This window comes from Lolium perenne, chromosome 6, assembly GCF_019359855.2.
Source record: "Lolium perenne isolate Kyuss_39 chromosome 6, Kyuss_2.0, whole genome shotgun sequence".
NCBI lineage: Eukaryota > Viridiplantae > Streptophyta > Magnoliopsida > Poales > Poaceae > Lolium > Lolium perenne.
Window position 1 is genome coordinate 271,229,960 of NC_067249.2, and position 72,089 is coordinate 271,302,048.

The 72,089-nt window shown below is 44.4% G+C and overlaps 1 protein-coding gene and 2 pseudogenes across 1 annotated transcript; 1 reads left to right on the top strand and 2 right to left on the bottom strand.

Annotated features, from left to right (window-relative positions):
• The window catches only part of LOC139832752 (uncharacterized), a 3,300-nt pseudogene extending 947 nt beyond the window's left edge, over positions 1 to 2,353 (bottom strand).
• A 10,896-nt stretch (positions 2,354 to 13,249) lies between these two features.
• LOC139832753 (disease resistance protein RGA5-like) lies at positions 13,250 to 13,813 on the bottom strand. Its single transcript, XM_071822594.1, has one exon. The coding sequence runs from the start codon at positions 13,811 to 13,813 to the stop codon at positions 13,250 to 13,252; it is 564 nt and encodes a 187-aa protein (XP_071678695.1).
• A 968-nt stretch (positions 13,814 to 14,781) lies between these two features.
• On the top strand, positions 14,782 to 35,874 carry LOC139832754 (uncharacterized; annotated as a pseudogene).
• Positions 35,875 to 72,089: the final 36,215 nt, after the last annotated feature.

Genomic DNA, 72,089 nt, shown 5'->3' on the forward strand with positions numbered 1-72,089 from the left:
CTGTTCCATAGCCCTTGGAGATGCTTCCTTCTGGCCTAGCACGGTTATGAACATATTTCTTTAAGACTCCCATGAACCTCTCAAAGGGGAACATATTATGTAGAAATACAGGACCGAGAATCCTAATCTCTTTGACTAGGTGAACCAGTAGGTGCGTCATAATATTAAAGAAGGATGGTGGGAACACCAACTCGAAACTAACAAGACATTGGACCACATCATTCTGTAACCTTGGTAGACTTTCTGGATCGATTACCTTCTGAGAAATTGCATTGAGGATTGCACATACCTTCACAATTGCTAGTCGAACATTTTCCGGTAGAAGGCCCTTCAATGCAACAGGAAGCAATTGCGTCATAAGCACGTGGCAGTCATGAGACTTCAGGTTTTGGAATTTTTTCTCTGCCATGTTTATTATTCCCTTTATATTCGACGAGATGCCAGACGGGACCTTGATACTGCTCCGGACTTTAAAAAAGATTTTCTTCTCTTCTTTGGTTAGAGCGTAGCTGGCAGGGCCTTGAAATTGCTCTGGAGGCATGCCGTCTCGTCCTTTCATACGTTGCTGGTCCTCCCGTGCCTCCGGTGTATCTTTTGGCTTCCCATACACTCCCAAGAAGCCTAGCAGGTTCACGCAAAGATTCTTCGTCAGGTGCATCACGTCGATTGCAGAGCGGACCTCTAGGACTTTCCAATAGGGTAGCTCCCAAAATATAGATTTCTTCTTCCACATGGGTGCGTGTCCGTCAGCGTCATTTGGAACAGATTGTCTGCCAGGACCCTTTCCAAAGATTACTTTTAAATCCTTGACCATATCAAATACATCATCGCCAGTACGGTGGATAGGCTTCTTCCGGTGATCTGCCTCACCTTTGAAATGCTTGCCTTTCTTTCTTATGGGATGCCTGGTCGGAAGAAATCAACGATGCCCCAGGTACACAACCTTCTTACACTTATCTAAATATATACCTTCAGTCTCATCTAAACAGTGCGTGCATGCATTGTATCCCTTGTTTGTCTGTCCGGAAATGTTACTAAGAGCAGGCCAATCATTGATGGTTACGAATAGCAACGCTCGTAGGTCAAATTCCTCATGCTTGTGCTCATCCCACACACGTACACCTTCTTCGTGCCACAACTGTAAAAGTTCTTCAACTAATGGTCTTAGGTACACATCAATGTCGTTGCCGGGTTGCTTCGGGCCTTGGATGAGCACTGGCATCATAATGAACTTCTGCTTCATGCACAGCCAAGGAGGAAGGTTATAGATACATAGAGTCACAGGCCAGGTGCTGTGACTGCAGCTCTTCTCCCCAAAAGGATTCATGCCATCTGTACTTAGACCGAACCTTAAGTTCCTTGCATCTTCTGCAAAGCGCGAGAAATTTCTATCGATTTTTCTCCACTGCGACCCATCAGCGGGGTGTCTCAACATCTCGTCTTTCTTACGGTCTTCCATGTGCCATCGCAACAACTTAGCATGCTCTTTGTTTCTGAACAGACGTTTCAACCGTGGTATTATAGGAGCGTACCACATCACCTTGGCAGGAACCCTCTTCCTGGGGCGCTCTTCGCCCCCAACTTCACCAGGGTCATCTCGTCTGATCTTATACCGCAATGCAGTGCATACCGGGCATGCATCCAAATTCTCGTACTCCTTACCGCGGTAGAGGATGCAGTCATTAGGGCATGCATGTATCTTCTGCACGTCTAATCCTAGAGGGCAGGCAACCTTTTTTGCTTCGTACGTACTGGCGGGCAATTCGTTATCCTTTGGAAGCAGCTTCTTCACCATTTTCAGCAACTTTTCAAATCCGCTGTCAGTCACACCGTTCTCTGCCTTCCATTGCAGAAATTCCAGTGTGGTACGCAGCTTTTTATCGCCATCTTCGCAACTCGGGTACAACAATTTGTTGTGATCCTCTAACATCTTGTCGAACTTCAACCTCTCCTTTTCAGTTTCGCAGCCAGACTTTGCATCAGCAATGGCCCGACCAAGATCGTCAGCGGGCTCATCTGGCGCCTCTACATCTTCAGCTCCCCCAGTTGCAGTATCACCGTATTCAGGGTACATAGGATACCTGTCATCATCCTCATCTTCTTCATTCTCTTCCATCATAACCCCTCTTTCTCCGTGCTTGGTCCAACAATTATAGCTGGACATGAAACCGACCCAAAGCAGGTGGCCGTGAAGGGTTTTCGAGGAAGAGTAATCCTTCTGATTCTTACACTCAACACATGGGCAACACATAAAACCATTCAAATTGTTTGCCCGAGCCACACCGAGAAAATTATGCAGGCCCGTCATGAACTCCGGAGTGCGTCGGTCACCGTACATCCATAGCCGGGCCATCTGCATTATATAATTAAGTTTATAAAAAACCATTACAGAACATCTAGAGGAATGTCCACTGTACATACACACATGCATTGTATCAATGATGGATGAAAGGATCAAGTTGCTAACCTCGCGATCGAGGAAGAAAGAAAGAGAGGAGAAAGTTTAAGTGTGGCTCACGCACTTCATATCATGTTTGTTTTGTGTGAACTCAAGTTTAAGTGTGGCTCGAGCATTTCATCGAACACCTCTTGTGCATAGAGGGGAAAAGCAAATCAACATACACCACTAGTAGAGCATGAGAGGGAAAATTTGAGCAACTCTCGGCCTTGGCTGTATATATAGGCACAAGGACCTTTAGTACCGGTTGGTGCCTCAAACCGGTACTAAAAGGCCTCCGCCCCGCCCGCGCCCGCCTCGGGACCTTTAGTACCGGTTTGAGGCACCAACCGGGGGCCTTTTAGTACCGGTTTGAGGCACCAACCGGTACTAAAGGCCCAAACCGAACCGGTACTGACGCGCTCGCGGGATCTGGGCTTACGAACCGGTACTAAAAAGAATATTAGTACCGGTTCGTAAGCCAACCGGTACTGATGCTCCTGGCAGCCTCGTACGAAAGGTCCGTTTTCTACTAGTGAGTTGGCTCTATCCATCGGATCAAACTTCTATTTATGAGCTTGTCCAAATAGCTCTCTCCGACCTCATATAACCCAATCCCTTGTTTATCAGGGATAAAGCCTTCCGCAATCCACTTCCATATCAACATGCTTTTATGAATCCGAGCATCTTCTCGGAAAATGCTAAGATGCAATAAACAAGTCTTTAGACAAGAAGGTAGGTCATAGTAGCTAAAGGACAAAATCTTTCTTGTGTTCTCAACAGCTTCATTTTCTTCATGCCAAATCCAATAGAGTCATACACCTTAGGCCAGTCCTCCGACCGTTTACCGACAAGCAAGCTTGCTATCGTAATAATAGATAATGGCACACCACTGCATTTCTGTAAAAGTCTATCAGATATTTCACCAGATTGGCCATTAGGACTCACACCTTCTCCACCAAATATTCTACTATAGAATAATTTTCTTGAATTACCATTAGATAGGGGTCTTATCACTAGTAGAAAACAGGGCTTTTGTTCGGAGCTGCTCGGAGCATTAGTCCTGGTTGCGTTACGAACCGGGACTAATGTGAGCATTAGTCCCGGTTCGAACGGTTTGGACGCCGCACAAGCATCAGTCCCGGTTCGAACGACACCTTTAATCCCGGTTGGTTACACCCCCCCCCCCCCCCCCGTGGATCGCTTTTTTCAGTCTTGCGAAAAATAAACGAAAATGATAAAAAGTTCAAAAATTCAAATCCTTTCAGATTCGGGTGTGTTATGCAACCTACTATTAGGGAAAATTAACAAATTTGAATTTCAACTTTTTTTGCAAAAAAGTTTATTTCTCGGTAAAATGGCTCTCCCTTTTGCATACGATGTCAGAAAAAAATGTAGAACCTATCAAAATGATCGTCACAAAATTCTCTTTTCGATTTCAACGGCTTCCGGCCGTTTGAGATTTTTTTAGATCCAAAAAATTCCAAAGGGAAATATGAAAGCAGGAAGATTTTAGTTTTTACCAGAAATTCGGTTTTTTTTTAATTCATTTTTCTGAATTTTTGAACTTTAATATTTGGATTCTCCATAAAATTGAATTTCTTTTGTTTCTTCTTTTATTTTTTAATTACTTTGAACTTTTTATATTGTTTTGGAATTTTTGATTTTTTTTGTTTTTTTTTGAATTTTTTGAATTTTTTGAAAATTTTGAGTTTTAAAATTAATAACTGAATTCCACATAAAGATTCTTATAACTATTATTGCTTATTTTTCAAATTATTTGGAATTCAAAAAATAAAATCATGTGACAATAAAGTTTAGGGGTTAATAGAATTGATAGCATACTACTATCAGATAAACGTGAGCGCAATCTTGGAAGCTAATTGGGAGGGAACTTAAAAGTTAAACGTGCTGTGGGTGGAGCAGTGTGAGGATGGGTGACCAGCCGGGAAGTTAAGCGTGTTGTGGGTGGAGCAGTGTGAGCTCTTTGACCTGAGAATATGGGTGATTAGAGATTAAATTGTCAAATAATTCAAAGATTTAAAATTCAAAAACAAATTCAAAAAAAAAATTACCAACCGAAACTAAACGCCTATTTTCTCCAGCCCCGGACGAGCAACCGCTGCCACGTGGAGGGCTTTTAGTCCCGGTTTGTAACACAACCGGGACCAAAGGGGGGCCTTTAGTCCCGATTGCGTAGTTCTGATTGCGCAACCGGGACTAAAGGCCGTTACGAACTGGGACTAAAGGCCTATTTTCTACTAGTGTATGTTATAAACAACACCGACGTGTTTTGCAACTTCACGAACACGCGTAGTGGTGATTATTCTACTGCCATGGTTACTATCCACCAAAGCACACTTAATCATATCCCATGTTGGTATATCCCAAATGTCATCAATAACAATCAAGTACCTATTTGCATGAGAAGGTAATTAATAGTCTTGAAATAGTAATATATGGTATTGTAGAATCTAGTTGAACACGAAGCATGTCAATCCTCAGTAAAAATAACGGTGTCCATATGAATCAAAAATTTAAAATATCTTTTTCGTAAAACACAGAAGATGTAACGTAAGAATATAAATAATGGTTGTGAGGCGAGAGTTTGCTAGGAGCACAGATCTTGAATGTTCTTCTTCTACAGTTTTAATCGATGGATGTGTATATAAGTATATGTGAAATCGGCAGCTTGGTCTATTATTCAGGTTGCATCAAATTTGTACTAACAATGATGTGTTGCAAACATGTTTGACAATTGACTACGGAGTTTTCCATATAATTATAAAAAGCATATCCTTATGGGAGCAGTAACATTATGTTGGTCGTTGTGGCTCTGCAAGATGGATGTTGTTTTTAATAAAAACAAATCTCCTTCTATGTTGTAGATAATTTACATGTGCACATAGTAGCTACGCACATAGATCCAATTGCAGCGAGTAGAGCATAAGGAACTCTTCATGACGGCATGTTCCCAGGTGTATTAAGCAAGTAGCCGAGGTGCATTTTACCTAACACGTATAGTGGCGTAGTATAATCTTCGTATTGGTCCTTTGTCGTATTAGACTGTTTTATCCTTTATGTCGGATGTTCAGAGTCAACTTTTTCTTTTTTCTTTTCACTACAGGAAAACGGTACAGCGCCGACGGCAATTGCCGTCGGCATAGGTCGAAAACCCGTCGGCATAGGCCTATGCCGACAGTGACCGTCGGGCCACCACCGTCGGTAAACCGTGTTGACGGCACAACATAAAAATCGTCGGCGTTATTTAACCGTCGGCATAGGGGACCTATCCTGACGGTTTCGTGGGCCCGTCGGCACATCTGCGGCCGTCAGCGCTCTAACCTAACGGATGGGGAAGTAACGGCGGTGCAGCTATGCCGACGGTGTAACCATCGGCATACGTGTCCACGTGGCGTATTCTGGGGAGCCGGGCGCGACAGGGGGAGGGCTGTGCCGACGGTGAAACCGTCGACATACCGCCACGTGTCAGTTTCTGGATACCCCGGCGCTACAGGTAGATGCCCTATGCCGACGGTTAAACCGTCGGCACCTATGTCCATCTAGGACTAACTGTCGGCATAGGTGTCCAGTTTTTTTTTTGCTTGTTTTGATAGTGCAATACACAGTGATGCAATATAACAGTTGTGCATATCAATATAACAGTGATGCATATCAAATATAAGAGTGGCCATCATATAAAAGCACACATGCATACGTAGACAAACTGTCATCGTACACCGGCATATCCATACATAGACAAAATGTGACATATATCCATACATAGACAAAATGTATCACATATCCGTACACACACATACACTGGTTACCTCGATCACCGGCAGAACACACACTTCACCGCCGAGAACATCATCACTACAAAATGAAAGACAACACCAATTCAGCATGGATATTCGTGCAAGTCAAAGTACATGAATGAAAAACTAATCAAAGTCATGTATGGATAGTTTGGTAGGGAACTAACCAGCTGCGGCGAGTGTCGGCGGGACTCACGGCTCTCGCCATGGGTCGAGCGACTGGGCGAGGCGCCGGCGGAGTGACCAGGACTAGGACAACCTAGGTGAAGCAGAGTCCTATCTATGGGAGACTCGTGTGGCGACGCAGCAGCATGACCAAAGGGACTGTTCGACTGAGTCGAGGATTCCGACATAGCACGAGCAAAATATGGCTAAGTGTAAATATCAATGTGCAAGGCAACGGTAACTAGTAACCTAGTAGTATGTCAAAGCACTAACCGGAGTCCCTCCGTAGAGCTGTGCGAGGAATTCCGTCTTCGTTGGCAACCTTGGCATCGGTGGTACCACTGGAGGTTCCACATACTCTGGCGGCTGAGCACCAGTCCTCATAGCCAAGAAAAGCGCCTGCAAGGTAGTTTACATGTCAGGTGTGGCAACTGCAAAAAGTTAGAAAATAGTAAAAGTAGCTAGAATGGGCAACAATTAACCTTAGTTTGTTTGCTCTCGTGCCGTCTTGCGGCCGTAGATGCCTCCTCGTATTCCTGCATCTTCTGCTGAAACTCTGCCTGAAGCTGCTCGTAGGCTTCCTCCCAACGGGCCTATAGTTTGACATAATGAGTCCCGTCAACATAGAGATGCATGAAACGGAAGTCAAAATGAGGATAAAAAATAGAGAAAGCTTACATCGTCAGAAGTCTGGGTCGAACGCTGTGGACGAGGTGGCATACACACACCGGAGCTCGAGGTGATGTGCCGGATCCGTGGAAGAGTGGTGGTAGGCTTGTGCACCGCACTAAGAATGGTGGTCCGGCCATGTGGCTTTCCTCCACCTGAGATCATCACCGCCGTCTCGTCGAGCGGCTGTGAAAGTGGGTCAGAATCCTCCCCATGCAACGACTTGAACATTTCCGTGTAATCTTTCACGGACTGGGCGACCTTGCCATAGTACGCGACCTCGCCTCCAACAAGGTCCTTCTTCTTATGAGCCGCCTGCCAAACTTGGATCTCAGGAATCTCCTACCCTCCATTAGCGGCCACCTGAAATGCAAAAAATACATGTTATGCAGAAAAGATAGAACATGAAGAGAAATAGAAGGAGGTTATTCCATATATATACCATGTCCTTCGCGTAGACAGGGAAGGGTTTGTTTCCTTGATTGTGTGTTCCCCCTGTTCCACGATTGGCCTTGTTTTGGATGCTCTTGGCCTTGAACTCCTCATCCTCAGTCCAATAGTGTACCAACGCAGACCAACCATCCTTCTTATTCAGGCACCATTTTGGACAAATCTAAGAAATCAAAACATGTCAATTCAATAAAGATAATGCAATGTGGGATGAACAGAGGATAACAAGGAGAATTTAATTACTCTCTCCCATCCAGCGGCCTCTTCGATAGTAAGATTCTCTGCAATCACTCTATCCTTGTTTTTCCTCTCGCCTTGTTCGGCGTAGTAGTGCGAGATGGCCAGGTTGCGAGCATGGTAGAATATATCCTTAAGATTCTTCTTGGCCATCAACTGCAAGACACTGGTTGCCTCCCGCTGATCCGTGTCGGCGAACACTTTGTAGAAGTCCTACAATCATGCACAAAACAAGAATGGTGAGACTCATGGGTTAGCACAAAACCTGAAGTGCACAAAATCTTGACTTGTGTGCTTTGAAAAAAAGTCTTACCCAAAACGTCCTGAGCACAACTTGGGCACAGGTGGGCACAGCTTCTCTCCCATCCTCAGTGGTAAAGACCCCGTAAGGTGCGGCCTGATAGTCCTCCCATTTGAGGGCTAACTTCTTGGGCGCATTAGGGCTCACGCGGTACAGGCCTGGCCAATACTTCTTCAGGATACAAGTGAGAATGCCACTTGGTCGGCGGCCCGTTCTAGCAACAAGTCCAAGAGCCCTGCACATGAATCAAAAAGTTAGTATTATCTTATATGTCCAACAGTCCAAGAGTGTACCAACAAGTCTAAGAGCTACTTACTCTGGCTTTTCCAGATACACAACAAGTTTGTCATTTTCAGTTCTTGGTGCATCTGGGATAGAAGCTGGTCCACGAATCCAAATAGCCTTCCCCGACACCTCCTCGCCCTCCTGGTGCACCTGCAAATTAAAATGCCAATCGGAATTAAAATGCTAATTAATTGTTGGAGTCTGAGATTAGTAGTACTGAAGCTCAACATTAATTGTAAGTAAATGAAAGGAAGTGGGGAAAAAGGGGAGAAAAGAGCGTACCTCCTCCTCAACGTCCTCGCCCTGCACGCTCCGCTCGGCGTCCCCAAGATTGCCTCATAAGCTAGATGCAAAATGAGATGAGCCATCGGAGTAAAGAAGCTCGGCGGAATGATAATCTCTAACTTGCATAGCAGCTCTGGCACTTTGTCACACAGTTTCTTCAGAATGTCCTCGCATATTTCTTTAGCACAAAGCGTGCCGAAGAAATGGCTCAACTCTGCAAGCGGTCGCCAGACACGGTCGGGGAGATAGCCTCGAAGCATGACCGGCATTAGCCTCTCAATCCATATGTGATAGTCATGACTCTTGAGCCCGGTGACTTTGCCAGTTGAAAGATTGACTCCGTTACTGATATTCGATGCATAACCATCTGGGAACCTCAAGACATTTTTCAGCCAACTGAATGCCTCCTTCTTTTGGGCACCATCAAGGCAGAAGTCAGCCTTTAGCTTCACCCAATTTTTTCGATTGTGCTGGGGACGCCTCATGTTTAGTTTTTTTTCTATCACAGAGCCTCTCTTGATCGACTCTAGCCTTGACATTATCCTTTGTTTTCTCAGGGATGTTTAAGACTGTGTTAAAGACCGACTCTCCAATATTCTTTTCCGTGTGCATCACATCGATGTTATGGGGAAGTTCGAGGTTCTTGTAATAGGAGAGCTGCGTTAAGCCTGCAACGTGAGTCCAGCTGTGCGTCTCGCCATATCCCACAAAACCGCCTTTGGGGTCAGCCTTTAGAGCACGTAGCTCGGCAACAATAGCTGCACCGTCGAACGTTGGTACCTTGTTTACTTTAGTGACAACTGTGTCCTTCGTGAAGTTCTTTTTGTCTTCTCTGAATCGATGCCCTGCTTTGAGGAACTGTCGATGCTTGTCAAAGGCTGAATACTTGCCGCCCTTCTCCAGCCACATGAACTTAAGCGCATGCCTGCACACTGGGCATGGCATCTTCCCCGCTGTACAATGTCCACAGAATAGAGCGTACCCGGGTAGGTCATGCATGGAATACTAGAACCAAACTTTCATGAGGAAGTTTTTCTTCGATGCTCGATCATATGTCCACGTCCCGTTCTCCCAAGAATGGTGCAAATCATCGATAAGCGGCTGCATGTACACACTCAAATTCTTACCCGGGTAATCAGGCCCTGGAATGACCAGTGTCAGGAATATGTTATTGCGTTGCATTAGGACGCCGGGAGGGAGATTGAGCGGAATAACAAACACGGGCCAGCAGCTGTATGATCTAGCGGACATACCAAATGGATTGAATCCATTGGTTGCTATCGCAATTCTGATATTCCGAGCATCTTTTGCTTCATTAGGGTATTTGCTGTCAAAATGCTTCCATGCTGTACCATCAGCTGGATGTTTCATCTTCATCTTTTTATCAGCATCAGGGTATCTAATCCCATGCTTGTGCCACGTCATCTGTCTGGCAGACTCCTCGCTCATGTAAAGGCGCTGGAGTCTTTTTATGAATGGGAGATACTGATGAATCGATGCAGCCTTTTTTGTCTGCATCACCTGACCATGGGCATCCTTCACCTCAAGATACCTAGAGGCCTTGCACAAGGGGCAGTGAGTGAGTTCCGCAAACTCCTTCCGAAACAAAATGCAACCCTTAGGACAGCAATGTATCTTCTCATAATCCATGTAGAGCGCTTTCATGATTTTCTTCGCTTCATACATGCTCTGGGGCAGACAATGTCCTTTAGGAAGCATGTTACCCGCATCTTTCAAAGTATCTTCAAAGCAAGATCGGGTCATGCCGTGTTTGGCCTTAGTGGCTAGTTTTTGCGAGATGGCATCCAACTGGAAGATTTCTGCACCCGGGTAAAGAGGTTTCTTTGCCGAGGCCATCATATCAAGGAAAGCCTTCGCGGTTGCCTCTGGTTCATCCGGTTCCTTCGGGTCATCCCCTTGAGGCGGGGAATGTGCCTGCTGTGCATAATGCATATCATCAAGCATGTTTCTAATGCCATCGTCTACATTGCCATCGATGCACTGTCGCATCACCTCCCCTCTATCACGGTCACACTCGGCAAAGTTGATTGGCATGGTGAAGTCGGCATATACCCATGCTGCCAAAGGTGTTTCGTCATATCGTTCCTGCCACAACGTTTACGCTGCTTGCACCGAGCACAAGGGCAAAGTGGGCTGACTATCTGTGAACCACGATGTGCATCCTTCAAGTAATCTTCGGTTTTCCACTGCCACTCAGCTGTTCTTTCAGTCGCACTCATACGACTACTGTACATCCACTCATTATCAGGCATCATCTGCTTCATTGGGAGCCACAATACAATTTTAACACTTCACTTCATATTAATTAATCGCATCAAATTAAATGCACAAATTTTTAGGTTTTTATACGGTCCTAACCACTCTAATAGGATAGCTCTAATCCCACCCGAGGATGTGTAGATTGGATACGTTCTCCACACTCTACCCCGACCCAAGACAAAATTTCGGCAGCACCTCCCCGCTGTTCTCCCGATACACGTCTAGGCAAAAAAGCCAAGAGGAATGTGCATCCGGAGAACAACAGGGAGGCGACGCCGAAATCCTGTCTCAGGATGGAGGAGAGTGTGGAAAACGTACCCAATCTACACATCCTCCGGCTGTCCAAAAACGTGGGCAATCCAAAAGAGTTACGATTATAAATATGCAATTGAATGCATATTTATTCGCGTAACCCTTCCGAACGGGAGAATCCTATGTTACGCGACTTGATGTGGAAATTGAATCTAGTGACATAAAAATGCGGAGGAGGAGGTGGAGTTTTAGCTCACCCTCGGTTGTAGAGGAAGTAGTCGAACAACAGAGTGACGAGGTCGGAGGCCGTAGAGAAGAACGTCAAGATCCGGGGTTCTCACGACGGGGTGCCCACGACGGGGCCTATTTCCATTTCAATCGAAACAAATTCACATTATTCAAACAAATTCACATTTCCATGTCTATTTCCATTTCTATAAAAACAAATTCCTACTTTCTATTTCTATTTCTATTTGCACTATTCCTATTCCTATTTCCATTTTTAATTCCATTCCTATGAAAAAATTCCTATTTTTCTATTTCTATTTGCTCTATTTTTTCTATTTGCTCTATACTTATTTCCATTTCTAAATCCTCTGCAACAATAGGAATAAAAACAAATTGAAGAAAAAAAGGGAAAAACACTTACAGGGAGCTCCATGGCGGCTTCGAGCGGGAGGGCCGGGTGGAGCAGCGCCTGGAGGCGGGCGCGGCGGATGGGAGGCGGGTGCGGCGACCTCCTGGTTGGGCGCACGGGGCGGCAGGGTCAGGCGCAGTGGGGTCGGGCGCAGGGGGCAGCGGGGTCGGGCCCAGGGTGCGGCGGCGGAGCGTGGGGGAGGGTGCGGCGGTGGCGGCGGGTCAGGGAGGCGGCGGCGCGGGGTTGGGGGAGAAGCAGGAGGAGGGTGCGCGCGGGATGTGGTCGGCTCGGTCGGTTCCGCGGCGCGGGCGGTTGGACTCAACCGGTACCGCGCGGGATGAAAAAAAGTATATGCCGTCGGTATAGGTCTGAGCTGCCAGGGCACAGACGCCCCTAACGGCAGGTAGCTATGCCGACGGTTATACCATCGACATAGGGCAGCACCGTCATCTGACACTCCGGATGGCCACGTGTCGGGCCCTAAACCGACGGTTGTGGTTATGCCGACGGCCACCGTCGGCCTTGGTGCATGTATGCCGATGGTTCTGCTGTGCCGACGGCCAGATTTCGGCTGTAGGCGTCTACCGACTACGCCGACAGCCCCGACCTTTGGCCGTCGGCATAGCACTAGGCCGTCGGCATGGTGCCGTTTCCCTATAGTGTTTTAGGTTGTGTGTATCTTTCTAATGAAGAGGCCAGGTATACCTTATTAAAAAATGTGAAATATGGGGCTATTTTGAGCAAAACCACGTGCGCGCTACCACATAAGTTTGGCCATAGCACACAGCGCACAGGGTCACAATTCTAAAACAGCTACAACGCACTACGGGACTGGCTCAATGTGCCGACAGCTCGGGGCCGTCGGCACAGCTTAAAATGCCGTCGGCTGAGATCTGGTCGGGCTAGACTGTCTGGCCATCGGCACAGTCCGGCCGTCGGCACAGAAAACTGTGCCGACGGCTTTGCCGTCGGCATAGAACTAACGGCCGTTTGGTCAAACTTCAAAAAAAAAATCAAATTTTTTTTTCAATTTTTTTTAAATCTCTCTCACATGAATCCTTTTTAACTCTAACTACACTTTATATTAGGTCAAATTGCACTCATAGTCAAACTTCCGGTCAATCACCCATCCTCACACTACTCCAGCCCTAGCACGCTTAACTTCTGGGTTCCTTCCCCATTAGCTTCCAATACTGTAATCATAACTACTTGATAATACTACACTATCAATCCTATTAACCCCTATGTCTCTATGTCACATGATATAATTTTTTGAATTCCAAACAATTATTTAAACAAACAACAATTATTAAGTAATTGTTATCTTTATGCATAATCCAAATATTAATTTTCAAAATCATAAAATTGAAAAAAAAATTCATCAAAATCTTTGACCTGAAAATACTCCAGTTTTCATTTTGATTTTGAGGAATCTAAAAATTCTCTAAACGGCCGTAGAGAATGTCCTTGAAAACTTTCTTCATCTCAGGATCCTGGCCCACTGGAATGAAACCTACACAGTAAAATTTCTTTTTAAGCTTGTCATACACAACTTTAGCTAGAGTTGTCTTGCCCAGTCCTCCGAATCCAACAATAGAGAAAGTCTTGAGCTTTTCTTGGCTCTCAACGTCTTTGATGTTATTGGCAATTTCATGGCGGGCCTTGAACTTGGTAATCTTGTTACATGTCTTCTTGAAGAAGCCCTTGATGTTGGACTTGGTCGGCTCGACACCCTCAATGCGCACCGTGGAGGAGTCGAGGTTGTCCTCGATGGCATAGGACAACTCCCTTACTTCACTAGCCCAGATGTCGACCTGCGGGTCAAGCTGGTCCAGCGGCACATTCGCCACCTTCTCAAGGGCAGCTTGCATGCTCTCGAGCTCAGCCTTGAGGTCTTTGATCCCCTCCTTCACGCTCTTCTGTAGGTTGTACTCCTCCTGGAGGAGCTCGGCCAGCTTGGGAAGAAGGGTGCCCATCGCCCCAGTGGCGAACTCCATGAGTCTGACCCTCTGCCTCGCTGACTTGCTAGCTTGCTGGCTACTTTTTTTTTTTCTCTCCCTCCGTTATATTTTGTTGGAGCTGCACCTCGCAGCTCGTATCTTCTTCTCTCTAACTCTACTCTTTCATGAACAAACACACACATGTGAAAAAGCTCGCAGAAAATACACACGCACTCACACTAGACCAGGACTCACGCACACACCCATTCACCAAGGAAGAACATGAGCTTTGCCGTGAGACTCCCTTGGCAGCCACAATTGCTACATTTGCCACTCTTTCTCATTCATTTGTTCTGACTTAAATAGGACGTACAAGACTTGCTGCATGCAGCCACTACTGCCGCTACTCACTCCAGCACGTCCACTCCATCCTAGAATTGCTCCATGATCCACATGACCCGGCCGGCACTTGACTCGGCTAAACAACTAGATAAGCATGCAGCTAACTAGTCCAACTAACTAACAATATGCTAGCTTGCATGTACACACATGGGCACGTTTCTACATGCGTATACTGCTGCGGCTAGTACTACATGCATGACTCTTAACTAATCATCTAAACTTAGCATTAATAACCAGATTAGTTCCAACAATCACCTCCCTAATCTTGTTATTTCTTATTCCTCTCTTGAAGCCCGTGGTCGTCGATGTCGTCGGTGCAACTCGTAGACAACCGCCAATGCCATCTTGTCATGCCGATTGCCGTCGTCGACGCTGGCCTCGCCGAGAGACGCACCTCCTACGCCTTCACCGCGAGCATGCCATCATAACACACTCGCTGCCACATGTTCGCCACCGGTGACGCAGCTCACCGGCGACTTTCCTCCATGCTCGTCACCGGTGCCGCAGCTTGCCAGCGACTCGCCTTCATGTTCGCCACCGGTGCCGCAGCTCGCCGGTGACTCGCCTCCATGTTCGCCACCGGTGCCGCAGCTCGCCAGTGACTTGCCTTCATGTTACCGCCGATGACGCACCTTGTCGACGTCTCGGACATGGAAGACGAACTCCTCATGGCAATGGCCTCCATGCCATGGCCATCACCTCCATGCTGTCGGTGGTGCGCCGTCACTCATGACGCAGCGCGACGACGACGAACTTTCACCAACCAACCTCTACGCACGAGGCTCTGATACCAAATGTTAGAGCTGCCACATGCAGCTCCTCTCTTATCTCTCGCACAAACACTAGCTAGAAGAAGAACACGCAGAGTTTTGTGGCAACACACCTCTGCCTTTTCCTCTTGTTCAACTTAACAAACTGAGCTGATTACAATAGCTTAAATAGCCAGACTCACACCTCTAACAATCACCTCAACTTAACACACCTCTGCCTTGGCATGGTCAAGGCCACAACTACTTGATCCACATTTTACTCTCCACTAGCTACACACACGCACGCGTTTTGGCATTTACATGGCATCTCCTCAAGGGCCACATGACCAGGCCAAGCGCAATACACCCTGCATGTAGCCAGCTAATTAACACTAACACATCAGCTTGCATTACGCATGTGTGTACTTGCCGCAGCCTATGTGCTATCTTGGATCCAATACATGCATGAACTAGAATCAAACAATAACTAACAAGATTAGTTCCAACATATTTTTCCTGGAGCTCTTCCTTGCTGATGTCTCTTGCATGTATATATAGACTATATTGGCTTTGAAGCATCTTTCCACGATCGGAGTTCTAGCAAAGGTCTGAAAGTAGATTTTGGCCGGATCTGGAGAAAGAGCTGCTCGGAATAATTTATCTATCTATCTATTCTATCTATTATATACTAAAAGCAAATACGGTAGTCTAAAATAGAGACATCATGTTAATCCACATCATCTGAATTATCTTGACAGTTAGATATACTATCTTCTATTATATACTAAAAGCAAATACGATTGTCTAAAATAGAGACACCACGTTAATTCACATCATCTGAATTATCTTGACAGTTAGATATACTATTTGTGGTTGGGATTTAATGAAAGATTAATAGATGTATAATCATGTAAGTGTCATTGTTTGACCATTGAACGGTTAGATTGATATCTTTCAATTCCTTATGTGCGTCATATCCAGGATGGCTTTGCCCTAGCGCTATGTATTTGCTACCGGCCGCCGCTAGAGCAGATCAGCCACAGAGGAAGTACTACATGCGGATATGCGACAGGCGTCGATCCGCTCCCTGAGGAAATCAGCCAAGAGAGTAGGCAAAAGTTAGATAGTACCGATCTATGATAGCGGCCAAGCGTGCTTTCGAGTCGACGGAGAAAGTTGATGTCCTTTCTTGATGCTAATCATAACACGTGATTTCCGTCGCCGTCTTGCTGCCGACAAAACTGAATGGCGATCATCTAATTGAGCCATTGGCACTCGCGTGGAGGCAAATCAATCGGCACTTTGGCAGGCTTCCGCTTGGAAAACGTTTCAGCCTACATGCAATGGTGAAATCACCTTAGGCCAATCGTAAGCTACTCCGCCCGGTTCAGTTTATACGTAGTTTAAGAAAAACTTTAACCATTAAGTTGGTTAACAAAATATGAATTATATACCACAAAAATTATATCTTTGAAAACTTCTTTTAAATATGAATCCAATGATATAAATTTTATGGTATATCTCATATTTTGTTGACGTAATTAGTGGTCAAAGTTTTTCTTAAACTTCATGCATTGCCTTATAAACTTCATGCATTGCCTTATAAACTGAAAGATTGCAGCTTAGCTAGGTTCACTCCAGCAACCGCAAAAAGTTGAGATGTCTCGGTCGTTACGCATTTAAGCTAGGAATTACTCTTTTTAGATAGCTTTCAATTTTCCTATAAAAGATGCAATCACTAATTCACTATAGATTATAGCATGGCTCAGATAAATCTAGAGAGCTTTTTTTTTACTTCTGATCAGATTGGCTTTCCCAGCTTTTTTATAGTTGCATCTTTTATAGGACATATTCCTCTTTTTAGATTTCGTTAAATATTCTGTTCAGTAATTCTTATTATACATGTTTCTCTGAACTTCGGGTAGCATGAGCACTTTGTATGATATATTGTGTTTTTGTATATAGGATTCTGGAGTGTGGAAGCGTACAGATGAGAGTTTGAACCACTGGTGGAAAAAGGGCCTTCCATCCAGCCCCATTAGTCCCCAAATATTTCGAACCGTGACTAATGGGACCTTTAGTCGCGGTTCGCGACCAAAGGCCTGGGCCCAGGGCGCTCGCTGGCCAGCTGGTGCACGTGAGGGGCTTTAGTCGACTAAAGGCCTTTGGGCACCTTTAGTCACGGTTTGCCAGGCCAACCGCGACTAAAGCCCCTCCCCTATATATACCCATCCAGCAGCCAGCACTTAGCCATTTGGAGCCATTCTCTTCACAAACTTCACAAGGGGGTGTTAGGTTTGCTTTTGGTTTCTCTTATGCACACAAGGTGTTTGATGAAATGCCCCAAGAGCATGAAACAAACATGATATGAAGTGTCAGAGCCACACTTGAGCTTCCTCATTTATTTTTTCCTCCTCGATCGCGGTTAGCAACTTGAACCTTTCATGTGTCATTGATAAAATATGCATATGTGTGTAGTTCATTGTTTGATTTCTATTGTTTGTAGTTAGTTAATTAGTTTAACAAATGCATGATGGTTAATTATATATTTTATATTATAATAATGCAGATGAATCGGCAATGGATGTACGGTAACCGACTCTCCGGCGAGTTCACTACGGGTTTGAAAGATTTCCTCGTAGTGGCTAATGCGAACAAGCAGGGGGGTTTTGTTATCTGTCCATGTGTTGCCTGTAAGAATCAGAAGGGTTACTCTTCCTCAAGAGATGTTCACATGCACCTGCTTCGGCAGGGTTTCATGCCAAGCTATAATTGTTGGACCAAGCATGGAGAAAGAGGGGTTATAATGGAAGAAGATGAAGAAGGGGATGATTTCATCGATGACAACTATCTTGATCATTTCGGTGATACTTTCATGGAGGATGCTGAAGGTGGGGAAGGTGAAGGGGAAGGTGAAGGGGAAGGTGAAGGGGAAGGTGAAGAAGAGGCACGTGATGAGCCCGTTGATGATCTTGGTCGGACCATTGCTGATGCACGGAGAAGCTGCGAAACTGAAAAGGAGAGGGAGAATTTGGATCGCATGTTAGAGGATCACAAAAAGTCGCTGTACCCCGGATGCGATAATGGTCTGAAAAAGCTGGGATGCACACTGGATTTGCTGAAATGGAAGGCACAGGAAGGTGTAGCTGACTCAGGATTTGAAAACTTGCTGAAAATGTTGAAGAATATGTTTCCAAAGAATAACGAGTTGCCCGCCAGTACGTACGAAGCAAAGAAGGTTGTCTGCCCTCTAGGTTTAGAGGTTCTGAAGATACATGCATGCATCAACGACTGCATCCTCTACCGCGGTGAATACGAGAATTTGAATGAATGCCCGGTATGCACTGCATTGCGTTATAAGATCAGAGGCGATGACCCTGGTGACGATGTTGAGGGCGAGAAACCCAGGAAGAGGGTTCCCGAAAAGGTCGGTGAATTCAAAAAAGAGCTACAATTTAAAAGGTCAATGACTGGGACTGGGGATATTCAGCCACCGGGTACCAATCTATGTGGATACTATGTTTGTGAGATGATCCGGAGATACACCTCTGAGCGGGTTCCGTGTGATAACAATGTCAAGAGGAATAACCTCCGGAAGATGCTTAGTCCAGAAGCTCGCTTCCGACCACTTCAAGAGGAACTAGCTGGATGGTTCGTGAGGGAAGTCATCGATCCTAAAGGAGAACACTATGTAGAGGACGTAGAACTTCTGATGCAGTAAATTATGTATGGAAACTTGTTCAAAATTGTATATGCTGGTCATCCGATATTGAATATATATTGTATATTCCTCTTGAATTCTCTTTGGTTCTAATTTCAAATTTGTTTGAAATTGTACATTCATATGCATGTATGTAGTACCGTAGAATATGTGAAACTCCTTCAAAATTAAAATAAAACATAAAAGAAATAAAACAATACAAATTAAAAAGAAACCAGGTTTAGGGGGGGGGGGGGCTAAAACCCTAAACCTGCGGCGGCCTTTTGTCGCGGTTGGCCAGGAGAACCGCGACTAAAGGTCCTCCGCCCCGACCGTCGCCTGGCGCCCACGTGGACGGGCCTTTAGTCGCGGTTCGTAACCAACCGCGACTAAAGGGGGGGGGGGGGGGGGCTTTAGTCCCGCATGTTTAATACCGGTTGCACAACCGGTATTAATGGACGTTCCGAACCGTGACTATTGGCCCTTTTTCCACCAGTGAACAATTACTATCTTATTCAAGATTAGATAGCTTTCAATTTTCGGCCATGAGTAAGAAATAGTTTGATTTTATATTAGATATGCATGGATCTTGATTCGTGAACACTTTCATTTCAAAATACATTAATTCCTTGGAAGCGTGTGGAGTCAAACTTCAATATTTGTTACTGCTAATTTATAATAAACTACTCCTATCTTTGTTTATTTGGTAAAGTTTCTATATTAGGTTCATTGTGAAAAATAGAGTTACAATAAATATTTTCAGTTATTTTCTTAAATATACATACAACGACTAACGGTCATTAATATTCAAAGTTGACCACCAGAGTGTGCAAAATCTAAGCATTATCTGTTATGGAACAAAGGGATTGTTTTTCTCTCTCTTGAATTCAGCCTTTGGGAAGATCTGCAGGACACCCTTATCTTATTTATCATGTTGTCATGCACCTCGGTATATATCATAGCATGAGTCTTTGTCTTATTCTCTGACCATTGTTAAAAATATTTAGAGAAATGTCCTTCGACAATCCAACTAAACTATTTATATGGTCCACTTTTCCAATAAAAAGAACCCGTACAGAATCTTCTCTCAACTATGCAATTGGTTTACTAAACTCAAAAACCAGAAATAGTGTTGAGTGACACGCTTACTATGCCTATACCCTATACATATCATAAAGACATCTAAGAAGGTAATTGGCTCAGTTGGACCTGTTCAATTAGAACCACCCGGAGAAAGATTCAGCTAGAACCATTTTGGCTCTTTGGCGATACTGAGTTCATGATTCGCCTCTCAGCTTTTGTCTCTGGAAAGGAAGACGAATGCCGGACGACAAATGGTCGTTGAAGCCTCATTATGGTTCCTACATTTGATCGAACTAGGTGATCCTCAACCAATGCTTTGGTTAATGTGAGAAAAATCCTAATGTCTGTGTGTTAGCACGAATCAATGTTTAGGATATGCGAAGCAAACCATTAAGAAATAGTTCAAGGGAGCAAGTGGAGTGACAAGAAGCTTGGGGGAAAATAAATCATACAAATAGTTAAGTCACATCTAAGCATACTTTTAAGTTATGCAGGATATTATTGGCTTCTTTATCTTTCTTTGATGTCGCATCCTTCCCCGGCCCGATTCTGTAAGACTAGAGTCAGACTTGTGGGCTTGAAAGGTGGTGCCCAAGAACAATCAATTAGTGAGACATTAAAAGTTATATTAGTTGATTAGAAAGGTCAAGTCATGGTAGACAAAAATATTTATCTCTTAGACAAAAGTTATATTTTTCAAAATGGGAGCTTAGCCCCTAGCCTCTGCTTCAAAATGATGCACACGGCTTTGCTTTATTTCATAGGATCCAGTATTAAGTATCAAATATCAGGTTTTACAACTCATGGATCACATAAAGTGGATACAAAAATCAACCAACGAAACAAGATAAACAAAGCTCTTATATGCATCTTGTAGTCGTTTAGTATGCAACCAACCACTCTGGCTAAAGATAGCCCGTACAACTGCCATCAGCTGATTGCACCCAGTATCTACAGGCCCCCGCTGATCTGCAGGGAGAAGGTAAGACCACATGTGGATTGATGAAGCAAACCTGTGAATAACCTGCAGAAAATTTGGTTTTGCAACCCTGTTAAAAACAACATCATTGCGGCAGTTCCAAATCACCCAAACTAAAGCACATACTTCTACTCGAATGCGAGCCTTAGTTTTCTTATCAATCCCATTTAGCCAATTACCAAACAAATTAGTAACATTAGCGGGAGGTGGGATATTATAGGTGAAGTGGACTACCCTCCAAACAAGACGAGAGAATGGACAAGAAATAAACAAATGATCAATTGTCTCCTTAGATCCACAGAACACACAATCTGTGCATCCATTCCAATGTCTTTTAGCAAGGTTATCTTTGGTTAATAGCACCTTTTTAAATAAGAACCACATGAAAATCTTAATCTCCAGTGGTATCTTTATCCTCCAAATGTATTTTTTCAGGAACACCGTATGCCCATTCAAATATTCAGCATACATAGACTTCACCGAAAAAATCCCCGATGTGGTCAGGCGCCATTTGAACTTATCTGGTTCATCATTAAGAGATACATCTATCAGCCTACGCACTAAACTTATCCAAGTCTCCCATTTTTCATGTGTAAGTGCACGTGTGAATCCTATACTCTAAGGCGCATAAGACAAGACATCCGCGACTAAGACATCTTTGTGTCTAGTAATGTTATAAAGAGATGGATATTGTTCAGATAGAGGTATATCCCCCAGCTAGACATCCTCCCAAAAGTGAGTATTATTCCCGTCTCCTACGACAAAAGAACCTCGATCAAAGAAGTCATCTTTAACCCCCATAATCCCTTTCCAAAAAGGAGAATCAGTGGGTTTTGCTTGCACTTGAGAGAGCGTTTTATTCCGAAGGTACTTATTATGCAGCAGCTCCTGCCACACACCTTTTTCAGAGAGAAGTTTAAATAACCATTTGGTAAGTAAACATCTATTCTTTATATCAAGTACCTCGATACCTAGACCCCCTTGGTCTTTCGGTCTACAAATAATGTTACATTTAGTAAACCTATATTTCTTTTTTAAGTCATCACTTTGCCAAAAAAAAGCGAGACCTATAAAAATCTAGTCTTTTGCGTACCCCTTTGGGTATCTCAAAGAAAGACAGCAGGAACATTGGAAGGCTTGTTAGAACATAATTAATGAAAACAAGACGGTCTCCATATGAGAGCATCTTCCCTAGCCAAGACGCCAACTTCTTCTCAAAGCGGTCCTCGACTGGCTTCCATTCTTTATTCAGCAACCTCCGATAATAGATGGGTATGCCGAGATATTTAAAAGGCAAAGACCCTATCTCACAACCAAAAATTGTTTGATAGTCATTCTCTACTTTAGCCTTACCAAAACAGAAAATTTCGCTCTTGTGAAAATTTATCTTTAAACCGGATAGCTGTTCGAAGAAACAAAGAATTAACTTCATATTCACGGCTTTTGCTAAATCATGTTCCATGAAAAGAATTGTGTCATCTGCATGTTGAAGGATCGATATCCCACCATCTACTAGGTGGGGTACCAACCCTCCGATCTGGCTGGCCTCTTTAGCCCTAGCTATAAGAACGGCCAACATATCAGCGACTATATTAAACAAAATAGGGGACAAAGGATCCCCCTGCCGAAGTCCCTTTAAAGTCTGAAAATAATGTCCAATATCGCCGTTTACTCTAATGCCAACACTCCCTCCCTGAACAAAGTATGCAACCCATTCACACCACTTTGGCGGGAACCCTTTCATTCGCAAGGCCTGCTGCAAAAACGACCATTTGACCTTATCATACGCCTTTTCGAAGTCAATCTTAAAAACAACTCCATCTATTTTCTTCCTGTGAATTTCATGGATGGTCTCATGAAGGACCACTACCCCTTCGAGTATGTTCCTCCCTGGAACAAAGGCAGACTGCGTAGGTCTAATAACTTTATGAGCAACCACCGTTGCTCTATTAGTTCCGACCTTCGTGAAAATTTTAAAACTAACATTGAGCAAATAGATGGGCCTATATTTCTCGATTCTGCTAGCATCTTCCTTTTTGGGAGACAAAAGTTATATTAGTTGATTAGAAAGGTCAAGTCATGGTAGCTAAAACCTATTGATCTCTTGAACCTTACTATCAACAAACGTGGATTAACATGTCTAATTAATTGCGCATAGCATAATTTTATTATTAATATGATGTATCTTCATTAAATGTACCATGACTAATTGATCTTAGTAACTATATAAACTTCATCAGGCGAGAAATTATTATTTACTCATCAACATATAGGTTTTGTTGACTCTAGATCTATTAAAATTGGCGATTATAAGATCTAAACGCACACTGAAGCACCATGAAATAAAAACTACATCCTCGCTTGCAATAAACACATAGTTCTATGTATTATCTCATATCATCATGTACAAAAGACACATATAATCAATGATACACTCTTTTTTGTGGCAACATCAATTATTCTGCCACAAATTATAGATGATTAAGGATGTCTTTCAAACAAGTGATTTTTATTTAGAATAATATTTGTGGTGACTATAGAACCATGTTAAGTCTAGTCACATAATATAAATTCCTATAGAACCATAAAAAGATTCTAGACATATTGGGACATCGCCCTCGCATTTCGCCGTGCTAGTTCTAATTAACTAGTGCTTTTATATTTGTTGGTTAGTGCAGACCAGTGGTATCTGGAAAGAAATGCACAAGTTGTGCTTACCTTTCGCGATAGTACCAAAACGCTGAGTCAGATTGGTGTGACATCTCCGGGCGGCAATACCAATTATTCCATTTGATTGGTTGAGTTGTTTAGGTCGTCAATTTTGGGCAGCTACCGAGCTAGCTACGCACGCATGTTTAGAATCGTCCATCGACGCACAAAATTGATTGATAAATCATGTGACCCAGGACGATAAGCTAGAATACGATTATAAGATGGTGGCCGGAAAAATATTCGTTTCGACATCTGCGCGCGACAAGCGCCATTCACCAAACCACCAAAGGTAATGTGATGGGGCGACCCACGGCCAAGTTTTTTTTTTCTCGGCCAAGATCTCCGAAATCTCGCCGAAAACCGTTTATTTCGGTTACCACCGAGAAAAGTTTTACCGAACAAAATATACCGGTATTTATATAACTAGATAGTACCCCGCGCGTTGCTGCGGGAATTCATAGCAATACATAAATATCAATATTCATGTAGTGAAGAAGATTAGTTCGACCTACAATACTATAGCTAAAAGATAAAATGTGGATACTGGAATTACATATACTATACTAAGAAAATAGAAGAAAAGAAAGGCTGGTAGCAAACAAACTTATCGCCTTCGTCAGGCTACACGCCTATCTCTAGATCTTGCTGGCTCCAATCCAACATATAGGCTCCTAAAATCAAAAGGCCATCTTTGATCAGCTCGTGGATCTGAGATCTGAGATGGCAACGCCACTTGCTGAAAAATTCACCTGCATTTTTGCTTCCAAATGTATCATACCCCATTTATAGCAACCATTAGTTCACCCTTCGTGCGATTAGCGGCCATGAACATCCACCAATCTGTTGGGCTGCTTAATTTGTTCGGTTGGATGTTTAAAAGCTGTACCCCAGTCCAATCACCATGGCCCAAACCTTTCTGCTGCAGCAGATCATCAATGAGGCGGCGCTCCCTTAGCCATAGCCACATAAAAACTTGCATCTTGGTTGCACTTTTGCTTTCCAGAGCTTAGCAAAATAAATTCCGGAAATCAATCCCTGGAATTCTACTTTATAGGCCAAAGTTGAGATGTATGTTCCGGAGTCCGTGATTTTCCACTCGATGTGATCCTTCTGTGCCGAAAGTGTGACTTCCTGCAACCGAATCCAGAGACTTGTGAATTCCCTGAGTTGGCACAGAGGGCAGATATCACTTGCATTTCCAAGAAATTCTAGACAAAGTGGATCACTTGAAGGTTCCGAGGAATTCTGGACAAAGTAGATCACTTGCAGTCACACGCAGATTCAAACGGTAGCAAGTAGGAATGGCTAACTGGAAAAAAAATCTAGGAGAAAAATGGAGTAATAATTGTTATCTTCTAAATATTTCGTGAGATGGTTGAGACGTTTGTTCAAGCACCTCGTCTAGCAGGAAACCCTAGGGCGGGATCAGCCGTTCCCAGCGGGATCCATAGCCAAATACGGCTCGGGATGGTTGGGCCTCCCTCCAGCCCTGTGGGAAAGCTGGAAAGGCCCACGCCATCAGCCAAAGTCGGTCCCAGCTGTGAACTTTGGCTGGGCCCTGGCACCCGCTGGGCCTCAAGGCCCACCTCCTCGTCAAGTGATGCCACCTCTACCAGAGCAAGCCAACCGTGTTCTGGCCTAGGAGCCTCTTCCTAGCCCACGACCATCTCCTCCACCCGCAACGTCGAGCTCGCCCCTCCCTGGTTTGTTCCCAACTCCGTCGCCGGTGACCGGGCGCTCAGCAGCGCGGCCTCTCCGCCGTGCACCACCGAGGGAGGGCTGGAGCACGGGACAGATCGCGCCCGACCTAGCCCCCGCGGACGCCAACCCTCGTCACCTAGGCGCGAGAATCTGGAACCACTCCCCGTGGCAAAATGAGAACCTTTGCCCGTCAGAGCCCCCCCAGCTCCTTCGCACGCGCAATGAAGCCACCCAGTGTAGCTTTCTCCGGCGACTGCCTCCGGCCACTGGAATCTGAGGACCCTTCCTCAGAATGGCATCCGGTCTCCTCCCATGAGAAGACAGAGTAGTCGTCATCTTCATCCTCCGCCAGAGAGGACACAGTCCGTACAAACATACCATTTCCTTTTTGCTCCGTAGAAATCGAATTTTAGAGTACAAATAAAAAAACCCTTAATATTTTCCTCTCCTACCTCTCCCTATAGATCCGTGGCAATGAGATTGTGTCCAGCGATCCGAGCACCGCACACGAGAGGATGTGGGTGGCAATCAGCGATCCTGCTCCCGGATAAGTAGACATGGAGCAGAAGTGAAAATTAGACATGAGATGTGTTGTGCCGGAATGTGGGGACTGTGTGGGGCACAATTGGAGAGTGATTGTGGCAAGGCCAAGAAGCAAAAAATGTTCTTTTACTAATGCATGCCGCAGCTCCGTCGTCGCCTATGGGCTCGCGTGCCACGTCGTCTCGGATCACACGGAGCGACGAGCATGCCCTAGTCAGTGGTCTCTCCCAGATGTTTTCGAGGGAGAATGGATATGCGGTGAAACCTCCTAGAGCTAAAGGGAGACAGTCCCGAGATAAGAGGCTTTCTGCGGGCACTTTTTCGACTATGATGGAGGCTCTGTCACATGTGGTGACTGGTGACCTCTCCTTTGATGTCTCCTCCTGGGAGACCCTCTGTTACATCATCGCCGAGAGCTGACAAGACGTTTGTATAGGCTTCGGTGCAGTGGGGGGATGCGGGCAAGCAAGAGCTTTCATCACGGCAGGAGGCCATGGCTGTTTGCTTGTCGGTGGATGTCGTCACGGGTGTGTGTCACCTGAGGTCGGCTCGCCACATACTCTAGGAGCATGGGCACGAGCTCCGCCTCCTTAGAGCATCTCAAACAGATGCTGCCACTAGTAGAAAAAGGGCTTTCCGTTCAGGGCGAATCAGAGCTTTAGTCCCGGCCTCGTTATGACCCGGGACTAATGTGAGCATTAGTCCTGGTTCCAACGGCTAGGACGCCGCACGGGGCATGGCCAGCTCCAGTCCCGGTTCAAAAGGGACCTTTAGTCCCGGTTGGAGACACCAACCGGGACTAAAGGGGTTGCGGCCGGCACGAGACAGTTTAGTCCCGGTTGGTGCCTCCAACCGGGAGTAAAATTCTATCTTTAGTCCCGGTTGGAAGGTATTTCCTATATATATCTTCATCCCTGCCCGCCCTCTCCTCTGTTTTCTCCTCTGTTTTTCCTCCCCGAGCTGTATCATGGTTGTTTATCCCTTGTTATGCACATGAGGTGCTTGATGAAATGCCTAAGAGCATGATGCCACTTGATTTCACACAAAACAAACATGATATGAAGTGCGCGAGCCACACTTAAGCTTTCTCCTCTTTTTTTCCTCATCGGTCGAGCTCGAGTTCATCCTCATTTTTTTGCCACGATTTGACAAGATTTTGCGGCACCCCATCTATCCAAGGGTTCTAAAAGGTTAGCAACTTTATCCTATTCATGATGTTGTGTAATGGTTTTTGATATACTTAATTATATAATACAGATGAGCCGGCAATGGATGTACAGTGACCGACGCTGTGCCAAGTTCATTACGGGCCTGCATTATTTTATCGGTGTGGCTGAGGCAAACAATCGGAATGGTTTTATGTGTTATCCATGTGGTGTCTGTCAGAATAAGAAGGATTACTCTTCCTCGAAAATCCTTCACACCCACCTACTTCGGTCCGGTTTCATGCCCAGCTATAATTGTTGGACCAAGCACGGAGAAAGAGGGGTTATGATGGAAGACAATGAAGAAGAAGAGGATGATGACAACTATCCTATGTTCCCTGAATATGGTGATACTGCAACGGGGGAAGATGAAGATCAAGAGGCATCAGATGAGCCCGCTGATGATCTTCACCGGTCCATTGTTGATGCACACAGAGAATGCAAAAGTGAAAAGGAGAAGTTGAAGTTGGAGCGCATGTTAGAGGATCACAAAAAATTGTTGCTTACATGGTGAAAGTTTTCAGCAAAGGTCTTTAAAAACCTCAAATCTTGCAAATGTGCTTGAAAAGCTGATTGTCATATCATTGGAGTATGGATAGTTGCCAATGTTGGAAACACATTGGGTGGCTCCTCGTACGAAGGGGCATGAGGCATTAGAGTTTTATTAATGATATCATGTATAGTACCAAGTGCAATGAAGGCACAACTAGGATACATGTGGAGCCATTAGTCATCTTACAAGGACATGAAACATGTCAACAAATTTATCTACAAAATACTACACTTATGACTGATTGCTTTGACCTTGTATCAATAATTAAAGATGCCTATGATAAGGGCAATGGAACTCAAAACTATGATGAACTATGATCTTAAGCATGCCCTCAAGTATAAAGATTTGGAATATAGATGCTTTACTCATGCTGAATCCCTACTTACTTTCTAATTCCTTCTGAGTCAAAGAAAAACTAAGAAAAAGATCTCTATTCTAAAGACCAAAAGTTAGGAATTATATCTTGCAAAAAGAGTTTGTTTAATTGTCCATAGTACTTGTTCATTTACTATTATGCAAGATTTTTTTATTCTTATGCATACTTGAAGTTTATGTTTTCTTTTACTTCATATAATGATTTCTTGCTGTTATTTACTTATTAATGAACTATCATAATTTGAGTAGCAATTGTCATGAACTCTATATTGTGCATCTATTGACAACAAACTACAAAGCCCATTTAGTTATCACCTTTATGCTCGAGGATGAGCATAGGTTAAGCTTGGGGATGCTGATGCATGTAAAATGCATCTATATTCTTTGTAGTTTATTGTGTTATATTTCATCATATTTGCATCATATTATGAGTTATTGCCTTGATTTACATTGATTTCGGGGATTTTTCAAAAGATTTCCTTTATTTTGGTTCTAACTCTATCTGGCAGAAAAACCTTCTGTTAGTATTTTTGACTTTTCAGGAGCTTCGGGACTCCAAAAAGGGCAAGGTTAGAGAGCACGCTTCGAATTTTTTGAGAAGGATCCAACGAGCTAAAGTGGGCCAGCAGGAGGTCAATGAGACGCAAATGGGGGCCCATGGCACAGCCAGGGTATCAGGCCGCGCCATGGGGTCCATCTCCCCCCTCGGCCGTCCGATTGACCTCAATCTTTCGCGTACGGGCGTGTTTTGACCTAAAACCCTCTATCTATACCCCCTGGCGGTCTTCCTCGTGATGGACAGAGGTGGAGATCGAAAACACATAAACAGAGAGTCGGTAGTCCGCTGCCGGCGGAGATCGGAGGGGGGAACCGCTGCCGGAATCGCCTCCGGGTGGCTCCACCCCCCTCCGGCGTGGTCATCATCAACATCTATAGCAACACCACCTTCATCCTATCCATATCCCTACTGTAATCTCTTGGCAAACATGATGTTGAGTGCAATCAATCATTTTCCCATGATCTATTGTATCTTTATGTCTAGATTTGAGTAGTGCCTTGTTCATGGCTATGGTGAAAGATTTTGTTTATGGTTGCATACAAGTTTGTTATCTTCTATGATGGTCTTATGTACTGTTGTATGAGTGTACACATATGTTGGAGGAATGCATAAGGTGTCACCATTGCATGTGTTTAGAAGTTAGGGATGGCCAGAGATGATAGAAACCGTGTCCCGCTTTTTAGATGCATGACCATTAATAACGTGTTAATCAACGAGGGAATAAACTAATCAAGACCATGAAACTTACATTGGTGGTTGGACTTTATGTCTTAATAACTCCGTTGCTTGTTCACGTATGTGGCATTTTGATCAATCACTAGGGGTGTACTTGCTCATGTGAACGGCTGCATCTATTTATGGCTCCTCTCTGAAAGAAACAATAGATTATCTTTATAAAACTTAGCTGTGATGGTTAGGTGTGTTGATGCTAGACACATTTGCTTAATTAACCCATTGTGCGGTAGTTTCTAGGCCTGGGGTTTTAATCATCGAGTTCTTTAGTACTTATGCATCTAGCTGGTATAAAACGTGTGCTTTACTAATTGTGCAACCAAAACAAATGAAACAACCATATGCCTAGAACGGTTGCTTCCTTGAGTTACCTTCATCCACTCAAACTTGCATAAACTCGCTTGCATCTCTAGTTGTAACACTTAGTTGTTTTAGTTTACAGATTTCTAGTTAGTAGTATCAACAAATTAAAACCTTGAATATTTTACATTATTGCATTACACGAAGGACCATATAAGTGGGTTATATGGCTTTAGAGAATAGATAGTTACCTTCAGCTCCTCGTGGGTTCGACACTCAAATACTTATCGAATTGTGCTACAGTGATTCCATGCCCTTGGGGATTATCATACGTCACTGTTTATGTATTCTGCCCGGTTGAGAGAATTTTGGCGCGTCCTTGGCATCCTTTGACGGGTTTCATCCTGACATGTTTCTCGGGTCCTGAGGCCGGCGGGGCCCGCGCGGGTGGATCCCAGGTACCCTGGTTCCCATGGATACGACACTTGCAATGTTAAATCTAAATCTATCACTGACCATGACGAGGATACATGAGCAATCCTCACCTTTGATGTCTTTACAGTTTCTATGAGGATTACTTGTATTGCGCCTTTTTTATTTTATCGTTTTAGACTGGTTTTGAGCGGCTGTGTGCATGTTAATTATTCAGAACCTAGATGTAATGATTAAACCTTTTAAGTAATAAAGCGCCATTTATAAAAAAAAACATGAGCAATCCAAATCCTACCGGTCCAGAGTACTTCTCACTTAGCATTAAACATATTTTTTCTAACTATGGGCCGGGTGGCCCGTATGAATATCGAATTGGCATTCATATAAAAGATGGATTGGCGTGGGATTTTGGCGAGATGTACTCTAGTATAAAAATTATCAAAGTTAAACGGTTGGTAGAGTCCGAGAATTCATAGAAATAACTTTTTTTTTGTAAGTGTTGGATTATGTTGTGCAAAACATATATACTAAGGGTATAATTTTATCGGAAATCTCCAATGAAATGCTGGTAGAGCAGTAGGATCAGGAAATTAAATATTCTTGATTTTCTACGAAAAAGGAAGTATAAACTTGGCCTGTGCATCACTCTATGCACACAACCATTTTATCGCAGCGTTTAAAGATTCGTAGCACCAAATATACTTGTACAAAAAAAGGAAAGGGCTATTTGTACTTCAAATATTCTTCACGGTTAAGATAAAATCTTAACCATGAGAGAATTGTTTACATCACGAGCAATCCAAATCAAGCCTGTTTTAGACTATTTGCTGACTCTGTCCTAAACAACAAACCAAAATTTCTGTTAATTTTTCTGAGAAGGAAAATATATTAATACCAATAAGATATCAATTACACCCTGCCTCTGCAACAACATAAATGACTAGAGCAACTCTAGCCATCAAGGATGCACACAGCCGAAAAAAAACAAAGACCCGCCGAAGCAAATAGAGACTCGCAGCAGCATTAGAACCAGCAGTGGTAACGACACCTCGACTCCAAAAAAGCTTCTCCAAAACGACGCCTCCAGGAAGGTAACGGTGCAGAAACACCGTCGTCGTCCGGTCAAACCAGCAAGGCCAGATCCTGGCTTTTCACCATAGAGAAAGTTCAATCTCCAGACAATGCCTTCAACAAGAAAATGACTAGGGAGCCACCATTGCCAGGTACAACTACCGAAGGTCAAACCTAGGGTTTTTACCCTGAAAACTGAGACACGGAGCTCAAAGAGTACCGCCAAGAAAGAAGTCTGCTATAGCCACCCCCACTTGTCAAGAACTGCTGCAAACTGCTAATTGCTAGGCACACATATGTGTTCACCCCATCCTTTTTGATCCATGCCACCCCTAGCACCAAGTGGACTCACTCAACATGAGCATGGAGATCCTCTGGCCTTTGAATCACCTTGACAACCTACCTCCACCAAACCATGGTAATCAAAGCTGATTGCCAAATCGATAGACCCAAGTGTGCCGGCGAAAGTGGATCTTGGTACCACCGAACACATCAGCCACAGACGACAACGCTCTTGCCGCATGGGCTCAGATGGCCACGGCGTTTTTGGAGCATTCATCCTGAGCTGACCACACACACGGACGGTCCAGGCAAAGACCATCAACGCACAGCGCAAGGCGCCGCCAAAAAACCACATGGGTCTCTCTGGCAGCCCCACATCGTCCTCGATCATGACCGTCGATAGAAGATTAGGACCGGATCAGGATAGTCTGCCGCCTAGTTGGCCGGCCTGATCCATAGACGCGCTCCTAGATGAATATCCACCGAGTCCTGCATCCAGACTTCCTTCATCGCGTGTTCAGCGACTTCATGTCGTCGATCTCCTCGATGTCGCTCTAGCGGTCGGGATCCCTGTCCTCAGCCCTGGGACTCGACGGCCATGGTAGCAGCCCCTTGACCTCGTTGCTGCTCGTGAGCGGAGGCCTGGTCGACCACCTCGATCAGTCCATGGTCTCGGACACCACCGCATACGGGATGCAACAGCAACACCGGACCAACGGGTTGCAGATCAATGGCATCTACGCGGGTCCACATCGGGACGGGCGCCTGCAGGTAGATCTTGGCCATAACGTCAGAACCAGCAAATGGATCCGATCTTGGAGGTGGAAGGAGACTATATGTTAGGTCATTGGAGAAAACGCACTAGTAGAAAACGGGCCTTTGGATCGGGCCATTAGTCCCGGGCGTGTCTAGAGCCGGGACTAATGGTCCGGACCAAACGGCCCGAATGAGCTGAATCGTATGGCAACCATTTGTCCCGGTTCTGGTTGGACCTTTTGTCCCGGTTTGAGGGTCAAACCGGGACTAAAGGGTCTGCGTCCGTTTGCAGCCTGCTGCCACCCCCTTTAGTCCCGGTTTTATCCTCAAACCGGGACAAATGGGCAGGGCCTATATATACACACAGCCAGCCCCCCTTCCCCCCCCCCCACCCACCCCAATCTGCTCTATTTTTTTCCTTGGTGGAAGGTGGAGGTTTGTGCTAGGTTTTTTTTTCTTCATATGCACAAGAGGTGCTTGATGAAATGTTTGTGAGAGTGATGCCACTTGAGTTCACACAAGACAAACATGAAATGAAGTGCCCGAGCCACACTTAAGCTTTCTCCTCTTTGTTTCCAAGTGTCCTAAAAGGTTAGCAACTATTTTCTCGTTTAGACCACGCGGTACTAATTTTAGCATCGTGATTGCGTTTGATATATAGTTGTGTGATGCAGATGAGCCATCCATGGATGTACAGTGACCGACGCTCTAGCGCTTTCAGAGAAGGCGTGCGTTCATTTCTCGTTGTGGCCGAGGCGAACAAGCAGAGGGATGGTTTTATGTGTTGTCCATGTGTTGACTGTCGGAATGAGAAGGATTACACTTCCTCAAAAGTCATTCAGAGCCACCTGCTTCGGTCTGGATTCATGTCCGGCTATAATGTTTGGATCAAGTACGGAGAAAGAGGGGTTATGATGGAAGACGGCGATGAAGAAGAGAACGATGACAACTACCGATCTATGTTCCCTGAATACGCTGATACCGCAATGGAAGACAATGAAGAAGAAGGCGGTGAAGAACCGGCAGCAGATGAGCCCGCTGATGATCTTGGTCGGGCCATTTCTGATGCAAAGCGAGACTGCGACATAGAAAAGGAGAGGTTGCAGTTCGACAAGATGTTAGAGGACCACAAAAAATTGTTATACCCAAATTGCGAAGATGGCCAGAAGAAGCTGGGTAGCACATTGAAATTGCTGAAATGGAAGGCAGAGACCGGTGTGACTGACTCGGGATTTGAAAAGTTACTGATAATAATAAAGTAGCTGCTTCCAAGAAAGAATGAATTGCCCGCCAGTACGTACGAAGCAAAGAAGCTTGTCTGCCCTCTAGGATTAGACGTGCAGAAGATTCATGCATGCCCTAATGACTGCATCCTCTACCGCGGTGAGAAGTACGAGAATATGGATGCATGCCCGGTATGCAGTGCATTGCGGTATAAGATCAGAAGAGATGACCCTGGTGATGTTGAGGGCGAGCCACCCAGGAAGAGGGTTCCTGCCAAGGAGATGTGGTATGCTCCTATAATACCACGGTTGAAACGTTTGTTCAGAAACAAAGAGCATGCCAAGTTATTGCGATGGCACAAAGAAGACCGTAAGAAAGACGCGATGTTGAGACACCCCGCTGATGGATCGCAGTGGAGAAAAATCGAGAGAGAGTACAAGGACTTTGCAGATGACGCAAGGAACTTAAGATTTGGTCTAAGTACAGATGGAATGAATCCTTTTGGGGAGCAGAGCTGCAGTCACAGCACCTGGCCCGTAACTCTATGTATCTATAACCTTCCTCCTTGGTTGTGCATGAAGCGGAAGTTCATTATGATGCCAGTGCTCATCCAAGGCCCGAGGCAACCCGGCAACGACATTGATGTGTACCTAAGGCCATTAGTTGATGAACTTTTACAGTTGTGGGCCAAACCAGGTGTACGTGTGTGGGATGAGCACAAACAGGAGGAATTTGACCTACAAGCGTTGGTTTTCGTAACCATCAATGATTTGCCTGCTCTTAGTAACATTTCAGGATAGACGAACAAGGGATACAATGCATGCATGCACTGTTTAGATGAGACTGAAAGTATATATCTGGATAAATGTAGAAAGAATGTGTACCCGTACAATCGTCGTTTTCTTCCGCACAGGCATCCCTTAAGGAAAAAAGGCAAGCATTTCAAAGGCGAGGCAGATACCCGTTCGAAGCCTATCCACCGTACTGGTGATGATGTATTTGGTATGGTCAAGGATTTAAATGTAATCTTTGAAAATGGTCCTGGCAGACAACCTGTTCCGAATGACGCTGACGGACATGCACCCATGTGGAAGAAGAAATCTATATTTTGGGAGCTACCCTATTGGAAAGTCCTGGTTGTCCGCTCTGCAATCGACGTGATGCACCTGACGAAGAATCTTTGCGTGAATATTCTAGGCTTCCTGGGCTTGTATGGGAAGACAAAAGATACACCGGAAGCACGGGATGACCAGCAACGTCATAAAGGACGAGACGGCATGCATCTAGGGCAGTTTCAAGGGCCTGCCAGCTACGCTCTTACCAAAGAAGAGAAGGAAATCTTTTTTGAAGTCCTTTTCAGTATCAAGGTCCCGTCTGGCTTCTCGTCGAATATAAAGGGAATAGTAAATATGAAAGAGAAAAAATTTCAAAACCTAAAGTCTCATGACTGCCACGTGCTTATGACGCAATTGCTTCCAGTTGCATTGAGGGGAATTCTACCGGAAAATGTTCGACTAGCCATTGTGAAGGTATGTGCATTCCTCAATGCAATTTCTCAGAAGGTAATCGATCCAGAAAGTCTATCAGGGTTACAGACTGATGTGGTCTAATGTCTGGTCAGCTTCGAGTTGTTGTTCCCGCCATCCTTCTTCAATATTATGACGCACCTCCTAGTTCACCTAGTTGAAGAGATTAGAATTCTCGGTCCTGTATTTCTATACAATATGTTCCCCTTCGAAAGGTTCATGGGAGTCTTAAAGAAATATGTTCATAACCGTGCTAGGCTAGAAGGAAGCATCTCCAAGGACTATGGAACAGAGGAGGTCATTGAGTTTTGTGTTGACTTTCTTCCTGGCCTTAAGCCGATTGTTGTACCTGATTCTCGGTATGAGGGGAGGCTTACTAGAAAAGGCACACTAGGAAAGAAAGCAATGGTATGTAGGGACGGGCATTCTTTCACTCAAGCACACTACACAGTTCTACACAATTCCACTGTGGTGGCTCCGTATATCGAGAAACACAGGAATATTGTACGCTCTAAAAACTCGGTGCAACCTGACTCCTGGATTAGACTTGAACACATGGCAACTTTTGGTAGTTGGTTGCAAACACATCTCATGAATAACACCACTGTTGGAGAGCAGCTGTACTTGTTGGCCAGGTTACCATCTTAGACTATATGTACTTTCCAAGGGTACGAGATAAATGGGAATACATTTTACACGATCGCCCAAGATAAAAAGAGCACCAACCAAAATAGTGGTGTCCGCTTTGATGCAACAGACGAGAATGGGCAGACGGACACATATTATGGGTACATAGAGGAGATATGGGAACTTGACTATGGACCTACTTTTAAGGTCCCTTTGTTTCGGTGCAAATGGGTCAAGCTGAGAGGAGGCGGGGTACATGTAGACGAAAAGTACGGCATGACAACAGTGGATCTCAACAATCTTGCGTACATGGACGAACCATTCGTCCTAGCCAACGATGTGGCTCAGGTTTTCTATGTGAAGGACATGTCTACCAAATCGAGAAAAAGAAATTAGCAAAAGAATACATCGTCCGATGAGCCAAAGCGCCACATAGTTCTTTCAGGGAAAAGAAACATCGTGGGAGTGGATGACAAGATAGACATGTCAGAAGATTATAATAAGTTTCATGAAATTCCGCCCTTTCACAGTGAAAACTGACACAAGCATCCTGGTAAATGATGAAGATTCTCCATGGCTACGGCGCAGAAGAAAACCACAACACTAGATGGGGATGTTGGTGATGTGTAATAATGTATTAAACCTTTTATGTAATAAATCTATGTAATGTATTAAACCTTTATGTCAGCAGCATGCTTCCCGAGCATGCTTCCCGAGCAATGTATTAAACCTTTCGGATTGCCGATGCGGATGCTTAACTTCTTCGGAGAGATCTCTGCCGTGTTCCAGAGTATCTGCAAAGACTTGCAAGTTATTTTAATGCTATAAACACAACTAGCCGGGACAAATGGGGGGCAGTGCGCGCGCTGAGCCAGAAAAAGCCCACCCCCCTTTGTCCCGGGCGCGGATTTCCAATCCGACCCACGGGAGACGGTATTTTCATTTTCGGTGTGCCGAAACGGGTTTTTTTTGTGAAGCAGCTACAGGGTGCCCAATCTCCGTTCCAGAGAGACCAACATTAAAATGACACAACTACGACTACGACTTCATTGAAATTTAACTAAATACTTTAACTAAAACAACTACGACTAGTCCTTCCGCGCATCCGCCGCCCTCCTGGCCGCCGCCTCCTGCCGCAGCTGCTGCTCCAGCTCCTCCACACGCCGCCGCTTATGCATCTCCTCACGATGCAGCTCATGATGCTCCCTCTCACGACGACGCTGCGTCCGCTGCTCCAGCTCCTCCATGGCCTCCGCCTCCTCCAGCCGCTGCCTCTCAAATGCTTCTATGGTAGCCGCTAGCGCTGCCGCCTCCCACTGCTCATTCTCCGCGAGCTCCGGGTCCTCCTCCACCTGCGGCGGGAGTGGCGGCGGGGGCATTGTGAAATGGGCTAGACTTGGGTGAGTGAAGTGGGAGGCGGGGGACGGAGGGGCTATATATACCGGCGTGTAGCGCGGGACTAATGGCAGGAAACTCTCCCGCGCAGGACTAATGGCGGGAAACTCTCCAGCGCGGCGTCGTGGCGGGAAACTTTCCCGCGCGGTTTTAATGATTTTTTAATTGAAAATGACAAAATGGTTAATAGTTTTAATAGTTAAAATAATTATTTTGTAAAATAGAAAATTATTTTGGATTAGTTATTGAAATTCAAGCACTTTTCATGTTGAAAGTTTAGTGAGATTCAAAAATATGCATTTTTTAATTGAAATGTTCAAATGTTTAATAATTGTACCAGTTATTGAAAAATGCAAAAAGAAAAAAAGCAGCGCGCCATGTTTTGGCCCAGCGCCCCCACTTTTGTCCCGGGTGAGTTTCAAACCGGGACAAAAGACCCCCCTTTTGTCCCGGGTGGGGGTTCAAACGGGGACAAAAGGGGGGGTATAAAGCCTCTGGCTCAGCCCCGGTCGAATCCACTGACCGGGACTTCGCCATTTGGAGATGCGCCGCCAGGCTGACTCACGCCGTCTCGCCGGCGCGCCGCCGCGTTCGCCTCCGCGCCGCCCAGCGCTCGCGCGCTCGTCGCGCCGCCACGCCTCGCCCTCGCCCTCGCCGCCGCGCCTCGCCTCGCCTGCGCCGCCGCGCCTCGCCGGTTCCTCTCCGTCGCCGTCCCGCGCCAAGCCGGTACGTCGGAATAGAATTTAGGATTTTTTTTTAGGAATTTTGGAGGGGAATTTAGGAAATATTATTTAGGAATAGAAATAGGATTTTTTTATCTTAGGGATTTATTTTTGTCTTAGGGATTTAGAATTAGATTTTTTTTGTCTTAGGGAAATAGTGTTTGCAAATAGAAATAGGATTTTTTTTGTCTTAGGGATTTATTTTTGTCTTAGGGATTTAGAATTAGATTTTTTTTGTCTTAGGGATTTGTGAACATAATATAAATTGTCTCAAATGACTTACATATTTGTATAATAATTGTGGTTTTATTAGCTATTCTTTGTTCTCGGCGACGATGTCGGTTCATCGTCGTGGTGGATTCGGTGGCACCCACTTGTTGGACGTGAGGGTTACTGTCCGGGACTGGGCTTCGCCGGGCTGGCACTGGGAGGAATCCGGGGTGCGCAGATTGGTGAGAAATCCGGGTCCCGTCGTCGACCCGAATCTTGTTTGGTGGCACTCGCGTGGGCCATGCGCGGTTCAGAGGGAGCCAGCCCCCGACCTGGTGGTACTTCGCCGTATCAGGGACGAGGACGCGCGAGTCCGTCGCTACATGTGGTTGTTGGACAGGGACTATAGCAACGCCTGGTCGATTATTCAGAGGGATCCTAATCCTCGCCTGAGCTATGACCCTGTGTGGGTTCCTTACCTTTGGGTGCGCTGCGCCCCCCACTCAGCACCCCACGCTCTGCACGGTTGTTAGTTTCAAAGATTTATTCGTCATGTATTAGGGTTAAATAAAAATGGACCCGATTGAGCTATGTAACTGGATTATATATTCTAGATGATGTTGCTTTTGCATATTTGATCAATGTTGCTTTTTTGTCTTAGGATTTAGAATTAGATATTCTTTGTCTTAGGGATTTAGAATTAGAATGAATCATGTACTCGCGATTAACAGACCGGCATCCCCCCTCTCCCCTAGAATTAATCATGTACTCGCGATTAACTTATCGATGTAATATTTTGCAGAAACTATGGATCCACTCCGCCGAGACTTAGAAAAGGAAGACATGGTCGAGAATATAATCTTCAACGGCGCCGGTGATCCACCCGAATCTCCATCGATGTATTTGAACAACTCCGGTTACGACGGAGAAGCCGACGGCGCCGGTGACGACGGCTCCAGTGATGGAGAAGCCGACGGCTCTAGTGACGACGGCTCCGGTGATGGAGGGGCCGGCGGCTCCGGTGGCCGGTCCTTAACGAAGTCCGGCGAGGTAAGATATGAAGTCTGGTGATCACTAGAGGCATGAATGGAGTTGTATATATATATATATATATATATATATATATATATATATATATATATATATTAACGAATGTTTCTTCTCTTAGGCCTCCACATCGAGCAAACGAGGCCCGGCCAAAAAGTTAAATGAAAAGACGCATTATACAATTGAGGTTATATCCGAACGGGGCGAACCGTTGGAACCCAAAAAGGCTGCAACGACATTTAAAAAACAGTGCGGAGTTATGGTTAGGGATCGCATCCCAATCACCGTGCGAGAATGGAATAAGACCAAGAAGGCAAAACAGAGTGAATATGTCGCCGAAAGGTACAAAGAGGGTCTTTGGAATGACCCCATGGCACATTTCACCCTGCCATAATGTGCGACTCAGGAGGACACGGATGCATTGAGGCTGAAAGTGAAGGAGTGGACTCTTATGAAGATGGGCGAACTATTCCGGCAGTGGAAGAAAAGATTATGGCAAAACTATCAGAAGGACAAGAGACCTCCAAAATTCGAAGGCTATCTAGCGTAGCAGGAGCATCACTAGGAGGAGTTTGTGAAGTACAAGACCTCAGAAGATGCTGCGGCCTTGTCAGAAAAAAACAAGAAAAATGCTGCGAAAAAGAAATATCACCATAACCTGGGGCAAGAGGGGCTACGCGACTGCCATGCCAAAGTGGGATAAAAAAGAGGCCGAGCTGCGAGCTAAAGGGATCATTCCGGAACCAATCCGCGAAGAATGGGAATTGAGGGCAAGAAATTGGTTCCTTGGGCATGGATGTGTGTATGACGAACAAACAGGGGACATTGTTGAAAGTGAGGGGACTAGGATACCCAGGAAGAGATGGCTTGAAAAGTTGAAAGAAATTAAAGAAGGGAAATTAAAGTTCCATCCCGATAGAGAGAAAGACTTGCTGACATTGGTCCTTGGGAATCTGGAAAAGGGAGGCCGAACACGAGGCCTTGGCCCTAATTATCCGTGGTCGATTGGGTTTCCCGACGACAAAGATAGTTATAGAAGCCGAGAGAGAGCAAAGAAGCGACGAGAGGAGGTGAAGGATGACCGGTTCAATGAGTTGCGAGGCATAGTTGAACGGCAGCAGCAGCAGATTGACGAACTTAGAGGAGTGCGCCAGCCAGCATTCAATATTACCGCCGGCTCATGTCAGCGGAAAAGCAGCGTGGCTGACTCGGAGATCCCGACTGACGATACACGGATGATAGATGGCGGTCCCGGCTACCCCGTGGATGGAATCAAGGACCAGACATCTTGTGAGCTCCATCAAATGATGAAGAACCTATCCGTAAAGGTGGCGGTCGGCTTTGCTTTCCCGCCTAGTGCTAAGGCAACCTGGCATGGTAGTGAGATTCCAACTGGCTATGCTCATGTCGGGGTGGATCAAATTGTATCGGGGTTTGAGTCAATGGAGCTTGACATCCCTGGACCTGAAGGTTAGCCTACACTCGGAGAAGTACTTGGTGATATCATTCTATGGGACAAGAAAAACATCAAGATTCCAGGCTCGGCGCCAATGCCGCCACTGCCTTCGAGTCGTCGCAGGTCACCATCACCTCCGAGAAGCCCACCCCATGATTACCACAGCGCGAGTCCATCTCGATCTCCGCCGCCGGGTCAGCCGTCTTCGCCGCCACCTCCGCCCGCTAAGGGTAAGGGCCCTGTCAACACCCGGATTTTTAATTCCAGATGCCTATTATGCCATCCATCGCAATCCCAGGAATATTGTTTTTGCGAGACATAATAGTTGATATCAAAGAACATTATTCATTACAAACCATAATCGTCTTACAACAAGGGATCTCATGATCCAATCTTAAAACAACAGTTGATCTAAAGATCAGATACAAAACACATAGCGGAAGAAACATAGTAGCGGTCCATTTGTTCCACAGGCAACGCTTGACGTTGGGAGGTAGTCCTAGTTATCATAGACATCCTGCTGTCCATCTTCCTGGTACTGGTGCTCCTCTTCATAGTCTGGCCATTTGAATAGCCAGGGACACAGCCATGAGTACTTTAAAGTACTCGCAAACTAATACTAGTGTAAGCACTATCAATTTTAATGAGAGAGTTCTAAGCTCTAGGTTCATTTGCAATAAGCCAGTTTTATTTCATAAGCATTTAGTAATAAAAGACTCTTCATTTGCCTAACTTAACTCAAGTGGGAACATTGGTGTCATTCCCACAACTCTGTTGTGATCAAATCAACTTCACCTTTCAATTCACCATTCATTTTTAGAAAACATCTGACAACGGAACAGTATGGCCATCCAACTGTCCATGACCGTGGACGCGGCTATTCGAATAGGTTTAACACTCTGCAGAGGTTGTACACTTGTGCCACAACTTTTGATTACATCCGTCAGGGATAGCCCTGAATAATCATACTCAGTATGCGGATCATCAACCATTAACCTTTCACTTACATACCCTAGTATAGGCACCTCCCCCATGAGCTTGGCCTCCCAGTGATGGCGATCTGCCATCCTGGGAACTGCACAGGGCTTGGGTAGGATATTCACCTCATTTTCACGTCATTTCAATTTTCACGGAGGCAGCCTCGGCATAACCTCTATGACGCTTGTTTAGAGGGAACCCATACTAAGATATATAAATTTCTAGCTAAAGCCTTACCCATAATCAGGTATTTTGGGGGTACTCTAAAATTGGAAATGGTATCGCATCCGAACCCAATCATCAGTTTTTGTCAAAATCACCATGTCATTCAATGTCATATTCACCGTCAAAACTTTCAATAGAATGACTCATCATTCTAAGGTTTTCAAAGTCATTTGATTCACATGTTCCCATCTAGAGTAGTCAATTTTAGTTTTAGCACTAGCAACTATTCATGAGGGGTGCTAACTAAATTCTAGCTCTCTAGGCTAAGTTTGATGTTCGTGTAGTACTCTATACTTAGACCAAAGTTAACTATAAACATAAACCTTGATAATCAAAGTAAAAGATTTCAAGATAAAAACTTGGGCTTGGAAAGGAAAAGCCTTAAACACGAAATAATATTGCAATGGTGCCTTGCTCTAGTAGAGCTTGCATTAGGGTAGCTTGCAAGAGTATAGCTTGCCTTGATTGGTACAGGGATCAAAGTTTTCCTCCTCTTCTTCGTAGAAGACCTCCTCCTCCTCCTCGTAGCCTTCGGTACTAGCGTCTATAAACGGATACGAGGTATACAATCACCAAACAATACTTAAGTACTTACCAATCAAGAGGCTCACACAAGCTAATCTATAATCACACCATTTTTAATATTGTGGTTGGCTTTGTTTTCTTTTTAAGAAAAATAACTTCCTCTCATTGAAATATTTACTAGGGTTTTGATTTATTTTCTTTGAGAAATAATTTCCTCTCATTGATCATTACTAAAATTTAATATCTTCAAATAATAAGTATGAGATCATGTTGACCAAAAGTCACCACTTCATATTTACCATTTGGGAAAATGATTTAAATGAGATACTACATCTCATACCATTTAATTACTACTTGGAAAAGATTTAATATTCTCAAGTAAATAAATATGAGGTCATGCAAACTAAAGAAATCACCTCATATTATAATACTTGGGAAAGTGATTTAAATGAGAGGATACCTCTCCTAATATTTAACTACTATTTTTAATTAATTTAAATGGGCTAGAAATAGCCATATAGCCATTATTTTGCTCTAGCCCATGATCATATGAAATAACTATGTTATATTTTTGCATAATCAATTAGAGTTTTTGAAATGTGAATTATAAGAATTGGAATCAACTCAAAATACATTAGGGTTGATTTTATAAAAATATTTGAATTTTGAAAAGGTACTGCCTTGTTAATTTTAGTGCAAGTGTTCTATGGTGAATTAAGGTTTGAGACCAGTGGGGTTGGATAGAGAATTTCATCTACTTTCACACAAAATTTGAATCATTCAAATTGGATTGGTAGATTTTTTTTTATTCAAATTTGAACAAAGCACCAGTATTGAATTTTGACATAAATGAATTAAACGAATTCAAACTGCTGGGCTTAGGCGGGAAAACTAAACGGGCCGGCCCAGCTACGCGCCAGTGCGCAGCAGGCCGCCTGACAGGTGAGTCCCACCTGTCAGCGGGGTTTAAAACCCGAAACGGTACGCATCAGTGTGGGGCGCAGGATTAGAATAGGATCCGACGGCTGAGACTTGTCTCCTTCCGCGACAGAAGGCGGCGAGGGGGTTGGCTAGGGGAGTACCTGGGCTCTGGCGAGGGTTGGCGACGAGGGCAATCGGCGTGGAAGACGACGGCGAGGCGAATGAGAGTCGTGGGAGATGCTGAGGTGGACGAAATCGTCGTCTCCTTCCAGCTACTGCCGCGGCGGCTCCGGCGAAATTCCGGCGACAGAGTGGCTAATTTGGTGAGGCTAGTGATCGAGGAGGCTCAGAGAGGAGAGGGGAGTCGAGTGGTGTGAAGAAATCGAGCAGGGGATGCGTCTATTTATAGCGGGCGAGGGGTGCTGCGGGGCACGGGCAGGTCGATCATGGCGACGGCGCTACGGGCGACGAAGGGGCAAGGCGAGGACGTAGATCTGTTCACGGTGTCATGGCGAGCAGGACAAGTGTCATGGCGCAGAAAAAGGAGCTTTGGAGCGTCGGCGTCATGCGTGTGTACTCGCAGTACCGTGGCGGATGTCGACGACGAGGACGACGGCGACAAGGCAGGAGAGCGAGAGAGGAGGTGTCTGGCGGCTAGCTGGTGTCCTGGCGATGCTACTAGCGGGCGCTGAAAGCGAGGTGAGCGCGGAGTCAACGGGGCATCGTCACGCTCTGGCGCGCTCTGGACGTGACCATGCGCGTCCTGGCATGTTCTGGCTGGCACGGGCACATCGTGGGCACGTCCTGGCCAGGGCACTGTCTTGTTCTCCTTGGCCAACGGCTGACATGAGCAGGTGCAGGGGAGTAAGGGGAGTCTCCAGGACATGATGAGGTGAGCCAGAAGTGAGAGGAGAGGATGATGGCAGGGTGGTGGCATGAGTGGCTCGGCATGGCCATGTACTGGCCATGGTTTGGTCAAATCCCTCATGTGATCATTGTCACCAATGCTTGGCATTGTCCAAGGGATGCAAGAGAACCTCAAGGATGACACAAGCATGGATGGTTTAGTCTAAAATCCAAAGGATAAAAGAGTATGTGCTCATAGTCAAATGGTGCTCACCATGTGTTTGATGAAATGGCCGAATGAAATTTGAATTTGAATTTGGCCAAAATATTTTATGGGTGTGATTCAAATAATGTTTGGCACACAGTGGTGGTGTTGGTTTGCAAAATGGACAAGGTTTGGTGAAATCCAAATTTGGGAGGATCTATAATCTGTTTCAATATTGCAACTTTGAAAGTTTAAAATAAGAATTTGAAAATGACTTTGCAAGGTTGGTCAACACTAGTGTGACCACCTTGATGTGTTCTTGGATGGGGAGCAAAGAGTTGAGAAAGTTTGGTTTAGAAATTAATAACCACAGGGGTTCAAAGAGGGCATCATGTTAAAAATGGCAAAATTGACCATTATCACATGTGCTAGGTTTTTTTTTTCTTTTCATTTGTTTTCATTTTCTTTGACCAAATGGTGCTCTTTTGGGTTCATTTAGTATTAGGTTGAGTTTGTTAATGGTTTCAAACCATTTAGGTAGAGTAAATATGACATAGGCCAAGATTTGCAAATATGGCCATATGCTCATATGTGCTTCTTTTTTTATTTTCTTTTCTTTTTCTTTGTTTCTCTTGGATCTAAATAGGCATGGTTAGGGTTTTAGAGAGATTGTTCAAAACTTCAAACCAACATTCATGGCAACAACCAGAGATTCATGCATGAGTACTATGCACACAAGTAATTCAATTAAAGTTTTTGTTGGCTCCAAAATTTGGAATAAGGGAAATTCATTTTCTTCTTTGTTTTGAATTTTTGGGATGTTACAAACCTTCCCCCCTTAAACAAAATCTCGTCCCGAGATTTAAGAAAAGTTAGGATCCTAAGAGAGATTGGGCAAATGGGTTAACAGGAAAACATACCCTGCATGGCATTGGGTGCTTCCTGGGCTTCTGTTGCACTCATGCGGTAGAGACGACCGTTGCGGTTGCTTGGGTTCCTTCCAGTTGAGACACGGCGCTACTGCTGGGCAGGTGCAGCGGTATTGGGGGCAGTCTTTGCTAGCTTCTTGGGGCACTCATTGGAGTAATGACAAGTAACTCCACATTCATAACATGTCACAGTTGACTTGTCCTTTGGGGCAATGGGTATAGCATTGCTTCCAGTCCTTGGGGCAGTGTTGGTGTTGTTGTTGTTGTTGTTGTGGTTGTTGTTGTTGTTGTTGTTATTGCCTCCGGGCTTCGGGTGTCCTCCATTGTGGTTGGTGAAGTTTGGACGGGACGTCGGAACAGGGGGCTTGTTGGGTCTTGGTGTATATCCTGTAGGTGAATTGTTGCGGTACTTCTGTGCATTGTGGGGTCCATTCTGGTGCATCATTCTGCGCTTGCGGTTCTCATTGGCCTGGTTGAGCTTTCCTTCCATCTGGATGGCCGAATCAACTAGGGCTTCTAGGTCAACAAACTGAATATTCACTAGCACTGTCTGCATCTCATCATGTAGTCCATTTAGAAATCTTTCCTTCTTCTTTTCATTTGTGTCGGTCTCATCCGGGGCGTACCTAGACAGAGTAAGGAATCTGTCACGGTATTCCACCACCGACATCCTTCCTTGCTTGAGCTCTCTGAACTCATCTCTCATCTTCTTGATCATCCCTGGTGGCACATGGTATCTGCTAAACTTGAGCTTGAAGTCTGCCCAGGTCATCATTTGCCCTCCATTCATTGCACGGGCACTGTTCCACCATGCTCTGGCAGGTCCTGACAGGTAGTGGGTGGCAAACAGTACTTTCTCAGCAGCATCTACTCCTGCAACTTCCAGGTTGTTCTCCATTGATTGGAGCCAGTCATCTGCATCCAGTGGCTCTTCAGTCTTGCTGAACATGGGAGGATTAGTGTTCTGGAAATTCTTCAACTTAGATCCAGGATGATCATGAGGTCCATGTCCTTGGTTGTTCTGGGCCATCTGCTGTAGTACGGCAAGGTTGGCTTGTCGCTCAGCTCTTTCAACCTCTCTATCTGCTACCATCATCTGTAGCATCTGCATCAGTGCATCTTGGTTGTTGTTGCGGGTTGGAGGGGCCATCTGAACATTTGAGGTAGATCATAAGATAAGAGGGAATTTTCTATGGCTTGTTTGGGTAAAGTTTAAAGAGTTTAAAACTTGAGTACTTGACATGTTGAATTCAAACAACACTTTCATTCATTCATTCCAAACAACATTACGAGCTAACACACCAATGGGTTTAAGAACCATTTTCTCGTACTATGATACATTGGGATGGATACAAACTCACACTAGTGCTCTCTTGCGTAGGTGTAAATTCTACTAAAGTGATCTAGGGATACTATTCTTCATCCGGAATGGTGGGTTCTTCGTCTTCAGGGGTCCTGTGCTTGGCGAAAGGCGCGGGCGTTGTCCAACTCCTTGCGGGTCTTGTACAGCATGAAGTCCAGGTATGCAACATAGTGGTTCATCTCCGGGTGCGGTGGCATGGTTATTGGCCTTCCCATGGGGTCATGTCTTGGGTAGTAAAAGAAGTGAGTGTTCTTGATCTTGTTCACATTCTGTCCACACAGACGGGCAAGTGCTTCTTGCATGGCTCTAGCGAGTCCATCCATCCAGTTGTTCCCCCTCACAGAAAACCATACGGTTTCCCAAATTGGGGCTCCCAGCTTTCCTCTCAGATCTGCAGTAACGACCCACTGAGGTTGTCTTCCCGACTAATTATTGAGTGGTACTCCAAAGAACTCGGGATACGGGCGTCCTAGATATTCAACTAGTTGCTCCAAATCCTTCTCGAACATTAGGTTTCCTCCGTGGCCAAGCTGATAGAACTCATAGTTGTACTCCATCTGTGAACCATTTAGGATGAGTAAGTTAGTGAAGTGGTCAAGTGTGCCAAATTTTATGTAGAATTTCAAGGAAAAGTAGAGCATGGATTTCTCTTTTTGAAAAGATCTCAAGGGTAAGAGTGAGAATAAGTTTTCATAAATATTCACCTCATTTGTTTTGAAACTAAGCTTTTCATACGTCCATTCTAACTAGGGCCTCCTAAGGTCAAACAATGGCTCTGATACCAACTTGTCAACACCCGGATTTTTAATTCCAGATGCCTATTATGCCATCCATCGCAATCCCAGGAATATTGTTTTTGCGAGACATAATAGTTGATATCATAGAACATTATTCATTACAAACCATAATCGTCTTACAACAAGGGATCTCATGATCCAATCTTAAAACAACAGTTGATCTAAAGATCAGATACAAAACACATAGCGAAAGAAACGTAGTAGCGGTCCATCTGTTCCACAGGCAACGCTTGACGTTGGGAGGTAGTCCTAGTTATCATAGACGTCATGCTGTCCATCTTCCTGGTACTGGTGCTCCTCTTCATAGTCTGGCCATTTGAATAGCCAGGGACACAGCCATGAGTACTTTAAAGTACTCGCAAACTAATACTAGTGTAAGCACTATCAATTTTAATGAGAGAGTTCTAAGCTCTAGGTTCATTTGCATAAAGCCAGTTTTATTTCATAAGCATTTAGTAATAAAAGACTCTTCATTTGCCTAACTTAACTCAAGTGGGAACATTGGTGTCATTCCCACAACTCTGTTGTGATCAAATCAACTTCACCTTTCAATTCACCATTCATTTTTAGAAAACATCTGACAACTGAACAGTATGGCCATCCAACTGTCCATGACCGTGGACGCGGCTATTCGAATAGGTTTAACACTCTGCAGAGGTTGTACACTTGTGCCACAACTTTTGATTACATCCATCAGGGATAGCCCTGAATAATCATACTCAGTATGCGGATCATCAACCATTAACCTTTCACTTACATACCCTAGTATAGGCACCTCCCCCATGAGCTTGGCCTCCCAGTGATGGCGATCTGCCATCCTGGGAACTGCACAGGGCTTGGGTAGGATATTCACCTCATTTTCACGTCATTTCAATTTTCATGGAGGCAGCCTCGGCATAACCTCTATGCCGCTTGTTTAGAGGGAACCCATACTAAGATATATAAATTTCTAGTTAAAGCCTTACCCATAATCAGGTATTGTGGGGGTACTCTAAAATTGGAAATGGTATCGCATCCGAACCCAATCATCAGTTTTTGTCAAAATCACCATGTCATTCAATGTCATATTCACCGTCAAAACTTTCAATAGAATGACTCATCATTCTAAGGTTTTCAAAGTCATTTGATTCACATGTTCCCATCTAGAGTAGTCAATTTTAGTTTTAGCACTAGCAACTATTCATGAGGGGTGCTAACTAAATTCTAGCTCTCTAGGCTAAGTTTGATGTTCGTGTAGTACTCTATACTTAGACCAAAGTTAACTATAAACATAAACCTTGATAATCAAAGTAAAAGATTTCAAGATAAAAACTTGGGCTTGGAAAGGAAAAGCCTTAAACACGAAATAATATTGCAATGGTGCCTTGCTCTAGTAGAGCTTGCATTAGGGTATCTTGCAAGAGTATAGCTTGCCTTGATTGGTACAGGGATCAAAGTTTTCCTCCTCTTCTTCGTAGAAGACCTCCTCCTCCTCGTAGCCTTCGGTACTAGCGTCTATAAACGGATACGAGGTATACAATCACCAAACAATACTTAAGTACTTAACAATCAAGAGACTCACACAAGCTAATCTATCATCACACCATTTTTAATATTGTGGTTGGCTTTGTTTTCTTTTTAAGAAAAATAACTTCCTCTCATTGAAATATTTACTAGGGTTTTGATTTATTCTCTTTGAGAAATAATTTCCTCTCATTGATCATTACTAAAATTTAATATCTTCAAATAATAAGTATGAGATCATGTTGACCAAAAGTCACCACTTCATATTTACCATTTGGGAAAATGATTTAAATGAGATACTACATCTCATACCATTTAATTACTACTTGGAAAAGATTTAATATTCTCAAGTAAATAAATAAGAGGTCATGCAAACTAAAGAAATCACCTCATATTATAATACTTGGGAAAGTGATTTAAATGAGAGGATACCTCTCCTAATATTTAACTACTATTTTTAATTAATTTAAATGGGCTAGAAATAGCCATATAGCCATTATTTTGATCTAGCCCATGATCATATGAAATAACTATGTCATATTTTTGCATAATCAATTAGAGTTTTTGAAATGTGAATTATGAGAATTGGAATCAACTCAAAATACATTAGGGTTGATTTTATAAAAATGTTTGAATTTTGAAAAGGTACTGCCTTGTTAATTTTAGTGCAAGTGTTCTATGGTGAATTAAGGTTTGAGACCAGTGGGGTTGGATAGAGAATTTCATCTACTTTCACACAAAATTTGAATCATTCAAATTGGATTGGTAGATTTGTTTTTATTCAAATTTGAACAAAGCACCAGTATTGAATTTTGACCTAAATGAATTAAACGAATTCAAACTGATGGGCTTAGGCGGGAAAACTAAACGGGCCGGCCCAGCTACGCGCCAGTGCGCAGCAGGCCACCTGACAGGTGAGTCCCACCTGTCAGCGGGGTTTAAAACCCGAAACGGTACGCAGCAGTGTGGGGCGCAGGATTAGAATAGGATCCGATGGCTGAGACTTGTCTCCTTCCGCGACAGAAGGCGGCGAGAGGAAACCCTGCCGGCGGCGAGGGGGTTGGCTAGGGGAGTACCTGGGCTCCGGCGAGGGTTGGCGACGAGGGAAATCAGCGTGGAAGACGACGGCGAGGCGAATGAGAGTCGTGGGAGATGCTGAGGTGGACGAAATCGTCGTCTCCTTCCAGCTACTGCCGCGGTGGCTCCGACGAAATTCCGGCGACAAAGTGGCTAATTTGGTGAGGCTAGTGATCGAGGAGGCTCAGAGAGGAGAGGGGAGTCGAGTGGTGTGAAGAAATCGAGCAGGGGATGCGTCTATTTATAGCGGGCAAGGGGTGCTGCGGGGCACGGGCAGGTCGATCATGGCGACGGCGCTACGGGCGACGAAGGGGCAAGGCGAGGACGTAGAACTGTTCACGGTGTCATGGCGAGTAGGACGAGCATCATGGCGCAGAAAAAGGAGCTCTGGAGCGTCGGCGTCATGCGTGTGTACTCGCAGTACCGTGGCGGATGTCGACGACGAGGACGACGTCGACAAGGCAGGAGAGCGAGAGAGGAGGTGTCTGGCGGCTAGCTGGTGTCCTGGCGATGCTACTGGCGGGCGCTGAAGGCGAGGTGAGCGCGGAGTCAACGGGGCATCGTCACGCTCTGGCGCGCTCTGGACGTGACCATGCGCGTCCTGGCGTGTTCTGGCTGGCACGGGCATGTCGTGGGCACGTCCTGGCCAGGGCACTGTCTTGTTCTCCTTGGCCAACGGCTGACATGAGCAGGTGCAGGGGAGTAAGGGGAGTCTCCAGGACATGATGAGGTGAGCCAGAAGTGAGAGGAGAGGATGATGGCAGGGTGGTGGCATGAGTGGCTCGGCATGGCCATGTACTGGCCATGGTTTGGTCAAATCCCTCATGTGATCATTGTCACCAATGCTTGGCATTGTCCAGGGAATGCAAGAGAACCTCAAGGATGACACAAGCATGGATGGTTTAGTCTAAAATCCAAAGGATAAAAGAGTGTGTGCTCATAGTCAAATGGTGCTCACCATGTGTTTGATGAAATGGCCGAATGAAATTTGAATTTGAATTTGGCCAAAATATTTTATGGGTGTGATTCAAATAATGTTTGGCACACAGTGGTGGTGTTGGTTTGCAAAATGGACAAGGTTTGGTGAAATCCAAATTTGGGAGGATCTATAATCTGTTTCAATGTTGCAACTTTGAAAGCTTAAAATAAGAATTTGAAAATGACTTTGTAAGGTTGGTAAACACTAGTGTGATCACCTTGATGTGTTCTTGGATGGGGAGCAAAGAGTTGAGAAAGTTTGGTTTAGAAATTAATAACCACAGGGGTTCAAAGAGGGCATCATGTAAAAAATGGCAAAAGTGACCATTATCACATGTGCTAGGTTTTTTTTTTTCTTTTCATTTCTTTTCATTTTCTTTGACCAAATGGTACTCTTTTGGGTTCATTTAGTATTAGGTTGAGTTTGTTAATGGTTTCAAACCATTTAGGTAAAGTAAATATGACATAGGCCAAGATTTGCAAATATGGCCATATGCTCATATGTGCTTCTCTTTTTATTTTCTTTTCTTTTTCTTTGTTTCTCTTGGATCTAAATAGGCATGGTTAGGGTTTTAGAGACATTGTTCAAAACTTCAAACCAACATTCATGGCAACAACAAGAGATTCATGCATGAGTACTATGCACACAAGTAATTCAATTAAAGTTTTTGTTGGCTCCAAATTTTGGAATAAGGGAAATTCATTTTCTTCTTTGTTTTGAAATTTTGGGATGTTACAGGCCCTAAGCGGAAGCGTGCCAACGCCTCCGCTGAGTCGATGAGTACTAACCGCCGACTGTCGCCCCTTCCAAGAGTACCAAAGGCTCCTCCCATCCTTGCTTACGATCGTAATGACGAGGAATGCCGCGAGATCTCAATGGCCAAAGTGGATGCGCATTTTCATCCGAAAGAACCCGAGCCCGCGCCGCCATTCACCGAGAAGCAAAAGGCATGGGCTATTGATTTTATTAACACACCATCGCAATATGATTTACACCAGAAGCGAGATGACAATACACGCACACTTGAGAAGAAATTGAAATAGAGCAAATCAAGTACAAGTGCAAGCGGGAGCAAAGTAAGTAGAAGTGCAAGCGGGAGCAAAGCAAGTACAAGTGCAAGCGGGAGCAAAGCAAGTAGAAGTGCAAGCGGGAGCAAAGCAAGCAGGAAAAGATCAGTCGTTCCCCAGCTCGCAGAACAGGCCAAACAATCGATCTCACCCCTCAAGGTGTTATCCGAAGACGTTCCCGAGCTGCTGCTGTAGCAGCAATATGATGAAGCTGCGAAGCTAGCGTAAGAAATGGGTGTGACTGTTGCTGAATTGCTAGGTTCCAAAGCCAACTTATTACCCGTCCTTGATGTAGCCCCTAAATATGTCCCAGGGATGCCTTTGGTCAGCGAAGAGAAGTCCCACCGGAGTATTACTTCCGAGAGGAAAATATCCATATTGACTTTGAAGAACTCTTCCAGTTATTCAATTTCGACGCCCTCGACAAATCTCTCATGAGTTGCTATTGTCTGTAAGTTGTTAAATTCATTGTCTACATATAAGTTGTTCAGTTCATTCAATTGTTCCAGTTCATTGCATGTAATTATCCTCATTATATCCTTCTGTACTCTGTTATGTAGAATGAAGATCGAGGAATGTAAAAGAAGGTCACTCTTTAAATTTGGGTTCATTGACCCAGATAAAGTACATATAGAGACGCTAACCCTCAACCCCAAGGAGACGGAGCAAAACCTGCTAAGGTTTTTAACGGAGCAAAATTTCTGTGACTCAATACTGTTTCCTTACAACTTCAAGTGAGAGTCTTACTTTGTTGTACACATTCACTTTTGCTTACTCGATGTTAAGTGTAATTGATGAGTTACTGATGTATATATAAACGTGTGCAGATTCCACTGGGTTCTGCTAGACATTCAAATTGATAAGGGAAGAGTTGAAGTCCGGGACCCATTAAAGAGAGACCCGGAAGAGTTCCGCAGCATGCAGGACATGCTCCAGAGATAATTTCAATCATTTTCGCGCTATATTAGTCTCTTTCGTTGATTTCCTGAGATATCAGATAATTAATAGCTCATTCATTCATTTTCTTTGCCGGGCAGCGTTTGGAACCGGTTCAAGCGTAGGGTAGATGGTTCCTTTACTGAGAACCTGACGTTTACTCCGGTCTCGGTAAGTAGTGCGAGATAGGTCCACGCATCTCTTTACTTCTAGTTTCAATACAATTATGATGCTAGATTATTATTTTGATGGAATTCTATTCTCGTAAAGTGCGCGACGCAGCCGCAGGGGACAAATCTATGTGGATACTACATTTGCGAGTTCATTCGCAAGTTAACCACTGAGCACAATAATAATAGATTCAACGTAAGCAATACATTCACAACTTTATTTTATTACCATCAATTTTTGTTATCATGATTGATATATTCATATTGATCTCCTTTTCTTATATAGGTGGATAGCATGCGGGAGAAGCTCCTACCAGAAGACCGCCTACTAGGAGTTACAGAGGAACTGGCGGGATTTTATATGAAAGAGATGATAGACGACGTGTGACTATTTAGTGTAAATAGGCGCTTCTGATGATCCCCGGCCGTGTAATCGAATATAGGGGCTCTAGTCCCGGTAATTGTGATCTCCATGTAACAAACAAAGTTGTATATATTTGTATGCTCGATCGTAAGACAAGTTATCATATATATGCACGAACGTAGTAGCGTACAAATATACGAAAACTTTTTTGAAATGAAAACAGAAAAAAAAGGGGGTGCACCAGCATGTGGCCTGCGTCGGCCACGTGGAGGACCTTTTGTCCCGGGCTGTATTACCAGCCGGAACAAAAGGAGTGCACCCTGCGCGCCCCGCGGCAGCCACATGGAGGACCATTTGTCCCGGCTCGTAAGAGGGTCGGGACTAAAGATTGAGCCTTTAGTCCCGCCTTGGAGGTCCCGGGTGACAAATCGGGACTAATGCCCCTTACGGGCCGGGACAATAGGTCCGTTCTGTAGTAGTGACGGAAAGAAAGAACTCCCTGCCACTGCCGTCGGGCAGCCTCCTCCAGCAGCGCCGGGGGTAAGGGAGGGTGGAGGAAGGAGGTCGGCGACGGTGCAGGGAGGTTCCCCTGTGTCGCCTCGGAGAGGGACACGGGGGTCAGCTTTTAGCGACAGATCAAGTGGAGCCACATCTGGGGCTGAGTGAGGCTCCTACCACACAATGTCTTTTTAATTGTCTCTTTGAAAGATCAAGCCGTCCACCATCGTTCTCATATTTTGAAGTGTTGTACCTCTAGCCGGAGCTCCTCATGCCTTCCTGCTAGTCGCCCAATTTTCTGCTGCCAAAACCACTTGTTTGAAGCCCTGGTGTCCGCAGGTTTTGCCAAATCAACAGACTCGTTGAGAGTTGCAGTGCACGATGATGCTTAAATCTTGAAAACAGTGGCATCACATTTTATAATTTATGCTACTCTCTCCGTCCTAAAATAACCTGCTCAACTTTTTCTAGATACGGTTATATCAATAACTAAAATAAATCTATATACTTCTGTATCTAGATAAAACAGTGGTCGCTCAACACGTGGCAGACACTGCATGTGCGGGCGCGCGCGAGTTCCGCCCGCGACCTGGCGCGCTGGAGTCTGGGACGTTGACCCGATCCGCTCGCTGTAGTGCAGTGCCCAAAAATGCATGCAGTGCTAATTCTTTGCACGGCCGGTACTAGTCATGTGAATATGAATTTTTTATTTTTAGATCCGCGAAAAAAAAGCAGTACACCGCGAAAAAATGAAAGCAGTGCAACGCGAATGAGAAGAGTGCACGGGCAGTGCACTGCCACTGAACCGCCCCGTGCGTCGCGACAGAAAGCAGTGCAACGCGAAATAGAAGGCAGTGCACGGGCGGTGCACTACCACTGAACCGTCCCGTGCACCGCAACCAAAAGCAGTGCAATGCGAAAAGAGAAGGCAGCGCACGGGCGGTGCACTGCCACTAAACCGCCCCGTGCGCCGTGACCGAAGGCAGTGCAACGCGAAAGAGAAGGCAGTGCACGGGCGGTGCACTGCCACTGAACCGCCCCGTGCACCGCGACCAAAGGCAGTGCAACGCGAAAGAGAAGGCAGTGCACGGGCGGTGCACTGCCACTGAACCGCCCCGTGCAGTGCGACCGAACACTAGTAGAAAACAGGCCTTTCGCCCACCCCGAAATGGAGCTTTAGCCCCGGTTCTGTTACGAACCGGGACTAATGCAACCATTAGCCCCGGTTCGAGCGGCCCGGACGCCGCACGGGGCTTGAGGAGCAATCGTCCCGGTTCAATTGGGGCCTTTAGTCCCGGTTCAAGCCACGAACCGGGACTAAAGGTGGTGCGCTCTGGGCGAAAGGGCTTTAGTCCCGGTTCGTGGCTTGAACCGGGACTAAAGCTTTGCCTCTATAAATTCGCCCCAGCCCCCCCCTCTCCTATGTTTTTCCCTCTTAGAAAGTGAGAGGAGTGTGCTAGCTTTGTTTTCCTTTATATGCACATGAGGTGTTAGATGAAATGCCTGAGAGTTCGATGAAATGCCTGAGAGAATGATGCCACTTGATTTCACACAAAAACAAACATGATATGAGGTGCCGCACTTAAGCTTTCTCCTCTTTCTTTCCTCCCCGATCGAGGTTAGCAACTTTACCCTTTGATCTGTCATTTGTATAAATGCATGTGTCGATGTACAGTGGTCATTTGTCTATTCATTATATATGTTCTGTAAAGGTTTTTTGATATACTTAATTATTTGATGTAGATGAATCGGCAATAGATGTACGGTAACCGACGCACTTCCGAGTTCATTACGGGCCTGCATAATTTTATTGGTGTGGCTCAGGCAAACAGTCAGAATGGTTTTATATGTTGTCCATGTGTTGACTGTCAGAACCAGAAGGATTACTCTTCTTCGAAAACCCTTCACCTCCACTTGCTTCGGAATGGTTTCATGCCCAGCTATAATTGTTGGACCAAGCACGGAGAAAGAGGGGTTATGATGGAAGATAATGAAGAAGAAGAAGATGACGATGAAAACTATCATATGTTCCCTGAATACGGTAATAGTGCAACGGGGGAAGCTGAAGATGAAGAGCCACCACCAGATGAGTGCGTTGATGATCTTCGTCGGGCCATTGCTGATGCACATAGAGAATGCGGAAGTGCCAATGAGAAGCTGAAGTTGGAGCGCATGTTTGAGGATCATAAAAAATTGTTGTACCCAAATTGCGAAGATGCCAATAACACAAAGCTCGGTACCACACTGGAATTGCTGCAATGGAAGGCAGAGAATGGTATACGTGACAAGGGATTTGAGAAGTTACTAAAAATACTGAAGAGGAAGCTTCCAAAGGATAACGAATTGCCTGACAGTACGTACGAAGCAAAGAAGGTTCTCTGCCCTCTAGGATTAGAGGTGCAGAAGATACATGCATGCATTAATGACTGCATCCTCTACCGCGGTGAGGAGTACGAGAATAAGAATGAATGTCCGGTATGCGGTGCATTGCGGTATAAGATCAGACGAGATGACCCTGGTGATGCTGAGGGTGAGCCCCCCAGGAAGAGGGTTCCTACCAAGGTGATGTGGTATGCTCCTATAATACCACGGTTGAAACGTCTGTTCAGAAACAAAGAGCATGCCAAGTTGTTGCGATGGCACAAAGAAGACCATAAGAAAGACGTGATGTTGAGACACCCCGCTGATGGGTCACAGTGGAGAAAAATCGAGAGAGAGTACAAGGACTTTGCAGATGACGCAAGGAACTTAAGATTTGGTCTAAGTACAGATGGCATGAATCCTTTTGGGGAGCAGAGCTGCAGTCATAGCACCTGGCCTGTAACTCTATGTATCTATAACCTTCCTCCTTGGTTGTGCATGAAGCGTAAGTTCATTATGATGCCAGTGCTCATCCAAGGCCCGAGGCAACCCGGTAACGACATTGATGTGTACCTAAGGCCATTAGTTGATGAACTTTTACAGTTGTGGGGCAAAAAAGGTGTACGTGTGTGGGATGAGCACAAACAGGAGGAATTTGACCTACGAGCGTTGCTTTTCGTAACCATCAATGATTGGCCTGCTCTTAGTAACCTTTCAGGACAGACAAACAAGGGATACAATGCATGCACACACTGTTTAGATGATACTGAAAGTGAACATTTGGATAAATGTAAAAAGATTGTGTACCTGGGGCATCGTCGATTTCTTCCGAACAAGCATCCCGTAAGAAAGAAAGGCAAGCATTTCAAAGGTGAGGCAGATCACCGGAAGCCGCCTGTCCTCCGTACTGGTGATGATATATTTGGTATGGTCAAAGATTTGGATCAAATAGTAACCTTTGGAAAGGGTCCTGGTGGTCAATCTGTTCCGAATGACGCCACCGGACACGCGCCCATGTGGAAGAAGAAATCTAAATTTTGGGAGCTAGAATATTGGAAAGTCCTAGAGGTCCTCTCTTCAATCGACGTGATGCACGTGATGAAGAATATTTGCGTGAACCTGCTAGGCTTCCTGGGCGTGTGAAAAGCCAGTTAGGACCGAAACGGGCAGAGCCAGAGGAGAAAATAGATCTGGTGAAAGCGAAGAGAGTTCTGCAAAACCTGAAGCGACCACCGCCTGATCTGTTATCAGACTATGACCGCTCTATTACGAAGTCACATGAAGAAACTATGAAGAAGCCGCTTAGAAGCGGGAAAAAAGTTTCCTAGCTAGGAGAACAGAAAAACCAATCGTGCCCCCCGCTCAAAGTGTTTTCCGATAACAATCGTGAGGCGGAGCTAGCACAACAGTACGAAGTAATGGCTGCAGGTCTTGGTGTGACTCTGGCTCAATACTTAAGCATGGTACAAGATGATGAGGATCTCCCCATGGCTGATATCGCATACAAATACAATGCCGGGGATCCTCTCCTCAGATCACCTGAGGAGATCGATAATCTATCAACCAAAATGCGAAGATTGCATCAGTGGTACATTCATGCCTCAAAGCAAGGGTTGGAATGGATCATTTTGGCAATTAAAGACGAGCATTTCTTCCGTGGAAACGACCAGATACACGATGAAATGGAAGAATTATTTCAGTTATACAATCAAGACGCCATCGACGTAGCTGTCATCAGTTGCTATTGTCTGTAAGTATTATTTCTCTAATTAAGTCTCTAGCTCAGCTCGTTCATTGCATTTTAATTATCCTCACTATGTTATGCAGAAAGAAGGTTCTCGAATGCAAAAGAAGAAAAATCAAGGACACTGGATTCATTGACCCACATGTCAATAATGAACATACGCTCCGAACCCAACCCGAACAAATAGAGCATAACTTGCTAAGGGCGTTGATGACCCACAAGTATAGGGGGTGTATCGTAGTACTTTCGATAAATAAGAGTGTCGAACCCAATGAGGAGCAGAAGGTGTTGACAAGCAGTTTCGATGAAGGATTCACTGTAAATGCTCACAGACAAGTTTTCAGGGGGTTTTGATATAGCAGATAAATAAAATACAAGTAAGTAAAATGCGGGAATAATAATTGCAGCAAGTGGCCCAATCCTTTTTAGCACAAAGGACAAGCCGGTTTGTTTACTTATGATGACCAAACGTTCTTGAGGACACACGGGGATTTAGTCTAGTGCTTTCGCTTCATATAGTTGATTAATCTTCATTGTTTTGATAAGTGTTGTGTGGGTGAACCTATGCTAATGCACCGCCCTTCCTAGGACTAATACATACTTGTGATTAAACCCCTTGCAAGCATCCGCAAATACAAGAAAGTAATTAAGATAAATCTAACCACAGCCTTAAACTCTGAGATCCTGCTATCCCTCATGCATCGATATACCAACGGGGGTTCAGGTTGCTGTCACTCCGGCAACCCCACAATTAGCAAACGAATACAAGATGCATTCCCCTAGGCCCATAAAGGTGAAGTATCATGTAGTCGACGTTCACATGACACCACTAGAAGAATAACACCACAACTTAAATATCAAACCATTAAATATTACTCAACATAGTTCACTACTAACATTTAGACTTCACCCATGTCCTCAAGAACTAAACGAACTACTCACAAGACATCATATGGAACATGATCAGAGGTGATATGATGATGAATAACAATCTGAACATAAACCTTGGTTCAACGGTTTCACTCAATAGCATCAATAACAAGGAGTAATCAACACCGGGAGAGTTTCCCCTATGAAATAATCAAGATTCAACCCTAGATGTTACAGCGGAGACGAGGTGCAGCGGTGGAGATGACGGTGTCGGTGGTGGAGATGATGATGATGATGATCCCAATGAAGTCCAGCTCGATGACGGTGACGATGGCGACGATTTCCCCCTCCGGGAGGGAATTTCCCCGGCAGATTTCAGCCTGCCGGAGAGCTCTTTTCTCTCTGGTGTTTTCCGCCCCGCAGAGGCGGCTGTGTCTATTCTCGATCATCCTCTGCACCTTAGGGTTTCGGGTAGATGAAGTACGCGAAAGGGAGATGGCCGAGGGGGGTCGTGGGCCCCCTCCCCCCGTGGCGGCGCGCCGGCCTATGGGGAGGGCCCATGGTGGCCCTCCTCGGCCTCCCCTTTTGGCTGGCTTCTTCTTCTGGAAAAATAAGAGCTTCGGTATATTTTCCGTCAATTGTTGATCTTCAGAAATATTTTATCCTGACGGTGCTTTTTCCAGCAGAATCCTGACTCCGGTGAGTAATTCTCCAATAATCATGAAACATGCAAAATAGGTGAAATAACATAAGTATCATCTCTAAATATGAAATATATCAATGAATAACAGTAAATTATGATATAAAATAGTGATGCAAAATGGACGTATCAACTCCCCCCAAGCTTAGACCTCGCTTGTCCCCAAAGCGAAAGCCCAGACTCGATAAACACGACCACATGTTTATGGAGTGAAGAGTCGATAAATGAAATACGGACAAGAAGCATCACATTAATTCACACAAGACATTCTAGTGAATAACTTCCTCATATAACTCAACTTGAAACAAGTAGAGGGAAATCACAAATAAAGGTGCATAGGAAATCATAATTGGTGATGGCAAACTTCGTTCTTGGTCAAAGAACAATTAATAGATTGTACTTATCTTTCGAGTAGAGCCTTTATATTAGAGCTTATATGGCAGAACTTACGCGCTCAATCGTGACAATCTCCTCATAATCATTGATAACCTTCAAAGTCATATTCATTCAGATAAAATTTGTACTAAACAAGGAAGAATAAAAGACATGATTAAATAGATCACAATATAAATGGTTGGATCACAACAACTCAATTGCTTGCTTAAGATAGAGGGAAATAGGTTTACTGACTCAACATAAAGTAAAGATAGGCCCTTCGCAGAGGGAAGCAGGGATTACTCATGTGCTAGAGCTTTTTATTTTGAAAACATGGAAACAATTTTGTCAACGGTAGTAATAATTCATATGTGTTATGCATAAAACCTCCTATAAGTTGCAAGCCTCATGCATAGAATACTAATAGTGCCCGCTCCTTGTCCTAATTAGCTCGGATTTCCATGGATTATCATTGCATTACATATGTTTCAACCAAGTGTCACAAAGGGGTACCTCTATGCCACCTGTACAAAGGTCCAAGGAGATAGATCGCATTTGATTTCTCAATTTTGATAGATCTCAACTTGAGGACATCCATACCGGGACAACATAGAAAACAGATAATGGACTCCTCTTTTATGCTTTAAGCATTCAACAACAGATAATATTCTCATAAGAGATTGAGGATTAGTGTCCAAGCTGAAACTTCCACCATGATACATGGCTTTGGTTAGCGGCCCAATGTTCTTCTCTAGCAATATGCATACTCAAACCATTCAACTCATGGCAAATCACCCTTACTTCAGACAAGACGAACATGCATAGCAACTCACATGATATTCAACAAAAGAACAGTTGATGGCGTCCCCAGAAACATGGTTACCGCTCAACAAGCAACTTATAAGAAATAAGATACATAAGCGACATATTCTTTACCACAATAGTTTTTAAGCTACTTTCCCATGAGCTATATATTGCAAAGACAAGGAATGAAATTTTTAAAGGTAGCACGCAAGCAATTTACTTGGAATGGCAGAAAAATACCACATAGTAGGTAGTTATGGTGGACACACATGGCATGGGTTTGGTTTAAGGTTTTGGATGCACGAGAAGCATTCCCTCTCAGTACAGGTTTTTGGCTAGCAAGGTTGGTTAGCAAGCATAAGGGTTGAGGGAAAACAAACAAATATACATGTGATAGAAACAATCATGCATCTTCCTTGTAAGCACAAACAATTTTAACTTCAGAATACTAAACTCATTAGCTAACAAGAAAGAAAGATAAAGAAATAATATATCTACATGTACTTCCCTCTTTTCTACTTAAGCTTCAAAGTATTGTTGCTGTTGACCAATGCTAAGTTTGCCAAAACCAAATAGATTTACTTGATGCTCCCAAAGTGATACCAATACTAACAACAAGATCAATCACATAATAGAAATTGCAAACTAAAATAAGGTGTGCAAAACGTAAATGATAAAACTTCTCATTAATATTCCATAACGATAACTCACACCAAGGGATACATAGATAACCAACTAAAAGAGAGATACTTCCATACTGCAACCATCTTATATGATAACTTCCCTACTCATGATATGACACTACTTGATAGTAAAAAGGTAAAAGATAGTGATGATGTGATACCGCGGCACTCCCCCAAGCTTGGAACAAACCAAGGGGGCGCCAATACCAATGATGAATTACTCCTTCGGCGGTGGTGGTGAATTCTTCCCGTCATCAGACTTCCAAGGAAGAGGCTCTCCATCAACAAACGACATCTTGGTCTCAGGAATCCTGAAACCCGACAAAGATAGCTTATGTGTTTAAACCTGTTTTCATACTCACAGTTTTGATTCTGAACATCATAAAGTTGCGCTTGGAGTTTGTGGGTAGTGTTGTGAAGCGAGAGGATATCGTCCCACAGCTTTGAAGTCTCCTTCTTGTGTTCATCAATAAGTTCAGACACAATTTTGTGGAAGATGTCCACTTCACGTTCAGCCATCTTCTTGTAGATGAAGACCTCTTGTTCTAGTTTCTCCATCCTGTCCTCCAAACTTCCTTCTCCTTTAGGACCCCGGACATCTTCAATCTGCAACTCTCCATCTACGAGCAGCAATTCCTTGGGATGCATCTTCAGCTCGTTCATGTACGGGTTGACGACGTTCTCAAAGAAGTTGTCCTTCGGAGTTCCCGACGAAGACATGGTGGCTCTAGATCTGAAAACAGTATCTGGCAGAAAACAGCTCGAAACAAAACACGACGAGAAGACGATATACGGACCTCGGTGACAAGGGATTAACTTATCAATGCCTACAGATTGTAGACTAGGGTTTAGTTGGAAGTAGAGGGCAAGTAGATCTCGAAGGTTTCAGCCGAAAAGTACTCGACGACGTAAAAACTAGGGTTGCGTAAAACAATGAATCGATCCTTTCTTTGTCCCTCGACTCCCCCTTTATATAGGAGGCGGAGCCGAGGGTTTCGTAATACACAAGTTACAGAGTCCGGGAGGGTTTCTAACCCGTCCCGTAAAATTACAAGTCTATATTTCCTAATACAACTCTAGCTTTCCTTAACACTATCTTGGGCTTCCGAACTTTATATTCTTCGAGTCATGGGCCTTCAGTAAACCCCGGGTACCATCTTTGGCAGGCCCATTGGGGATGCCTATGTCAGTAGCCCCCGAGATTTTACTTGAATCGAAGAATCAGGGAAAATCTCCAAATTTATAAGCATTCAATAACTTTGCCAAGCTTATCATATATCTTTGGATATACAATTCTATATTGTACAGGGATAATGGTAGTTGGGGCTAGTTCATCTGACGGATCAGGTACTAGTTAACTGCTCTAGTGGCAATCCGCAAAAACCTACTTCAAAATCACGTCCCTGGACATGATTTCGGGATACTGGTGTTAACTCGACAGGTGCCGCCTAAGGTCTTACCATTCTGTCGAGTCCCAGTCATATTTTATCGGGTACCTAACGCGTCCGTTAGGATTTTTCTTCGCATCTGTTGATACGGAAAAGAGTAGCAAACCGACGTCAGAGACGGTGCCACGCCGCTCAGAACGGATCTGGGGTCTTACCTTCGCAAAATTTTGCGGCATTCAGAGATTGTTCGCGACTTTTAGCGCTCTGAGAATATATTGTCGAGTGCTTTTTCGGCTGTTGGAATAGCACATTTTATTGAGTCACGGATGACTTATCTTGCTTCCCGATGGGAGTATATGTAGAGTTATTTGTATAACTCGAAATATGCTCACTTTTTTTCTTTTTACAATTTCTTCGGGCACGCGAACAGCGTTCCCGATGGGAGTAGCCCCCGAGGCTACATCCAAGGACTTGTGCTTGGTTGTAGGATCAACGCTTTATGCCGCTATATTGTCATTCTTTCTCGAGCTCTTCACATCTATCGGGTGCGCGACTAGCGCTCCCGATGGGAGTAGCCCCCGAGGCTATGAACAAAATGCTTGCGTTTGATCATAGGCTCCCGCAATTTCTATTTTGTCATAGTCGAATATTTCTTTTTTCCAAAGTAGCCCCCGAGCATTTGGGCAAAAACTTGTATTTGATCAAAGGCTCTCGAAATAGTCAATAATTTTTCTTGCCGCCAATTTCCTGAATCTTCACTGTCGAGATTTTCCCCTTAGTCAAAGTAACATCATTACTGACAACAATCACAATTGTTGTATCCAGAAGACGCGAGTGCTGCTCTCTCTCTGTCTTGTGGGCCCAAATTTCTCGCCAATTTGACACGTCGTGCAAGTGGGGAACACACGTCCTCCGCTTTCCTGGCGCACGTACTGTAGCGCCTGTTCCGTTCCTTCTCAATCAAAATACCATTTTACCCTTAACCATATCTGCAATATCCACCGCAAGATTATTGCATCCAACGGTGCATTGATTTGCCAAATCTCTATATAAGATCTTCTTCTTCCTTCGTTCACCTCTTCGCTTGCGCCGCACCTCTTCTCCCTTCTGCATAAAATCCCCGTCGCGCCCTAACACCTCCTGAGCTCATTCACGCTCGTACTTCGCACTTTCACCATTGTTGATGCCACCGCACTCGCGGCTCACGCGCCACAGCACACCGGAATCGAAAATGGCAGCTGAGGATCTGGAGTGGGAGAGATCCAAAATCTCCAACCAAGACCTGAACTTGATGAAGAAGCTTGGGCTTATGCAGAAGAAGGACGCGCTGCGCTTCCCCAGCGAAGAAAGCTATCCATCTCCTCCAATCGAGTATCGGGTCAGTTTCGTCGACCACCTCATTCGCGGCCTTTCTACCCCCATTCATGATTTCGTCCGCGGTCTTCTCTTTGTTTATGGGGTACAGCTGCATCAGCTAACTCCTAACTCTATTCTCCACATCGCAATTTTCATCACTCTTTGCGAGTGCTTCCTCGGAATCCCTCCTAACTGGGCTCTGTGGAAGCGCATCTTCTACCTCCGCCGTAATGGCTCCCACAACATCGCCTACAACATAGGCGGTGTTGTTATCTGCGTTCGCCCTGACGTCGAGTATTTTGACGTCAAATTCCCTGATTCCGTCCAAGGGTGGCGCAAAAGATGGCTCTATGTGCGCGAAGAAAGCGCTAACTCAGTGGAGTACAACATAGCTCCTTTTGATGGGAACGCCAAGATTCTTCGCCGACGTTCCTGGGATGCTGAAGCTACCGAAGAAGAGAAAAAAGCGACAGAGGCACTAATGTCTCGTATCCATGAGCTTCAGAATACCCGCGGCAAGGAACTGTCGGGTATCCAAATCACAGCTTACTTCCTTAGGATTAGGGTGCAGCCTCTGCAGGCTCGCAAAAATCCCCTTTGGACGTATGCTGGCGAAAAAGATGCTAACAGGCTCTCCAAGGATCTTTCTGTAAAGGACTTGGAGAAACTTATCCGAAGAATTTCATCGCTCAGCAAGAAAGATCCTATTCCATCTTCTTGCCGTGTGGAGCCATATAGTGTCTCCAACCCTCTCCCCAAGGTATTTTCTTCCTCTCGACGTTTTTGTCTTCTCGATGATTTTACTTTTTGTCGAGTGCCATTTTTACTAATGTCCCCTGCATAACTTTCTTGTCGTCATTCTTTGTATTTGTAGAATCATCCAGTTCTAGCTTCTCTTCCTCCTCTTCCTGAAGATGGAGAAGTTGAAGAACAAGCTGTTGTCACTGACGACAACCAGGGTACTTCGCGCCCTGAGAGTGAAGTCGCGGGTTCTCAGAAATCCGCAGCTTCTTCTGAAAGAGAAGATTCTGAGGCTACCGCATCGACACACTCCCTCCCCTCCGCTGTCTCTCCAAGGAACAAGAGAAAAAGGGACGAAGTTGACGATTCTGGCACCTCCAAAGCCGGCGCGCCTCCTGCCGAAGAAATTGTTCCTACTGAGGGAAGGACAACTTTCAATCCTTACGAGGATGCCCTTGTCAGCTCGTAAGTTCCTTGCTGCTTTTTGTTGCTTGCTCTCGATATTTTGTCTATGTTGATTCTTACTTTGTCGCATTTTTATTGTAGTGGTGACGAGGATCAAAATCCACCTATTGACGCGACTGCTCGAACGAGTACGTCGCATACTTTAGTTGTCTCCGAAACTCAGCCTGATGGAGAGGAAACTTCGCCTCCTCAGCAGGACATTGAGCATCCCACTCCAATTGCAAGCCCCCGTGCCCCTTCACCCAAGAGGGCTAGGGTTGAACCGGCCAAGGAGCATATCTTGCCAATTGGTAGTTCCACAACTCCTTCACTGGATGATGTAAGTTCTTTACTTCTTTTCTGTCTTCCGAAAATTTCAATACTATTGGCTCCCCTCTATTTTTGCTTCTTTTGCTTGTTACTGTCGAACTTTTCAATTCCTATATTGATTTTTCTTCGTCGACGTTTCTTTTGCAGCCTTTGATGAAGGAGTTTATTCGTCTCGGTACCCAATTCGTCGGGTATCGTGACCATGCTAAAGAACTTGAAGGTACTCTCTTCTTTTTTTACTACTTCTCCTGCTAAATAAATTCTCCTTCATTTTTTACCATGACACTTGTTTATTGTCAATTGTGTTGCCGGCCAATCTTGCGGAAGCTAACAAACGTGCTGATGCTCTTGCTCTTAAATTGGAGGAAAGCGAAAAAGCTCGCGAGAAAGCTGAATCAGATGCTGCCGCTGTCAAAGATCTTCGAAAAAGACTTCATGACGCGGAAAATTCCTTGAGCGAACATATTACTCAGCAATCTGTTCGTGAAGAAGAAATCGTCACTCGCTTGCAGTCGCAGAGTCGACGTTTTGTCATTAAGTACTTGGATCAATATGATTTCTTCGGGTAGCCATAGGTTTCCTTTGCTTGTTTTCTGACGGGCTATATTTTTGCTTTATTAGGGAGAACGCAGCAAGATTATGATCTAGAAAATCCTGAAGGTGATCGCCTCCTCGACGCACTCTCCCTTCTTGAGATTCATGGAGATGAAGCACGCCAAGGTCTTACTGACGCTAGAATAGTTCTATCTCGGCTTTTTCCGTTCTTCTTCGTGAAGAAAGAAGAACCCGAGACTTTTACTGCTCTCGCCAATTGCTTCAAGTCCAAAGAAGATCTTGGACCCAGTCTTCGACAAGAAGGCCTAAAGATTGGTGTTGAAGGCACCATAGCTTTGGTTGCTAACAGCCAACAGGATGTCGACTGGGCCAAAGTTAGCGATGTAAAGGATATGGAGACGAAGAAATGGCAATCTTTGATTAAGGCTGCCAAGCCAAACTCGAAGAAAATCCTTGCTTTCCTTGGATTCAAGCCAACTCCAGCTCCTAGTTCATCGAAGCCGGAGGTCAAGTAGACCACCTTGTCTCTATTTTGTTTTGCTTCTCTTTTGATGCTGTCGCCAAAGTAGCTGTGGTGACAACTTCCCCAATAGGTCAATAGGAATCTTTTGTAATAGCCTTGTAAACATCTGACCTTATTAATGAAAAAGCTATGCTGCCGAGGTATTGATATCGAATTATTTTCTCTCCAGTTAATTTCTGACAACTATACCACTGGGCCTCATTCCTCGGCTGCATTGCCTGCTACGTCTTGCTCTAAAAGGTCCTCCGCTGTCGAGTATATTGGAGGTTTGTCGAGTGCTGCACAAAATGAGGACTTGGACGAACTCCGTCAACAACTGCAGTCGAAGAAAAAACAAATTCTCGTGATCATGGAACAGTCTTGAAGATCATCTGAGAATGAAAAACGAGCTGTTCAAAAAGCTCAAGAAGCCATAGCGTTGAAGGAAACTGCAATTGCTGAGGCTGCCGAAGCTACGCGCCGAGAAAATCATATGCTTGATCTGATGAATGATGCTAGCTTGGATATGATGGGTATGCTCCGCAAAACTTGGTAATTTGTTAATTTAACCTTACTATCTTTTACTCCTTGCTAATGTTTCCGGTAAAACAGGTTCTTTCTTGGATACTGCTGCCGAAGATCAACGTGTTGAAGCTCGGACCAATTTGCTTGTCAGGCTTGCTCGTGAGCACGGTGCCAATTTCTGGGTCACTCCTTAGCGTACTCGCCAAATAGTCAGATTTCAAGATCGCGCCAGTCAGGTCCGCGATTTTCTCGACTTCTGCACGAAAACTTTGTCTTTAGTCTACAGTACCATGTTTCCTCGCAACAGAATCCTAGACACCCTTTCTGCTTTAATGGAGAAATTTTGAGATGCTCCTCGTATTCATCAATTTGTGCGGGCTCAGCTAGAAGTTGGGGCAAGATTCGCCATGATTATGATACAGATCTGCTACCCGAAGTTAGATCTTACTCAAATTGTCACCAAGTGTCTGGCCAAACAGGCGAAGCGGAGGAGGAACATTGACAAAATCGACAACATTGTGCGCCCTGTAGCAGAAGAGATGATGGACGAACTGCTTCGGATGGATGCAGAATTTTTTGTGAGGGGTAGTTATGCTGAACATAGTACTGGTGCTGCAAATAACGAGGGTACCAATATAGACGCTATACTGAATGCTGATTGAAGAATTTCTTTGTTGTTCTTTCCCTGTCGAAGAACGCCTGTGTATTGTAACTAATATATATGTTGTCAAATATCTCGAACTATTTTTGTTTCGACAAGCCCCCGAGCTGCTTGTTGGTTCTTCCTGTGTGTCTATATTGTTTTGCGAGGTGTGTTGCACCAAAGCGAAATTTGCTGTTTTGCAAGTTCTATTTTGTCGGTAGTTCATATGTATACTGTAGCTGCTGGGTGCAAGCCCCCGAGCGGGTCGATAAAAAAGATGTATGTCACCAATTTCTTTTCTATATTGCAGCACCGCGAGCCCGCCTCATTAAAAACCTTTCCAGCCCCACTCGGTGCCCTGAAAAGGAAAAGAGTGCGTCTGAAAGCTCGCGGGCGTTTCAGTACATTGTATTTTTACAAAGGAGGACTATATTTCGACTTCTAAGCGTAGAACCGCCTGAGTTGCGCCACGTTCCAGGGATTTGGCTCTGCAACCCCTGTCTTCTTGTCCTTTATCCTGTATGCTCCTCCTTCGATTACTTCTGTGATGATGTAAGGTCCAAGCCATGGCGACTCGAGTTTTTCATGACTTTTTTGAGTGAGCCGAAGAACTAAGTCACCAACCTGAAAAGATCTCGGGCGCAGACGTCGACTGTGGTAGTTTTTCAGGTCTTGCTGGTACTTGGTAACCCTTGATAACACTTCATCTCGAGCTTCATCCAATGCGTCGACATCATCCTCCAATGCTCTTTTTGAAGTTTCCTCGTCATACTCTGTTATTCTCGGAGAATCGTGCTCTATTTCTATCGGTAATACTGCCTCAGCTCCATGGACCAGAAAAAACGGAGTTTCTTGAGTCGCTGTATTTGGTGTTGTTCGTATACTCCATAACACACTGGGCAACTCCTCTGGCCAAGTATGTCGAGCTTTTTCCAGTGGTGCCAACAGACGCTTCTTGATACCATTGCAGATGATACCATTGGCCTTCTCGACTTGGCCATTGGTCTGTTTTTCACTTGCCATAGTGCTGATGAAGCGTGGCGACGAAATCTCCTCGTCACCTGACTCGATCGGCGATGTTGAACTCGAAAAATCGGAATCGACCGCTGATAATCCCGATGAGATCGGAATTTCGAGATGGTACGCCCCTTCCTTCTCGACGCGGAAGTAGAACTTTCCGAACGTCATCTCCATGGGCTCCTCCAGATACGCATATGCATCCAAACGGGAGGGCGGGTGAGGAATAAAATCGACTAGACCAGTTTCGATCTCTTTACCTCTGTCCATCGTGTTGCTTGCAGTTGACGAAGTCGACGATCTTGAACGTGCCATCGAGATCAGCTCCTTGACACCTCTAATTCCCACAGACGGCGCCAATTGACAAGGGATTAACTTATCAATGCCTACAGATTGTAGACTAGGGTTTAGTTGGAAGTAGAGGGCAAGTAGATCTCGAAGGTTTCAGCCGAAAAGTACTCGACGACGTAAAAACTAGGGTTGCGTAAAACAATGAATCAATCCTTTCTTTGTCCCTCGACTCCCCCTTTATATAGGAGGCGGAGCCGAGGGTTTCGTAATACACAAGTTACAGAGTCCGGGAGGGTTTCTAACCCGTCCCGTAAAATTACAAGTCTATATTTCCTAATACAACTCTAGCTTTCCTTAACACTATCTTGGGCTTCCGAACTTTATATTCTTCGAGTCATGGGCCTTCAGTAAACCCCGGGTACCATCTTTGGTAGGCCCATTGGGGATGCCTATGTCACTCGGGGGATCCGGGGGATTATATAGCAAAAATTTTCACGACAGAAGGAAAGCACCAGGTCGAACCTGAGTGGGAGAGGGACTCCGAGGAGTCGTCCCCATCTGGCGGCGAGGCCAGGGTGGGGCCCGCGCCACCACGTGGGGACACGCCCTCGTGCGTCTCCTCCGCTCCGATTCGATCTCGTAATTTTTCATATTTTCTAAAAATAGCAAAAACATTGTTCGGAAAGTTAAACGCGAACTTTTTATTACCAAAACTGTTACCTATTCGAAGTCGAACTCTGCAGAACTATCAATTTGATTGATGAAAGTTTCCGGAGTCACCACTCGAATAACATCAACATCTTCATTATAAGAATCTCCAGAGATATAATGCTTGAGTCTTTGTCCATTCACCACTTGTGTGGCATCACCTTTCAGAGAACCAATTTTTATTGCCCCTGAACGATACACCTCCACAATGACATATGGTCCTTCCCATTTTGAGAGTAATTTCCCTGCGAAAAATCTGAGACGAGACCGATACAATAGGACTTTATCTCCAACATTAAATTCTCTTTTAATAATTCTTCTGTCATGCCATTTCTTAACTTTCTCCTTAAAAAGTTTAGCATTTTCATAAGCTTCACTTCTCCACTCATCTAAAGAACTCAATTGTAGCAACCTTTTCTTACCGGCAAGTTTAAAATCTTTATTAAGTTCTCTTACAGCCCAATAAGCTTTGTGCTCTAGTTCTAAAGGTAAATGACAAGCTTTTCCATAAACCATTTTATAAGGAGACATACCCATAGGATTTTTATAAGCAGTTCTATAGGCCCACAATGCTTCCTTCAACTTACTAGCCCAATTTTTCCTAGATTTATTAACAGTCTTTTGCAAGATAGATTTAATTTCTCTATTTGATAATTCTACTTGCCCACTAGTTTGAGGATGATAAGCTGAAGCAATTCTATGATTAATACCATATTTAGCAAGAGTTTTTCTAAAACCACCATGAATAAAATGAGAACCTCCATCAGTCATAAGATATCTAGGTACTCCAAACCTAGGAAAAATAACATCTAAAAGCATTTTTAAAGAGGTCTCACCATCAGCACTTTTTGTGGGTATGGCTTCCACCCATTTAGTAACATAATCAACAGCGACAAGTATATGAGTGTTACCTTCTGAAGAAGGGAAAGGACCCATGAAGTCAAATCCCCAACAATCAAATGGTTCAATAACAAGAGTATAATTCATAGGCATTTCATTGCGTCTAGAGATATTACCAACTCTTTGACATTCATCACAAGATAAAATAAACTTTCTTGCATCTTTAAAGAGAGTTGGCCAATAAAAACCTGACTGTAGAACCTTTTGTGCGGTTCTATCTCCGGCGTGATGTCCTCCATAAACACTACCATGACACTTACTCAATATCTCTTGTTGTTCATATTCGGGGACACATCTTCGCATAATACCATCCACTCCTTTATATAAGTGTGGGTCATCCCAAAAATAATGCCTCAAGTCATAAAAGAATTTCCTCCTTTGCTGTGCTGAAAAGGTTGGAGGCAAGTACTTGGAAACAATAAAGTTAGCATAATCAGCATACCAAGGACTATCTCGCGAGCTCACCGTTATTGCTGCCAATTGTTCATTTGGAAAACTATCATTAACAGGAACAGGATCATCAACAATATTTTCCAATCTAGACAAATTATCAGCAACAGGATTATCAGCACCTTTCCTATCTATAATATGTAAATCAAATTCTTGCAAAAGAAGCACCCATCTAATAAGCCTTGGCTTAGCATCTTTCTTTTCCATAAGGTACCTAATTGCAGCATGATCAGTATGGATTGTGACTTTTGAATCAACAATATAAGGTCTAAACTTGTCGCAAGCAAAAACCATAGCTAATAATTCTTTTTCAGTTGTAGCATAATTTCTTTGAGCAGCATCAAGAGTTTTACTAGCATAATGAATAACATTCAATTTTTTATCTACTCGCTGTCCAAGAACAGCACCTACAGCAAAATCACTGGCATCACACATAATTTCAAAAGGTAAATTCCAATCAGGAGGTTCAACTACGGGAGCAGTTGTTAAGGCTTTCTTTAGAGTTTCAAAAGCTTCCTTACAATCATCATCAAAAACAAAAGGTACATCTTTTTGAAGAAGATTAGTAAGAGGCTTTGAAATTTTAGAGAAATCTTTAATAAATCTCCTATAAAAACCAGCATGACCAAGAACACTACGAATACCTTTAACATCCCTCGGATAGGGCATCTTCTCAATTGCTTCAACTTTAGCTCTATCAACTTCAATACCTCTCTCAGAAATTTTATGTCCCAATACAATTCCTTCATTAACCATAAAGTGACATTTCTCCCAATTAAGAACAAGGTTAGTTTCTTCACATCTCTGCATAACTTTATCAAGATTTCGCAAACAATTATCAAAAGAATTCCCATAGACAGAAAAATCATCCATGAATACCTCTACAATCTTTTCACAAAAGCCATGAAAAATAGCAGACATGCATCTTTGAAAAGTAGCAGGAGCATTACATAAACCAAAAGGCATACGCCTATAAGCATAAGTTCCATAGGGACAAGTGAAAGTGGTTTTCTCTTGATCTTTAGTTCTAACATCAATTTGTGAAAACCCAGAATAACCATCAAGAAGACAGAAATGAGTATTTTTAGATAACCTTTCTAGCATTTGATCAATAAAGGGTAAAGGGTAATGATCTTTCTTAGTAACTTTATTAACTTTTCGAAAATCAATGCACATTCTATATCCTACAACTACTCTTTGAGGGATGAGCTCATCATTATCA

Excerpts from the sequence above, each read along its gene's own strand:
- LOC139832753 (XM_071822594.1), bottom strand. The coding sequence starts at position 13,813 with ATGGAGTTCGCCACTGGGGCGATGGGCACCCTTCTTCCCAAGCTGGCC.